The sequence below is a fragment of the Oncorhynchus clarkii genome, chromosome 29 (assembly GCF_045791955.1).
Source record: "Oncorhynchus clarkii lewisi isolate Uvic-CL-2024 chromosome 29, UVic_Ocla_1.0, whole genome shotgun sequence".
In the NCBI taxonomy this organism is placed as follows: domain Eukaryota; kingdom Metazoa; phylum Chordata; class Actinopteri; order Salmoniformes; family Salmonidae; genus Oncorhynchus; species Oncorhynchus clarkii.
In genome coordinates, this window is record NC_092175.1 from 31543468 (window position 1) to 31614578 (window position 71111).

The 71111-nt window shown below is 44.2% G+C and overlaps 4 protein-coding genes across 11 annotated transcripts in view; 3 read left to right on the top strand and 1 right to left on the bottom strand.

Moving 5' to 3' along the window:
- The first annotated feature begins 3371 nt into the window (after positions 1-3371).
- LOC139388290 (pleckstrin homology-like domain family B member 1) lies at positions 3372-39687 on the top strand. 5 transcript variants are annotated; one of them, XM_071134873.1, is made up of 19 exons: positions 3372-3647; positions 5275-5349; positions 5609-5732; positions 6352-6534; positions 14512-14631; positions 15551-16596; positions 20684-21025; positions 24354-24491; positions 24903-25040; positions 28025-28291; positions 28374-28463; positions 30431-30571; positions 31297-31396; positions 32836-33031; positions 34527-34617; positions 34709-34855; positions 35034-35253; positions 35519-35604; positions 35743-39687. In XM_071134873.1, exons 1-19 carry the CDS (start codon positions 3597-3599, stop codon positions 35881-35883), a joined length of 3696 nt encoding a protein of 1231 aa, XP_070990974.1. In that variant the 5' UTR covers positions 3372-3596; the 3' UTR covers positions 35884-39687. The 5 variants fall into 5 exon arrangements, with proteins under 5 accessions (XP_070990974.1, XP_070990971.1, XP_070990973.1 ...); XM_071134870.1 differs by having other exon boundaries at positions 3436-3647; positions 24351-24491; positions 32833-33031; positions 35743-36419; XM_071134872.1 differs by having other exon boundaries at positions 3436-3647; positions 32833-33031; positions 35743-36419.
- Positions 39688-45385: 5698 nt separating this feature from the next.
- Positions 45386-48210, bottom strand: LOC139388471 (APC membrane recruitment protein 2-like). The gene has a single exon (XM_071135152.1). It carries the CDS (start codon positions 48053-48055, stop codon positions 45386-45388), a length of 2670 nt encoding a protein of 889 aa, XP_070991253.1. The 5' UTR covers positions 48056-48210.
- A 9505-nt stretch (positions 48211-57715) lies between these two features.
- Positions 57716-66069, top strand: LOC139388466 (palmitoyltransferase ZDHHC20-B-like). 4 transcript variants are annotated; one of them, XM_071135135.1, is made up of 14 exons: positions 57716-57917; positions 58403-58429; positions 58538-58632; positions 59821-59938; positions 60036-60105; positions 60251-60283; positions 60644-60764; positions 61018-61053; positions 61683-61815; positions 61941-62067; positions 62827-62913; positions 63012-63085; positions 63171-63218; positions 63386-66069. In XM_071135135.1, exons 1-13 carry the CDS (start codon positions 57800-57802, stop codon positions 63212-63214), a joined length of 1083 nt encoding a protein of 360 aa, XP_070991236.1. In that variant the 5' UTR covers positions 57716-57799; the 3' UTR covers positions 63215-63218; positions 63386-66069. The 4 variants fall into 4 exon arrangements, with proteins under 4 accessions (XP_070991236.1, XP_070991235.1, XP_070991238.1 ...); XM_071135134.1 differs by having other exon boundaries at positions 63171-66069; XM_071135137.1 differs by lacking the exon at positions 61018-61053.
- A 3631-nt stretch (positions 66070-69700) lies between these two features.
- Positions 69701-71111, top strand: part of LOC139388598 (organic solute transporter subunit alpha-like) — a 4791-nt gene continuing 3380 nt past the window's right edge. Inside the window, exons 1-2 of the mRNA XM_071135353.1 lie at positions 69701-69782; positions 70952-71103. Coding sequence (XP_070991454.1) covers positions 69701-69782; positions 70952-71103 — 234 coding nt within the window. The remainder of the gene's footprint in view (positions 69783-70951; positions 71104-71111) is intronic.

The following is a 71111-nucleotide window of genomic DNA, read 5'->3' on the forward strand; positions in this document are numbered from 1 at the left end:
TATGCAGCTTGAAGGTTTAGAGGCCATGATTATTTTCATCATTGTGTCAAGAGATATAGTACTAAAACACTTGAGCGTCTCTCTTGATCCTAGGTCCTGGGTGCATGGCCTGGATTAACCTCTACATCACCAGAGGAACAGAAGAGGAGTAGGATAAGGGTACGGCTAAAGGCTATAAGAACTTGTTGTCTAGTGCTTTCGGAACAGAGAGTAAAATGAGCAGGTTTCTGGGCCTGGAAGAATAGATTCAAGGCATAATGTAGAGACAATGGTATGGTCGGATGTGAATACAGTGGAGGTAAACCTAGGCATTGAGTGACGATGAGAGAGGTTTTGTCTCTAGAGACACCATTTAAACCAGGTGAGGTCACCACATTTGTGGGAGGTGGAACAAAAGGGCTAGCTAAGGCATATTGAGCAGGGCTGGAGGCTCTACAGTGAAATAAGACAATAATCACTAACCAAAACAGCAATGGACAAGGCATATTGACATTAGGGAGAGGCATGCGTAGCCGAGTGATCATAGGGTCCAGTGAGTAGCTAGGCGGGCTGGAGACACGGCGATCCAGACAGCTAGCGGGCCGGGGATAGCAGGCTAGCAGAAGGGCCTTAGGGGGACATCGCGACGGAAGAGTCTGTTGTAGCCCCCTCGGACTGTTATGTCGGCAGACCAGTCTTGATGGATCGGCAAGGCTCCGTGTAGGCAGGTAAAGGATCCAGGCCAATTGGAAAAATAGGTATTGTAGCCCAAGAAATTGGCTGATGGACATCTTCAGCTAACAGTCCGAAATGCTCTAGACAGCTAGCGGGCCGCGGCTAGCAGGCTAGCAGATGGGCTTTCAGGGACGTCGTGACGGAAGAGCCTGTTGAAACAACCTCGGGCGGATTACGTCGGTAGACCAGTCGTGATGAATCGGTGGGGTTCCATGTTGGCAGTAAAAGGGGTCCAGGCCAAATGGCAAAATAGGTGTTGTGGGAGATGGCTCTAGCACTAGGCTAGCTCCAGGCTAACTGGTGCTTGCTTCAGGACATAAACTTTAGCCAGGAGTAGCCACTCGGATAGCAGCTAGATAGCTGCGATGATCCAGCTGAAAAGGTTCGGAGCTTGCGGTAGGAATCCGGAGATTCTCTAAATCTGGAGATTTGGTGGAGAAAAAGCAGTCTGATATGCTCTGGGTTGAGTCGCGCTGTGCAGACTGGCAGGAGTTGACCGGCCTATGGTTAACTGATGACAGCTAGCAGTGGCTAGCTGACTTCTAGCTAGTAGCTAGTTAGCTGGCTAGCTTCTGTTGGGGGTTCCGGTTCTAAAGTATAGAAAATTGCAGATCCATACCACATTGGGTGAGGCGGGTTGCAGGAGAGTATGTTGGGAAAAAAAGATATATATATACAAGACACAACAAGACAAAGATGTACGACTGCTATGCCATCTTGGATCACATAGGAATATATGTAGAAATTAGGGCGGTCAAACTATTAAAAAAAATATTGAGTTAATCGCAGGATTTGCTGTGACTAATTCCGATTAATCGCAAATTCAGAATTTGCTCGAATTGAGCTGTCATTTTTTTTTATTATACAAAAAGCACTACACAAATATTGACGTCTTGATTTTGTCCAAAATAACGGTTATCAAAATTAGGTAAATTGATAAAGCACACTTTCTTAAAACTCAATGTCAGCTTGTTTTGACATCCCATTATTTTTAGCTGTATTGATTGTGGATTTTGGATGATTTTAGTGTATTTTGAACACTTTCAAATGAACAAGTTTGTAATATGCCCATATATTTTTGTACATGCAGTACCAGTCAAAAATTTGGACACACCTACTCATTCATAGGTTTTTCATTATTTTTACAATTTTCTACATTGTAAAATAATAGTGAAGACATCACAACTATGAAATAACACATGGATTCATGTAGTAACCAGAAAAGTGTTAATTTTAGATTGTAGATTCTTCAAAGTAGCCACCCTTTGCCTTGATGACAGCTTTGCACACTCTTGGCATTCTCTCAACCAGCTTCACCTGAAATGCTTTTCCAACAGTCTTGAAAGAGTTCCCACATATGCTGAGTACTTGCTGGATGTTTTTCCTCCTCTCTGCTGTCCAACCTATCCCAAACCATCTCAATTGGTTTGAGGTTGAGTGATTGTGAAGGCCAGGTCATCTAATGCAGCACTCCATCATTCTCCTTCTTGGTCAAATAACCCTTACACAGCCTGGAGGTGTGTTGGGTCATTGTCCTGTTGAAAAACAAGTGATAGTCCTACGAAGCACAAACCAGATGGGATGGCGTATCGCTGCAGAATCCTGTGGTAGCCATGCTGGTGAAGTGAGAATTATAAATAAATCACTGACAGTGTCACCAGCAAAGCACCCCCACACTATCACACCTCCTCCTCCATGGTTCATGGTGGGAAACACACATACTGACCCTTTTTTAAATGTACCCAAATCTAACTGCCTGTAGCTCAGCACCTGAAGCAAGGATATGCATATTATTGATACCATTTGAAAGGAAACACTTTGAAGTCTGTGGAAATGTAAAATGAATGTAGGAGAATATAACACATTAGATCTGGTAAAAGATAATACAAAGAAAAAACATGCGTTTTCAAAAAACATTTTTGTTCCATCATCTTTGAAATGCAAGAGAAAGGCCAATATATGACTTAGGAATCTAGGCACAATTTAGGTTTTGGCCACTAGATGGCAACATTGTATGTGCAAAGTTTTAGACTGATCCAATGAACTATTGCATTTCTGTTCAAAATGTTGTATCAAGTCTGCCCAATTTTCAAGTTCATAACTGCACTCTCCTCAAACAATAGCATCATATTCTTTCACTGTAATAGCTACTGTAAACTGGACAGTGCAGTTAGATTAACAAGAATTGAAGCTTTCTGCACATATCAGATGTGTCTATGTCCTGGGAAATGTTCTTGTATGTACAACCTCATGCTAATCCCATTAGCGCATGCTAGCTCAACCGTCCCGCTTCGTCTGCTATGCAGATATAGACGTACAGAAGGAGGGTAATTCATACATTTTCGATCCAAATATTTTGTATAAAGAAAAGCAGTATATTGTTAGATTATAGGAGTAACTCTGGTAGGCCTGAAGCAGTCCTCCTCACCTCAAGGCCAACTGTCATAGTCAGTTGCAGTGCTGGGGTGCACTGCCTTTATATCACTGGCTTGCTGTAGCTAAAGCTTAATAATAGCCACACCATACCAAACCTTCACAAATGTTTCTAAACTTTATTAGGGTAATATCAAAGTAAATCAAGCCATTGTTTATAGGGAAAATATGAGCAGAAGAGCGAATGTAAACCAGGGAAAAAAACTCACTACCCTCCCCTCAGGGTCTTTAGGGGGGGGTTTCCTGTTTACAAAAATATGTATCCTTCCGTCCAGAAGAGATGACAATCCGCAAGTTTCATTCCACCAATAATGCTACAGTCTTCTTTTGGACTTGTGAATATTCTGTCGAGAGTCGAGACCTTAATGGCACCGAAGAACCCCCCCCAACGAACAGTGTCTCGCACTGTAAAGAGATGCCCTCCTCGTAATTAGATTAATTTGCCATTAATGTCCATTTCGGGAGTTATAACTGAAGCTTGCAGTTCGACTTCAACAATGGTACGTTTTTTTCCTACAATTTTACAAGTGGTCTGACTAGCTTGAAGCTCTAACTGATTTAAAAGAAAATTGCTTCCTACACTGTTAGTTATTTTCTCATTTTTAAACAGTCTCTGATAGTAGGCTACAGACGTTGTAATCCTGAACACTGCGGGTAACAATGGCTACATTATTATCCTCTGAATAATGTGACTTGCAGCAGCAGATACAAATCTATCAAAAACCCAAATTCCTTTACATTTTATGATCTGGCCCCGGATGAGAGCTGTTACTAGGATTCCATTGGAGGAGAGATGTGAGACACAACACTCTGATGGTGTTTACACTGTAAACACAACTCTATGTCCATGGTCATTAGGACAGGAATGACTTTGAATACATGTGGAGGATGTAACGTTTTATCAATTGATTAATACTATATAGATCAGGAGCTGACTCTTGAACTCTTGAAGGGAAACGGTGGTAGTTATAGTGATATATAGTGACCGTTTGCCCGGTTGTGTCATTCCCCTCGTGAGCTCATGATGGACTTTCAGACGATAGCCCACTATTAAGATTCACTCTGAACCATGACCTGGCTCCCAGAGCCTAAACACAGCATGGGTGTTTTGACATGCAATAACACAGCTGAGTGAACACACAATCTGTTTCTGCTTAGATGGGTTTTTAACAGGGTAATGCTGAGACTCACTTTAAAATTAATGACAAACAAAAACCAATGGTTGCAAAGTAATCAAACCATACAACTCAAAGTAGGATTACACAAGGATTACTTTTAACATTTTCCACAGAACATTAAAAAGTAAGTTTGGTAACAGGATGACGTTTGTGCTGTTTGTGCTGCACTGTTCTTCAAGTAAATGTGTTTTTAGTGTTTAAAAAAATATATGAGTCTGAACATCGCTCAGTTACTTTGGAAATGCCCAAGTCCCAACTGCCCCTGAAGTTAGGAAATAATATGATGGTATTACCAGTGACCTCATACAGGATGTGAGCTTTCAATGAGAGGAAATGCATGAGTTTTCACAACTCCTGGGGCACAAGGACATACCTAGAAACTAGCAGGAGACTGGAGCAGAGGGATTATCACTTCACATTACTTTCAGCTCTAATCAATTTCCACTGGATTGTTGTGATTTGTCAGTTTGAGTTTAATAACTTCACTCCTCAATTTTCGAGGTTGCTTGTTTTTTTTCTACTTCTACTGACTCTCTGTTTCTCTATTCTATTTAGATTCAATCTTTTCAACAATTCTCTCACTTTCTCTTTCTGTAGTTTCTGTCTCGCTCCCCCTCTCTCAAAATCCCCTGAATCTGTTCCTAATTTTCTCTCCTAAACCACTCCCATTCCTTTTCCCCACCACATTCTCCATCCTGATGTAAGGTCATCTCCCTCTGGAACTTCCTATGACATCCATCTGTTCTCAGAGAGTTGTGTGTGTGTGTGTGTGTGTGTGTGTGTGTGTGTGTGTGTGTGTGTGTGTGTGTGTGTGTGTGTGTGTGTGTGTGTGTGTGTGTGTGTGTGTGTGTGTGTGTGTGTGTGTGTGTGTGTGTGTGTGTGTGTGTGTGTGTGTGTGTGTGTGTGTGTGGGTCTACTCTTGGGCTTACATCGTTCTGTTGGTTTATAGGACTCAGACACAAGCAGCTGTACAGAGAGCCAGTCCCAGGCAGAATCTGATCAGCAAGTTCTAGCTACACCCATGGTGAGTACACACACACACACACACACACACCAGTGGAGGCTGCTAAGAGGAGGACGGCTCATAATAATGGCTGGAACTGAGCAAATGGAATGGCATCAAACACACGGAAAACATGTGTTTGATGTATTTGATACCCTTCCATCTATTCCACTCCAGCCATAAGGTGCCACCAACCTCCTGTGACACACACACACTCTCTATTTTGTTAAAGCTCACAGCACTACTCCAGGACCCTACCTCACTCTCTCTTTCCCCACAGAGGCCACCAATCAACCTGATAGAGACTGGAGGAAGCCTGAAGGTACAGACGACCACACCTCACCTGGTTGGCCTGGGCAGTGGCCGGCTCAGTGTTGCCATTACACTTATGCCCCTAAATGAAGGTATGCACACTACACACACACACACACACACACACACACACACACACACAGACACACACACACACACACACACACACACACGCACACACAAATAAATAACCTAGATGCATTTATGTAAATAAAGTCCAGTTGATATCTAGAGTACACAAACACAGTTCTGTAGTCTTCCTGTACTTCCCAGAAGGGAAGCACTGAACTGCAAGTACTCTGGTGTGAGTGTGTCTCTTGGCTGCTAAAACCCAGGATGATTTGACTTAGCAATGCTGTGTGAATGCCATAATATCAGTGCATAGTCACATGCCTTTTAAATCAACCAGTGTCAAATGTAGAGGGGTTATGACCAGCACTACTGTATGCATGAAAGAAAGGGGAAAGGCGTTACTTAGTCAGTTGCACAACTGAACGCATTCAACCAAAATGTGTCTTCCCGCATTTAACCCAACCCCTCTACAGCAGATTTTTCCACCTTGCCGGCTCTGGGATTCCAACCAGTGACCTTTTGGTTACTGGCCCAACGCTCTTAACCGCTAGGCCACCTGCCGTGTGTTGATGTTTAATATGGGGTGCTATGTGCTACAGAGACAGTAGCTTTCAATGACGAGACTTTTCTGTGTTTCAGGTGTGACCCGAATTGGCCGAGAGGATGCGTCCGTACCTCAAGACATCACTATTGAGGGCCTGGGTATAGAGGCAGAGCATTGTCGTATTATAAATAGAGGAGGAGTCATCACCCTTCACCCTTCCGGAAACCTGTGCTCACTTGATGGAGTCCATGTCTCAAAGCCAACATTGCTGACACAAGGTAATACCGCAAAGAAAATACACATACTCACATATGCACATGCATGCATACCCACACACACACTTGTCATCAACATATTAAACGTATTAAATGGTTCATATGCAAACATACAGATGGATACCAGTATCAGATTGAGGTGAAGTAGAAAATATTTTCAACTCCTCTGGTCTTGTCTAAGGATGTAATCTCCTGTAGTGTTAGGACAACAAACTGTGAGAATTAATGATTTCTTGTCGCCGGTCAGTTACCCATCAGGCCACGCTGTTGACATACAGTAGTCCCGCCCTATTGAGATTGGGTGAGGTGCTTAGTGGGGTGAGACTTCACATATGCTGTAACTCTGTGCGGTCGACGTCACCGGTCTTTCAGCCATCACCGATCCACTTTTCATTTTCCATTTGTTTTGTCTTTGTTTTCTACAAACCTGGTTTCTATTCCCAAATTACATGTTCATTATTTAACCCTCTGTTTCCCACATGTTAGTGTGCATGTTTATTGATTGTTCATGGCGGTACTTGTCGGCTAGTTATGTTTGCCGGGTTACGTATTTACGCCCGTTATTTTCGAGTGACCGGTATTTCTCCACACTTTGAGTATTGTCTGTATACTGGTGCTGTCGTGGAATTAAATACCTTGTACACTCATTGCTGCTCTCCTGCGCCTGATTCACTGCACCAGTTAACCACCACCTGACAGAAAAATATTAGGACGAGCAATGTCAGAGTCCAAAGAATACATCCATATATGTAGTGTTTACAGTAGAAGGGGTAGTAGTCGTTAGAGTTTCTGTGCTCGAGGTTCGTAGACACACAAACACACAGATGCTTCTCAGCAAAGATACTAAACATGGTACAGTACGTGTCTGGTATTCACTCCCCTCCTTCACACGCAATGTATGAAATAACATTACACATCGACTTGATCACCACTCATCATCTCTGCATCATTGGCGTGTAAGAGAGAAAATTGTTTGGTGTGTTTAATACTGTGTGTGTGTGTGTGTGTGTGTGTGTGTGTGTGTGTGTGTGTGTGTGTGTGTGTGTGTGTGTGTGTGTGTGTGTGTGTGTGTGTGTGTGTGTGTGTGTGTGTGTTGAGAGAGATTTTCAACAAGGACTAAAGAGCAGCATCTGGAAATAATCAGCAGCCCCTCCCCATGATGTAACAGCAGTTGTGAGTGTGATGGAGAGCAGAGCCTGAAGGGTTTCAGCAGTGGGCGAGGCCCCTGCCTTCCACTGCCTAACTTTCACTTGTACAAATACACCCCAAACACACAGACCGTACATACACACTATCCCACGGTCCACACTCTGAGAGATGACAGTCGTGAATTTGTTAGTTCATCAGTCACTGTCACTGCTTCTTTGTACCAGTTTAATATGAGTTATATTATAATGATTATTATATTATTATAATGTCAGCCACATGTATTAGTGTTTGTAGTGTTACCAGGACCATTGTAGTAGCTCTACCTGGTTTCTGTCGTTTGTAATGCCCTAAGGGAAAACACACAGTGGTCTACATTATTTAGGTGTGAAAGAAACAAGGAAAAGCACTGATTAGAGACTTGAGTGATGTGCATAACGTGCTGATGATTTTGTTTTAGACATTGCTCTTTGGACTGCTTTCTCAGCTTGGGTCGATTAGGGACAGTTCTAAATGTACTGTGGGAAAAGGGGGGGGGTCCAAAATAGGGGAGGGGTTGTATAAAAAAAATATGTTTTGCTTTGGGGAGGGTTGTGTGTTTTTTTTATTGGGCACAAGAGAGGGTAGTGCAATTTTTCCCTGGTTTACATTCGTGATAGTGAAGGTTGTACTATATAATTTCTTCCATCCTAGCCAAATTGCCTCATCTGCTTGCTGGCACTTCCCCTATATCAAGGTGTTTTGGTATTTCCCTTATGAACTATGCTTTTCCCTGCTAACTTTTACTATACCACAAGTCAGTATAGTCTACCAGTCTCTGTCCTGTCCTCTATCCACCATTCATAGTGTCAATAGAGGTAAATAGTAATGGAGTCTTTTTTTGCAGGCACGAACTCCACTATGGTTCATTGTACAAAGCTTATGGGGGAAATTAATGGCGTTTTGTAGGGTTTTTGTATCGTCTGTGGCAAACGCAGGTTTAGGAGATATTTTACATTGTGTTCTTTGATATAATCTTAATCAGCTAACGTCACTTTTTGTTAATTTTGAAGTATTTGTAATAATAAAAACATACATTACAGAAAGGCTTCACAATTCATAAAGGTCATGTTAATAAGTGCATTATTGTTTTCAAGTGAGTAAAAATTTTTACTCTGCATTTAGATCAGTTGCGGGTCTACTCTCGACAGTTTATAACACATATGTCAGAGTCAAGGCCCGCGGGCCACATCCGGCCCGCAAGAAGGTTTTTTACGGCCCCTGGGATGATCTTGATTTATTATTAGAACCGGCCCGCAGCAAGCCGGCAGCCCGCAGATCTTTTACACGCACCAATACTACATTTCCCACAATGCAAAGGTGACGCACCGAGCAGTAGGCTGCTTCATTTCAATATTTATTGGCACAGCAGTCGTCAGCATCACAGTAAAATTAACTTTCAGATACCCATCAAAAATGGCAAAACGGAAGGTGGATACTGAGAACCGGGGGTTTCAAACAAGGTGGGAGTCGGAGTATATGTTCACGAAGGTAGCTGGAAAACCTGTGTGTCTTCTGTGTGGAGAAAGTGTGGCGGTACTGAAAGAGTATAATCTGAGACGACATTATGAAACGAAACACGCGGACAAAAACAAGAATATGGACATGGAACAAAGGCTACAAAAGGCAGAGGAATTAAAACGAGGCCTCAAATCTCGACAGGCTCTGTTCAAAAAAGCCAAATCACAAGGCCAGGCTGCTGTCAAGGCCAGTTTTATTTTGGCAGAAGAGATCGCTAAATCAGCCCGGCCATTTACGGAGGGGGATTTCATCAAAAACTGCATGATTAAAGTTTGTGACGAAGTTTGCCCAGAAAAAAGGCAACTCTTTTTAAATGTGAGTCTGAGCAGAAACACCATTGCCGAGAGAGTAGACCAGTTGTCCATCAATCTAAAAGAGCAGCTTGTGAAAAAGGGAAAAGATTTTATTGCATATTCCTTGGCTGTGGATGAGAGCACCGACATTTCTGACATTGCCCAGTTGTCAATTTTCATCCGCGGAGTGGACTCCAACCTAAGCGTGACAGAGGAGTTTTTGGCTTTACGTCCTATGCATGGCACAACTACGGGGCATGATTTGTATGAAGAGGTGTCAAGATGTGTAAATGAGATGGAGCTGCCTTGGGAAAAACTCGTGGGTTTGACAACCGACGGAGCACCTGCGATGTGTGGACACAGGAGCGGACTGGTGGCGAAGATACGGGAAAAGATGCAAGAGGAAAACGCGACAGGTGAGCTGACAGCTTATCATTGTATCATACACCAGGAAGCGTTGTGCGGTAAAGCCTTGAAAATGGAGCATGTAATGAGCATCATCACGCGCACAGTTAACTTTATCAGAGCCAAAGGTTTGAATCACCGCCAGTTCAAGGCATTTCTGACGGAGTTAGAAACGGAGCATGGTGATTTGCCTTATCACACAGAGGTGCGATGGCTAAGCCAGGGAAAGGTGCTTCAAAGATGTTTCGAGCTTCGTGAGGAGATTTGTCTGTTCTTGGACAGCAAAGGGAAAGACACAACACAACTCCGAGACGAAATGTTTCTGTGTGAAATGGCTTTTCTGTGTGACATTACGAGTCATCTGAATGCAATAAACTTGCAGCTGCAGGGTCGGGATCGTGTCATCTCTGATATGTACAGTACAGTGAAGGCATTTAAAACCAAACTGACTCTGTGGGAGACGCAGATGCGGAAAGAAAATTTGAGCCACTTTCCCAGCTGCCAGACCATGAAAGAGAAGCTCTCTACCAGTGCGTTCCCGAGCACACAGTTGGCTGATAAAATAGGTATGCTTGCCGCTGACTTTCGACGCCGATTTGCTGACTTTGAAGCACAAAAAAGCAGGTTGGAACTGCTCGGTAACCCATTTGCTGTTGACGTGGAAAGCTCACCACCAAACCTCCAAATGGAGTTGATTGACCTCCAATGCAATGATGCACTGAGGGCAAAATATGCGGCAGTGGGTGCTGCGGAGTTCGCCCGTTTCCTCCCCGGCACAATGCCCCAGCTGCGCATCCAGGCTGCTCAAACGTTGTCTATGTTTGGCAGCACATACCTGTGTGAACAACTGTTTTCTTTGATGAACCTGAACAAAACATCACACAGAAGTCGACTTACTGCTGAACACCTCCACTCAATTCTGAGGATTTCTTCAGCTCAGAGCCTTACCCCGAACATTGATGAACTTGTGGAAAAGATGGGACACCACCAAGTATCACCCTCAACCTCAAACAAGTGAACATTACTGTGCAATCACATATTTAGAGTTTTTACTCAGTTCAAGTTTAAAAGTTAAAATTTAATATTTGTTTTCACTGCATGTTACTTCTCCTTAAACAAAGTGTTGTTTTTGATTAATAGATTTTTGCACTTTATTTTTTTGTATTTCAATCCAATTATATTTTAAAAATATTTCAGTTGAGTGGATGATAGAAAATTGCTATTATTGTTTTTTCTTTGAAGTAAATTTAGCCCACTTTTGCTAAAATAGAAAATATAGTCTACTGATGGTGCCTTGAATACCGGTTTCTTTCATTTAATGTTCATGTTATGGGGATATTTATATAAAGGAAATTTGTCTTTTGTGTCTGTTGAAAATTAAAGATTACTGACAGAGCCATAAGAAAATATTGCTTTATTTATCTGATCATATTGTAATATATTTGTTAGGTTTTCAGTAGGTTCAATTAGGTTCACTAGACTATATGCGTCATTTAAAAATTTTTCAATGAACATTCGAACAGTCCGGCCCTCGTCTTGTAGCTGATTTTTTTATTTGGCCCTCCGTCCATTTGACTTTGACACCCCTGGTTTATAAGGTCTAGAAAGACACCGTCTGGCTGTTTTTTTTAAGGTTGATACTGAGATGTGCTGTCTGTTGCAGATCATCATTCTCCCAAGTCGTCCAATAATATTGTGGCCACGTGGGCACCTGACAGGCCCAGTTATTCAGGAAGGTTTTAAAGCGCACTCTGCCTCTCCAAATCCGAGCAGCTATTCCTCTCGCACCTACAACCTAACGCTTCAATACAGCCTAAATATTTGTCATTTAACTTTTAAAAGGTATTACATTTTATATATATGGCATAAACACAACCAGACACGATGTTTTAATATAATTAGGCTAATTCAATAATCTCCTGTAGGCATGAGCACATTCATCCTAAATATAATTCCAGCATTCTCAAAATGACTTTACATTAACCAGGTTTACATCCAACCCTTTTATGCGAGTAGTCCTCCATGTCGGATAAAACATGTCACGACATCATGGGAAAGCATGCCATTTATTAGGCTAGATTAAATAAATGATGATATCCAAAATCGATATCCACGTTTGTAAACTCGAACTGCCTAGTTAAAAAAGGTTACATTTAAAAAAAAATGTAACTGTCCCTTAGGGTTGGGGTTGCAGCATCAAACGTCACCCGCCCCCATCACCCCCGTCCCACCAAAGCCCCCTCCTCTCCCCAATTTGGCGCGTCTGCGACCACCCAAATCAGCCAACCAGACTTGCGCAATCCCGGGTTTGGGGCTCCGTCTGAGAATAGGGAGGAGTGTCTGAGGACTCGTCAAGGTAGCAGAGGGAAGCGCCTCTGTCCCTTTGTCATGCTAATCCAAGGCAGAGGAGTTCCGTCCATCACCAACGCTCAACAGTTTGAATGGGACAGCACACAAAGGTTAGTTGTCGTCCTCGAAACAAAAACATCTCAGACGTTTTCAAAAGTTGCTCCAGAGAACATGCGTGTCTGTTTCACCATTCTCCCTCCTCATCTTGCAGGAAAATAACTTTTTTTTAACCAGTCAGTAATCTTTCGCGAACTCCAGTTTGGATTCATTGTTCAATTGTAGGCTATACATGGTTTTATTTGGTTATGTCCAGTTTGTTAAAGAGTTGCGCGCAAAATAGTCAATGTTCTTATTTTATTTTAAAGCCATTGAAATACTCGAAGTGCATTTTTGTATGGACTCAGTAGTAGGATATGCCGCACACCTTTTAGGGGACTGTTTAAACTTTAGCGGGTTTAAAGGGTCTCGTGAGTGGCGTAGCGGTCTAAGGCACTGCATCTCAGTGTTAGAGGCGTCACTGGTTCGATTCCAGGCTGTATCATAATCCGGCCGTGATTTGTCCCATAAGTCCCATAAGGTTGCGCACAATTGGCCCTGCGACGTCAGGGATAGGCCGTCATTGTAAATCAGAATGAGTTCTTAACTGACTTGCCTTTATTTAATTAACAAAGGTTAATTAAAAAATATATATATATATAGCTGTATTGCCAAGAGTGCGCTTTTCTTAATCATTTTCAAATGGTTGCACCGTTTCCCCGAAGTGGTTTGATACTCTTTGCAAGTTTTCCCCGAAGTGGTTTGATACTCCTTGGGGAAAAATAAACAATAATAGCAATAGTCCTACTTATTATAAGAATTATGTAAATTGATCACTCTTGTTTTTTTATGTGATTGGGAAGTAGCATAGATGCAAGAAGAGGTCGAGCGGCCTGCGCATTGGTCCGTAATTCTTACATCTTTGCTCCAAAATAACCATGTCATTAGCGGTCATTATGTGGTTACTTAATTAGACAAAAAGAGATAGGCTACTATTCTCAGAAGGGGCTGTGAGAGGGGGATTCCCAGAGCCCTGGGTGTTTGATTATCTGAGGTACCACACCGCCATTCTCTGTGGTAGACAGGTTATTAATAGAGGATTAAGTTGTTGCTAAAATGTTTTATTAGAACAACTTATTACAGGTCTAATCAGTTAGTAATATACAGCCTACTATATCATTTCACAAAGTAACGTAGTTTCAGTGGAAGGCTGGTCATATAACACACACACACACACATTGAGTAGAACCCAAATGTGTAGGAGGACTCTGTGAATTGGGTTTCCCCAATGGTGTCTATAACAAAAAATCCTCTGTCTGGTATTTGCTCTGCCTTGCTGCCCTGCTGTCTGTGTGATGCTTTAACCCCCCCCCCCCCCCCACACACACACTTCTCATATGAGGGAAAGCTGTTTCAGGTGGCCAGAGCAGGGTGAACTAACTAATGCTGATGGATTGTATGTAGCTGACTGTGTAAAAGGATACCCCACTTCCTGAAGAACCATCAGCCTGGCGGAGCAGGAAACCTTGGATTATCAGACCCAGAAGACTCCGGCCCTGAAGTGTGTGTGTGTGTGTGTGTGTGTGCGCACGTGTGTTTGGGGGGAGGGAGTTGTACATCTCTGTCATAGCCCCAGTCTCAGAGAGTAAATATTGCTGAAATCATCACAGTGTCTCAGTGTAGAAGACAGCCCGGCTCAATGACATAGATAAAAGAGAAATGGAATATTGATTCAGGGACACAGAGCAGCCTTCTCAGTCGTCAATTATTTGTCCACAAAAGTGAGGAGAATTTTGTTTCCATCTCAGATACCATTAATATTGGAGGCTGAATTCTTTTCTTAGGATCTGTTTTCCTACTCTGTAAGGTTTCCTCATTTAGCTCCTCGGCTCCAGACAGTATGGTTTAGAGAACAGAGGGTATCTGTAATGTGCTCCATATGCTGCCTGGACTGAGGCATCGTGACAATGTCTTACACTACTGTCCTCTGCATTAAACAATGTGTTTTACTTGGACGTCAATGTAATTGGAGAAAACTCAGTAAAGCCCTTTACTCCAAGGTAGAAACATTCTGTTGTGTGTGTGTGTGCGTGTGTGTGTGTGTATGGCTGTGTTCAAAATACTCTACAAAGCGCTCTGTTGAATGTGTGTGTATTTGTGAGAGAGTCAGTTCTGACTGTTGTTTATCCAGGATTCACACTCTGTCTGGGTAAATCCTACTTCTTCCGCTTTAACCACCCTGAGGAGGCCAGACGTATGAAGAGCATGCAGCCCCAGAAGAGTCCTGTCGCCACTATGGGCTACAGCTCAGGTAGGGACCGATCTCTCTCTCTCGCACAACCCTGAAGACTACACTCTTACCGCCATTTCTCTACATTTCCCAATCCTACTGCTATTCTCCCCTGTTTATCCATTTTCCCCTGCATGAGGAACCTCCAGAAGTACCAAGGTGTTACTGTGATGGCTGTGTGGTAAGGAAGTGGTTCTCAGAGTTCAGAATGTATTTGTTCTCTCTCTATCTCTCTATCTGTATCTTTGTCTGCTGGGGGCAAGGGTCATGCTCTAGCTCTGCTTGACTCTACTCTGCTTTACTCAAGTCTGACGGTTATACTCTTCAGCTAAGCGATTATGTACACAGCCAAAGACCTTGGGTCAAACTGCCCATGTAAGGTATAAATAAATGGAAGTCCACCCCATTCTCCCCTGTCCGGTGTGAGTTTATCCACTGAGAGAACAAATGACAGCATGTCAGCACAGATAAACAGAGCCTGAGGTCAGCCAGCCCAGGTGGTCTCAGAGCAGAAACCCTGCACTGCATACTGGGCCGCGGGTGCCGGGTCGGTGGGAGGAAGGGGCGTGCTGACAGAGGTGATTCCTCAGGGTCCAGGCTCTCCCTCATTGCCAGAAAGTACAAAGGCATTCCGGCCCGTCTCACTCCGCCAGCATTCTTCCATTTTTAGAAGAAGCTTTCCTTACCCACAGACTATGTTTGTTTTGGGCCCAGAACCGTCTGAAGGACGTTCTTCGCTGGTTTCTCCCTCCTTAGTCAGCATACTACAGGGGCTGATCACTGTTTGGTTATTAGATCCCACTCATGCTGGTTGCCTCAGTCTCTCTCAGCTTATAGGCGTTAGGCTTGAGTATAGGGTGTGTTTTTACTGTGCTCCAAGACAGGATCATATATACACATTAATGAGAGTTTGGTTTCTATGCATCTGATGTTTCCACAGACTGTGTAAAGACTGAGCACAGCAATGGCGTCTCAGTGGGTGGCACCATGATGAGAGGCTCCCGATCGAAGGCGGAGCTGCAGGACCTGATGGAGACTCTGCAACGCCGGAAGAGTGCTCTAGAGGCTAGCCTGAGGGCCAGCGCAGAATCTACCCGTACCTACCTCAGCCTGCCCCCTCCCAGCCCCCTGTCCCCCACGCCCCCCAGGAGTGCCGAGCGCCCCCCCTCCTCCAGAGGCCTCCCCTACATGACCAGTAGTAGCATGCCCCCCTCCCCTCGCCAGGGTGAGCGTCCTCTCAGCCCCAAACCGCCATACACCCGCTCACGCCACCAATCACAGGACAGCCTGCTCCTCTCTAGCTCCTCTGACAGGCATTGCCCAAATGTAGCCAGTTCTCTCCTATCCATGTGGAATGGTTCCTCTTCCTATGGGGAGCCTGCACACAGTCCTCCTCAGGGCCACAGTGGGGCGGCCAGCATGCCCTCCAGCCCTCGCCTAGGTCGCAGGTTCTATGCCCAGGGCCGGAACGGGGACAATGGTATGGACCCTGCGCCACGTCAGAGGAAGTACTCTACAGGGTCACTCAACGGCCTGGGCTCTACCCACAGCCGCTCTCTACCCCGCCTCCACCGGTCGGCAGACTCCACAGCCCTGTCCCTGCCCCCACGCCGCTCCATGGGCTCCCACAGAGGGGAGAAGGGTTCTGTGTCCCTGTCCTCCAAAACGAGGCGCAGCCTGTCTCCTCTGGAGCGGCCGCCAGACGTAACAGTGCTAGCAACAGCCAGCGTACCGGGTACTCCCCGCAGGGCCAGCCTGGCCTCTCTGGCCTCGCTGGGCTGTGAACTGGAGCATGGGGGCCTGCGGGGCTCCTCACCCTGCCTGGACCTGGGCTTGGGGGAGAGGAGGCAGTCCTTTGGGAAGGGTGGGCTGGGGCTGAGATCAAGAAGAGGCAGCATCAGCTCTCTGAATGGGAAGGAGGAGCTTACAGACTACCACAAGCACCAGAGAGACGAGAGGCTCAGAGAACAGGAGGTGCAGAGACTGGTGAGATAAACACAGCCTTAGATCAGTCATTTTACATGTTGTTTAATGCACTCTATTCATTATTATTAAACCTTTTTTATTATGATGTCATTATTATTATTATTATCCTGCCTTTATTCTTCAGTCTAGAGTCTACTACTCTAGCAGGCTCTGATTGTGTGACTTCGACACCTGGTTTCATTCTGCTAGTTTGTCTGGTCCCGTCTCTTTACTAGGGACTGTTATGAATACATGAAAGTGCTTATAGTGCTTTGATTTCAGCTTTTATTTCTTGAGAAGGCTAATTGGATGTTCTGGCTAGTTGTCATCATGTTTCATTGACTGAACACACTCTCACACTCCTGCTGTAAAGAGATGGAACACACGGAGCGGTGCGCCATGAACCAGTTGGTCAGACTGTTGGTCAGACTGTTGGTCAGACTGTTGGTCAGACTGTTGGTCAGACAGTTGGTCAGACTGTTGGTCAGACTGTTGGTCAGACTGTTGGTCAGACTGTTGGTCAGACTGGTTAAGACTCATTTGAACTTTGTGTTCCTCGGAAAATCACTTGATTACATTTGAAATGTGGTTTCTCTGGTTTTATTGTGTTTCTATGGGTAGTTTATAGGTTGTTTGATAGGGCTTTTGGGTGATGATGACATGATCCCATTGTGTTGACAGAAGACTGTACATAGATGAAAATACCCATCTATGAAACAATTAGATCCCAATAACACAGTCTGAGTCTAATGAGTAGTACATTGGCAACAATATGTGACTGTGTTAACAACTGGTCCTCTCCCTGTAATGTGTGACTGTGTTAACCACGGGTCCTCTCCCTGTAATGTGTGACTGTGTTAACAACTGGTCCTCTCCCTGTAATTTGTGACTGTGTTAACCACGGATCCTCTCCCTGTAATCTGTGACTGTGTTAACCACGGTCCTCTCCCTGTAATGTGTGACTGTGTTAATCACTGGTCCTCTTCCTGTAATGTGTGACTGTGTTAATCACGGGTCCTCTTCCTGTAATGTGTGACTGTGTTAACAACTAGTCCTCTCCCTGTAATTTGTGACTGTGTTAACCACGGATCCTCTCCCTGTAATCTGTGACTGTGTTAACCACGGGTCCTCTCCCTGTAATGTGTGACTGTGTTAATCACTGGTCCTCTTCCTGTAATGTGTGACTGTGTTAATCACGGGTCCTCTTCCTGTAATGTGTGACTGTGTTAATCACTGGTCCTCTCCCTGTAATCTGTGACTGTGTTAACCACGGGTCCACTCCCTGTAATGTGTGACTGTGTTAATCACTGGTCCTCTTCCTGTAATGTGTGACTGTGTTAATCACTGGCCCTCTCCCTGTAATGTGTGACTGTGTTAATCACTGGTCCTCTTCCTGTAATGTGTGACTGTGTTAACCACGGGTCCTCTCCCTGTAATGTGTGACTGTGTTAATCACTGGTCCTCTTCCTGTAATGTGTGACTGTGTTAATCACGGGTCCTCTTCCTGTAATGTGTGACTATGTTAATCACTGGTCCTCTTCCTGTAATGTGTGACTGTGTTAATCACTGGCCCTCTCCCTGTAATGTGTGACTGTGTTAATCACTGGGCCTCTACCTGTAACGTGTGACTGTGTTAATCACTGGCCCTCTCCCTGTAATGTGTGACTGTGTTAATCACTGGTCCTCTTCCTGTAATGTGTGACTGTGTTAACCACGGGTCCTCTCCCTGTAATGTGTGACTGTGTTAATCACTGGTCCTCTTCCTGTAATGTGTGACTGTGTTAATCACGGGTCCTCTTCCTGTAATGTGTGACTATGTTAATCACTGGTCCTCTTCCTGTAATGTGTGACTGTGTTAATTACTGGCCCTCTCCCTGTAATGTGTGACTGTGTTAATCACTGGTCCTCTCCCTGTAATATGTGACTGTGTTAATCACTGGCCCTCTCCCTGTAATGTGTGACTGTGTTAATCACTGGTCCTCTCCCTGTAATGTGTGACTGTGTTAATCACTGGCCCTCTCCCTGTAATGTGTGACTGTGTTAATCACTGGTCCTCTCCCTGTAATGTGTGACTGTGTTAACAACTGGTCGTCTTCCTGTAATGTGTGACTGTGTTAACAACTGGTCGTCTTCCTGTAATGTGTGACTGTGTTAACCACTGGTTGTCTTCCTGTAATGTGTGACTGTGTTAACCACGGGTCGTCTTCCTGTAATGTGTGACTGTGTTAACCACTGGGCCTCTCCCTGTAATGTGTGACTGTGTTAACCACTGGCCCTCTCCCTGTAATGTGTGACTGTGTTAATCACTGGTCCTCTTCCTGTAATGTGTGACTGTGTTAACCACGGGTCCTCTCCCTGTAATGTGTGACTGTGTTAATCACTGGTCCTCTTCCTGTAATGTGTGACTGTGTTAATCACGGGTCCTCTTCCTGTAATGTGTGACTATGTTAATCACTGGTCCTCTTCCTGTAATGTGTGACTGTGTTAATCACTGGCCCTCTCCCTGTAATGTGTGACTGTGTTAATCACTGGGCCTCTACCTGTAACGTGTGACTGTGTTAATCACTGGCCCTCTCCCTGTAATGTGTGACTGTGTTAATCACTGGTCCTCTTCCTGTAATGTGTGACTGTGTTAACCACGGGTCCTCTCCCTGTAATGTGTGACTGTGTTAATCACTGGTCCTCTTCCTGTAATGTGTGACTGTGTTAATCACGGGTCCTCTTCCTGTAATGTGTGACTATGTTAATCACTGGTCCTCTTCCTGTAATGTGTGACTGTGTTAATTACTGGCCCTCTCCCTGTAATGTGTGACTGTGTTAATCACTGGTCCTCTCCCTGTAATATGTGACTGTGTTAATCACTGGCCCTCTCCCTGTAATGTGTGACTGTGTTAATCACTGGTCCTCTCCCTGTAATGTGTGACTGTGTTAATCACTGGCCCTCTCCCTGTAATGTGTGACTGTGTTAATCACTGGTCCTCTCCCTGTAATGTGTGACTGTGTTAACAACTGGTCGTCTTCCTGTAATGTGTGACTGTGTTAACAACTGGTCGTCTTCCTGTAATGTGTGACTGTGTTAACCACTGGTTGTCTTCCTGTAATGTGTGACTGTGTTAACCACGGGTCGTCTTCCTGTAATGTGTGACTGTGTTAACCACTGGGCCTCTCCCTGTAATGTGTGACTGTGTTAACCACTGGTCCTCTCCCTGTAATGTGTGACTGTGTTAACAACTGGTCGTCTTCCTGTAATGTGTGACTGTGTTAACAACTGGTCGTCTTCCTGTAATGTGTGACTGTGTTAACCACGGGTCCTCTCCCTGTAATGTGTGACTGTGTTAACCACGGGTCCTCTCCCTGTAATGTGTGACTGTGTTAACCACGGGCCTCTCCCTGTAATGAGTGACTGTGTTAATCACTGGTACTCTCCCTGGAATGTGTGACTGTGTTAATCACTGGTCCTCTCCCTGTAATGTGTGACTGTGTTAACCACGGGTCCTCTCCCTGTAATGTGTGACTGTGTTAACCACGGGTCCTCTTCCTGTAATGTGTGACTGTGTTAACCACGGGTCCTCTCCCTGTAACGTGTGACTGTGTTAACCACGGGTCCTCTCCCTGTAATCTGTGACTATGTTAACCACTGGTCCTCTCCCTGTAATGTGTGACTATGTTAACCACGTGTCCTGTCCCTGTAATGTGTGACTATGTTAACCACGGGTCCTCTCCCTGTAATGTGTGACTGTGTTAATCACTGGTCCTCTCCCTGTAATGTGTGACTGTGTTAACCACGGGTCCTCTCCCTGTAATGTGTGACTGTGTTAATCACTGGTCCTTTCCCTGTAATGTGTGACTGTGTTAACCACGGGTCCTCTCCCTGTAACGTGTGACTGTGTTAATCACTGGTCCTCTCCCTGTAATGTGTGACTGTGTTAACCACGGGTCCTCTCCCTGTAACGTGTGACTGTGTTAATCACTGGTCCTCTCCCTGTAATGTGTGACTGTGTTAACCACGGGTCCTCTCCCTGTAACGTGTGACTGTGTTAATCACTGGTCCTCTCTCTGTATTGTGTGACTGTGTTAACCACGGGTCGTCTCCCTGTAATGTGTATAGGAGCACCAGCGGCTGGAGACCATCCTGAGCCTGTGTACTGAGCTGGTCCAGGACCAGGGCGGCTCGGCCATCTCCGACCTGCAGAAGATCAACAAGGAGCTGGAGAAGCTGCAGGAGTCTGATGATGAGTCAGTGTTCTCCGACTACCCCGGCAGCGTCAGTGGCACCGCCCCGGAGAACGGCTTTGGCCCCAAAGCCCGGGAGTACCAGCTGGCTGAGGTGCGGCAGGTCCGCCAGCGCCGCCACAGCGGGCACAGAGAAGCAAGGGATGCCAGGGCCCAGTCACCTGCTGTCAGCCTGCGTAGCATTGTCCCCTCACCCTCCCCTCACCACAGAGCCAGGGTAAGTCCTGGTGACATGTCTAACATTGTCTTGAGACCCAAGGTCTTTCATCTCTAACCCTTTCAACATCAAACAAGCACATCCTTTTAGACAGCCAAACATGTGGGTGCACACATACTCACAGTAGAACATGAGTGGGAAAAGTATGAAATGAAAGAAGGAATTCCCCTTGTCCAAGGGCTTGTTGTTGATAATTACAGGATTAGGGAGGGATTTATCAAAGCATCTGCATGACACAGGAACTCATTCCGACATAGCTGTGTGTGTTCACCCATGACAGAGTTGGTGTGAATGTAGAGGAAACTATGCAGCGCAGTGAGGTTTGAGGTATCAGTGTAGTTAAAGATATATGGAATTCTTACACACAGAGTACACCTCCAACAGTGCCCCAGTATGTCACGAGGAGCTCAGTCTCTCTGCACCTAACCCCAGTCTCAGTCCCAGAGCCACTGTTACACTTCTAGAGGGGCTGTAAAACTGTGGCATTTTCCACTCTAGATCAGTAATGACTTAATGGTGTGTTTAGTTTTAATGGAGGAGTTCTCTGGGGAATACAGTTACAGCCACTCAGACTTTCTGAAAGGAAGGGGAACAGGAAATGACTTTATCCTCAGTAGAATAACTGTGCGCACTCGTGTGCTGTGTGTAAGATGTTTTGTTAATAATAAAGTACTTACAGTGCCTTGCGAAAGTATTCGGCCCCCTTGAACTTTGCGACCTTTTGCCACATTTCAGGCTTCAAACATAAAGATATAAAACTGTATTTTTTTGTGAAGAATCAACAACAAGTGGGACACAATCATGAAGTGGAACGACATTTATTGGATATTTCAAACTTTTTTAACAAATCAAAAACTGAAAAATTGGCCGTGCAAAATTATTCAGCCCCCTTAAGTTAATACTTTGTAGCGCCACCTTTTGCTGCGATTACAGCTGTAAGTCGCTTGGGGTATGTCTCTATCAGTTTTGCACATCGAGAGACTGAATTTTTTTCCCATTCCTCCTTGCAAAACAGCTCGAGCTCAGTGAGGTTGGATGGAGAGCATTTGTGAACAGCAGTTTTCAGTTCTTTCCACAGATTCTCGATTGGATTCAGGTCTGGACTTTGACTTGGCCATTCTAACACCTGGATATGTTTATTTTTGAACCATTCCATTGTAGATTTTGCTTTATGTTTTGGATCATTGTCTTATTGGAAGACAAATCTCCGTCCCAGTCTCAGGTCTTTTGCAGACTCCATCAGTTTTTCTTCCAGAATGGTCCTGTATTTGGCTACATCCATCTTCCCATTAATTTTAACCATCTTCCCTGTCCCTGCTGAAGAAAAGCAGGCCCAAACCATGATGCTGCCACCACCATGTTTGACAGTGGGGATGGTGTGTTCAGCTGTGTTGCTTTTACGCCAAACATAACGTTTTGCATTGTTGCCAAAAAGTTCAATTTTGGTTTCATCTGACCAGAGCTCCTTCTTCCACATGTTTGGTGTGTCTCCCAGGTGGCTTGTGGCAAACTTTAAACGACACTTTTTATGGATATCTTTAAGAAATGGCTTTCTTCTTGCCACTCTTCCATAAAGGCCAGATTTGTGCAATATACAACTGATTGTTGTCCTATGGACAGAGTCTCCCACCTCAGCTGTAGATCTCTGCAGTTCATCCAGAGTGATCATGGGCCTCTTGGCTGCATCTCTGATCAGTCTTCTCCTTGTATGAGCTGAAAGTTTAGAGGGACGGCCAGGTCTTGGTAGATTTGCAGTGGTCTGATACTCCTTCCATTTCAATATTATCGCTTGCACAGTGCTCCTTGGGATGTTTAAAGCTTGGGAAATCTTTTTGTATCCAAATCCGGCTTTAAACTTCTTCACAACAGTATCTCGGACCTGCCTGGTGTGTTCCTTGTTCTTCATGATGCTCTCTGCGCTTTTAATGGACCTCTGAGACTATCACAGTGCAGGTGCATTTATACGGAGACTTGATTACACACAGGTGGATTGTATTTATCATCATTAGTCATTTAGGTCAACATTGGATCATTCAGAGATCCTCACTGAACTTCTGGAGAGAGTTTGCTGCACTGAAAGTAAAGGGGCTGAATAATTTTGCACGCCCAATTTTTCAGTTTTTGATTTGTTAAAAAAGTTTGAAATATCCAAGAAATGTCGTTCCACTTCATGATTGTGTCCAACTTGTTGTTGATTCTTCACAAAAAAATACAGTTTTATATCTTTATGTTTGAAGCCTGAAATGTGGCAAAAGGTCGCAAAGTTCAAGGGGGCCGAATACTTTCGCAAGGCACTGTATAATACCCGGTACATACTTTGTAGCTGATATGAATATTTATACCATTACAACAGATACAAGCTTTGTGTATTTGGAAAATAAAATATGTTGGGGCCTACTTTACTACTTTCATCTGGTACCCGACTACAAGATGAGTATTATATTTCATTCCATGTAGAGAATACATTTCCACTATAATTTGTTACAGCTATGTCAGAATCCCATTAAATACATTAGTTATTGAACCTTCCTATCCAATCTCTTCTTCCATCTCATATTCCTAAATCCTGGCAGGGGAACAGTGGAGCAGCCAGTCAGATACGGCCTCAGAAACAGCCCATTAATCCCAGGACTGCTGTCTGCCTGCCACGTGAGGCTCTGACTGCTGTTCAGCAGGACTCCTGAAGGCTTCTAACTGGAGGCGGAGCAGGCAGTAGATATGATAGAGGTTGTGATGTGTCAGATACAGTGTGCGCCCGGACGTGTGTGGATTAGATCAGGGGCTGATGACAGGAGCTGATGTTGACTCTCTGGTGGCAGAAGGGCTCTCTTACTGATAGGAGATCACTGAGGCTTGTGCAGTAGACGCCTTGTGAGACAGTAGAGTATTAACACAGTCCCTGTTCTCCTGAGGGACCTGAATCTCCGCTGCGTTACAGACACATGGAAGGGGCATTACTCCCCCTCATTATCGCTGACAGCAATCTAAGGCAGCTCCATCTAACCAATGTACTATTAGCTACAAATCAGAAGGTTGTTAAGAAAACATAAAAACATGTACCATAGCTTTAAATGAGGGGTGATCCTGTAGTGAACCATATCGTGTTTAAGACATGACATCATCACAGTGTTGACAGTAACACACATTGTGAGTAGATAGCGGGAGATTTAGGCTGGGTTTCTGTAAAACACTCTGTAACAACTGCTGATGTAAAAAGAGCTTTATACAATACATTTGCTTGATTGCTTGATAGTCTATATTGGTTGATTGATTGATTGATAGTTTGTAGGCCCATGGACTGACGATGGCTCTGTAATATCACCAGCAGCAGGCTACGGAGGACGTGCATCTGAAACAGGAAGTAACACGTATCGAGGAAGAGAGGATCCAGGTGCTGAACAACATAGAAGAGTTGGAGCAGAAGATCAAAGACCTGGACAACCAGATGGAGGAATCCATCAGAGAGGTATGCAGCACAACACAGTACCACACAACACAACATAGCACTACAGAGCACAGCACGGGAGAGTGAATGCTGTGTGTTATGTGTGTGTGTCAGTGGGTGTTGTTATGTGTGTGTTTATGAGTTGGGATTCTTTGTGGAGTTAGGAAATTAGTGTTTACAGTGGCTGGGTAATGACAGTAGTGGGGGAGGGGGGATAGTTTTGGTCCATCTGTGTCTGGCTTTGGGGAGCTAACAATACTGATTTTAAGCTGTGTGTGTGTGTGTGTGTGTGTGTGTGTGTGTGTGTGTGTGTGTGTGTGTGTGTGTGTGTGTGTGTGTGTGTGTGTGTGTGTGTGTGTGTGTGTGTGTGTGTGTGTGTGTGTGTGTGTGTGTGTGTGTGTGTGTGTGTGTGTGTGTGTGTGTGTGGTGCAGATGGAGGTGGAGCGGGCTCTGCTGGAGGGAGAGCAGGACTCTGAGATGGCCCTGCTACATAGGGAGAAGGAGGTACTGGACCAACTCAATGAGAAGATTGGCAGCATTGACAAGACTGTCCTCACAGACAAGTCCCAGGTAACAGCAGTAGACATGTTGTCCATCTCTGTGAGTTGGATGCCATTGCTTTCAGACACAGGGAATGTGAGGTGGAGAGGGGGAGGGAGAGACACATGGTCAGGGTATGTGTGGGAGTTGGGGTTTCAGTGGTGAGAATCTGAGTTGGAGGAATCTTCAGTCCAGCCCACGGGTCTGAATACAGTAGGGCAGGCCTTCTTTTCTGCTGCCTCCTTGGTTCCTCCTTTACCTTCACTAACACTCTCTTTCCTTGCTCTCAGTCTTTGCTGTGTTGTGGGTGTCAGTGTGTTCTTATGAGCATGCATGTGTGTGTGTTTGTGTGTCCCCACTGCTGTGCAGCACAAAGCCCTGCTCGATGTTGAGAGGGTTAAGGTAGAGTGGTTGGAGGAGCTTGTCTCTGACCAGAGGACCCAGCTGGACACCTGTCCCGAGTCGCTAACTTCTAACTGGTCCCTCATGCTCCTCAGTTAGTGTGGCTGCCTTTCTTCCACTAAAGTGCTTCTGCTTCCCTCTCTGGCTGCCCCTCCTCCGCCTCTCTGGCTGCCCCTCTTCCGCCTCTCTGGCTGCCCCTCTTCCGCCTCTCTGGTTTCCCCTCCTCCTCCTGTCTAACTTCTCCTCTCTGGCTGCCCCTCCTCCTCCTCTCTGGCTGCCCCTCCTCTCTGGCTGCCCCTCCTCTCTGGCTGCCCCTCCTCTCTGGCTACCCCTCCTCCTCCTCTCTGGCTGCCCCTCCTCCTCCTCTCTGGTTTCCCCTCCTCCTCTTCTCTGGTTTCCCCTCCTCCTCCTGTCTAACTTCTCTTCCTCCTGTCTAACTTCTCCTCCTCCTGTCTAACTTATCCTAATCTCTGGCTGCCCCTCCTCCTCCTCCTCCTCCTCCTCTCTGGCTGCCCCTCCTCCTCCTGATCCTCTCTGGCTGCCCCTCCTCCTCCTCCTCTCTGGCTGCCCCTCCTAACTTCCCCCCCACTCCTTGTAATCACCATGGGTTTTCCTTTCTGTTCTGTTTCTGTGGTGCACATAGGGTCCTCCTCTTTGGCTCTTCTCTCCCTTTTATAGATGTCCTCATATCCTCCCTGTCTCACTCAGACAGCTCCCTTATTGTTATTGGTTTCACTTGATGGCCTTTCTGTTATGGTTCAGACAGAGATAGTCAAATCAAATGTTATTGGTCACATTCACATTTTTTGCAGATATTATTGTGGGTGTAGAAAAATGCTTGTGTTCCTAACTCCAACAGTGAAGTGGTATCTAAAAATTCACAATAATACACACAAATCTAAAAGTAAATTAATCAAATTAAGAAATATATTTGGATGAGCAATGTCGGAGTGGCATTGACTAAAATACAGTACAAAAGCTAGTGACTAGTGTTCCATTATTAAAGTGGCCAGTGATTCCATGGCTATGTATATAGGGCAGCAGCCTCTATGGTGCAGGGCTGAGTAACCGGGTGGTAGCCGGCTAGTGATGGCTATTTAACAGTCTGATGGCATTGAGATAGAAGATGTATTTCAGTCTCTCAGTCCCAGCTTTGATACACCTGTACTGACCTACGGATGATAGCGGAGTGAACAGGCCGTGGCTCGGGTGGTTGATGTGCTTGATGATCTTTTTGGCCTTCCTGTGACATCGTGTCCTGGAGGGCAGGCAGTGTGCCCCTGGTGATGCGTTGGGCAGACCGCACCACCTCCGTCAGGAAGTCCAGGACCCAGTTGCACAGGGTGGGGTTCAGACCCTATTGGGGTGGTAAGCAAATTGAAGTGGGTTTAGTGTGTCAGGTAAGGTAGAGGTGATATGATCCTTACCTAGCCTCTCAAAACACTTCATGATGACAGAAGTGAGTGATAGTCATTTAGTTCAGTTACCTTTGCTTTCTTGGGTACAGGAAGAATCGTGGACATCTTGAAGCAAGTGGGGACAGCACGCTGGGATAGGGAGAGATTGAATATGTCCGTAAACACTCCAGCCAGCGGGTCTGTGCATGCTCTGAGGACGTGGCTAGGGATGCCGCCTGGCCCGGCAGTCTTACGAGGGTTAATGTTGGCCAGAGAGAAGGAGAGCCCACAGTCCTTGGTAGCGGGCCATGTCAGTGGCACTGTGTTATCCTCAAAGCGAGCAAAGAAGCTGTTTAGCTTGTCCGGGAGCAAGACGTTGGTGTCTGCGATGTGGCTGGTTTTCCCTTTGTAATCCGTGATTCTCTGTAGACTGCCACGTCCGTCTTGTGTCTGAGCCGTTGAATTGCAACACGTTTTTTCTGGACTGAAGTTTTGCCTGTTTGATTGCCTTACAGGGGGAATAAGTACACTGTTTGTATTCTACCATATTCCCAGTCACCTTGACATGGTTAAATGAGGTCGTTCACACTTTCAGTTTTGCGTGAATGCTGCCATCTATCCACGGTTTCTGGTTTGGGTAGGTTTTAATAGTCACAGTGGGAACAACATCCTCTATACACTTCCTGATGAACTCAGTCACCATGTCCGTGTATACGTCAATGTTATTCTCAGAGGCTACCTGGAACATATTCCAGTCCGTGCGATCAAACCAATCTTGAAGCATGGATTCCAATTGGTCAGACCAGCAGCGAATATACCTTAGCGCGGATGCTTCCTGTTTGAGTTTCTGCCTACAGGAAGGGAGGAGCAAAATGGAGTTGTGATCTGATTACTGAAGGGAGGGTGGGGGAAGGCCTTGTAGGCATTTCGAAAAGGGGAGTAGCAGTGGTCCCATCCAAGAATGGAAAGTGCAGTGGCATGAAGTATGTGCAAAGAAGGAGATTGTAGGTTGTTGTTAGCTAGCTAAGGAATTGTATTGGCATTACAGGATAATGGGAGCTCATTATTGTGGTCTATTTGTCTGTAAAATATCAATGTATTTGTATGTCTGCGAGTTTGAATCCTCCACACAAGGACCCACTCAAAGCCAGTGCATTCTCAACCTTAAATGATGTGTGTGTGTATATGTGTGTGTGTGTGTCTGCTGTTCGTCAGGATGTTGAGGTGCTGGAGGCGGAGAGGAAGCGTAATGAGGACCTGGAGTTCCAGCAGCTGGAAAGAGCGAGTGGTCAGGACAAGGGGAAGGAGGGTCAGACCCAGCAACTACTCAGAGAGATAGCAGATTACCAGCGTAGTACTGTCACACGCAAGGAGAGACTCCTGACCCTGAAGAAGCAGTCTACACAGATTATTCAGCAGTCTCAGCGAGAGAAGGACAGCTTCCTAAAAGAGAAGAACAACCTGCTCCTGATGGTTCAGAGGGTAAGAAGGTTTTTGTGTACTGGTTCTGTTTTGTATCTGTATATCTTTACCGTTGTTTGACTGACAGTCTGTGTGTCTCTAGGAGAGGGAGAACCTGGCTTCTCTGGAGAGGAAGTATGCTGAACTGACTGGAGGGCAGGCCTTCCCTAACAACCCTGTTGCCATGAAGGAGGTATGATGTACAATACACTACTAACAGTGCAGATGTCTGGCCAGCAGATGGCAGCGGTCTCTTCTAAGAGCCTCACAGTGCATGACTGAAATGCCTGACAGGATCCTTTCTGAAAAACCTCCCATTTTCTATGAATGGAAGTCCTGTATCGTTTCCATGTTTCTTTTTTTTTGCATTCAACATGTTTTTTTTTGCATTCAATTCCAACATACAGGTACTGCAGGGATTGTTATTGAAAGATAAGACACATAAACAAAAGCAACAAATACATACAAGAAAAAACAACAACAAAACATTTAAAATAAACAAAAAATAGCACTAGCAAGACGCACCACACCCCGAGTGGGTTGGGTTGTGTACATACTTTGAAGGAATCTGTTAATATATATATACATGTAGAGTCCATATAGAGTAAGGGATCATTGATCAGACACCATCTCTAGTCCCACTGAATCTCCATGTTCACAGTTAGTAATGACCACATGTCCACAAATGTATCTTGCTTTAATCTTAATCTAAATGTGATTTTTTTTTGTATATTGTTCTTATAATTGCCACTCTTGCCATTATTTAATTGCCATTCTTTCTGGGACCATCTTAATGCAGAGCTTTTTTTAGCTGCAATGAAAAGTATTTGTAACAAATATAATTTGGATCCAAGAATGGCTAACATGGGATCTGTGGGTTCTGAAAAAAACGACTATTTCCCACTGAATTCCCCTCCATGAATTTGCATTGGTAACTTTATGAGCTTCAGAGAATATATCTAACCATGCCTCTTCACTTATCTTGATGAAGTTCACCTTACCAACTTTGTCTACGAATCAATGTGTTATCTTGTTTCATGGAGGATAAAGCACTGTATAAGTTAGTTGTCTGGCTAAGTTTTGTTCTATGGCCGTGGGGGTGCATTGTAACCTTATCCAGTTTTGGTGTTTGGATAGAAAGCTTCGTACTTGCAGATACCTGAAGAAGTCTGACCTTGGTATATTAAACTCAGAGCTCAGCCTTTCAAATGATTTTCGAGTACCCTTTTCATGTAATTGATGGACGTATTGAAGTTTCAAATGTGCCCAGTTTCTAAAAACCTGTGTCTAATCGTAGTGGCTTAAAACCCTTCATATGTACAATGGGTGAAAACACTGAGGTTCCTGTAGTAAGGTTGAAAACTCGCTTTGTCTCTTTCCGTTCTTTTGATGTGGTTCCTGCCCATTTCCCACAACTCACTCAATATATTTTCCTCAGTGAATGGGAGTACGGGCAGAGGGACCAAAGTAAAGTCTGAGTTTTCTATTTCCAGCCATCTTGTACCTGCAGCTTCAGACATACTGTCATGGCCCTAAATTGGGTTGCAAGCCAGCAATGTTTCAGATTGGGGGGTTCACATCCTCCCTGTTTTTTTGTGTGTTTTTTTTAGTACTTTATATCTGACCCTGGGATGTCGTCCCTGTCAGATACATCTGGAGATGAGTTTGTCTAATAGCACAAACAGATTCTGGTTGTCAAATGGGAAGTGTTTGAAAGGGGAACAATAATCTGGGTAATACGTTCATTCTAATTGATTCTACCCTTCCCGATAGGGTGAGGGGCAGCACAGACCAGCAGTCCAGATCTCCTTTGATTCTATCTATCAGCTTGGTGTAGTTGGCTTTGTATAAGTTATCAAGATCAGCAGCTATAGATTTTCCTAGATATGTGGTAGCTTCATTTGACAATTTAAAAGAGAAGAATGTTTTTATGTAGCGGGTGATATGTGTATTAAAGGCCAGTGCTCCGTTTTATTAGCATTCATATTGTACCTGGAGTAACTTGATTTAAGACCTTCTATTAGCTTTGGGACAGACTTCACAGGGTCAGACATAGCAGACCTAAACTACAACATTGTCAGCGTACAATGATATTTTATGCGTTTCCTCCACAACCTTTATTCCTTTAACATGTTGATGTATCTGTTCTGGTCTGTGCAGCACTTCCGCTTTCTAGAGGAGAGGAGGCGGGGCAATAAGGAGAACTCCTCCCACCTCAGTGACACTCTGCCACGTAAGAGGAGCCAGCAGGCCCTCAGTCACTACAGCAGCTCTACCCTGGGCCGCAGCCTGTCCCCTAAGGTGAGCATAGGCGACCAACCTCCTCTTCCTGGGGGCAACCTGTCCCCTAAGGTGAGCATGGAGGACCAACCTCCCCTCCCTGGGCTGCAGCCTGTCCCCTAAGGTGAGCATGGGGGACCAACCTCACATCCCTGGGCTGCAGCCTGTCCCCTAAGGTGAGCATGGAGGACCAACCTCCCCTCCCTGGGCTGCAGCCGGTCCCCTAAGGTGAGCATGGGGGAGCCAGACCAACCTCCTCTTCCTGGGCTGCAGCCGGTCCCCTATTGTGAGCATGGGGGAGCCAGACCAACCTCCTCTCCCTGGGCTGCAGCCTGTCCCATAATGTGAACATGGGGGAGCCAGATCAACCTCCTCTTCCTGGGGGCAGTCAGTCCCCTAAGGTGAGCATGGGGGACCAACCTCCCCTCCCTGGGCCGCAGCCTGTTCCCCAAGGTGAGCATAAGCGACCAACCTCTTCCTGGGGGCAGCCTGTCCCCTAAGGTGAGCATTTGGGGAACCAGATCAACCTCTCCTCCTTGTGGCGTACTGTGCAGAGGACAACCACAGGGGTTAGATCAGCAGTGCACAACTCTAGTCCATCAGGACCTTCATTTCTCTAATTTAATCATTAATTGATAATGCCATTGAATCCCAGAGTCCCCGCATCTGATTACTGGAGCATTGGGTTAGAGAGACACTTATCAGGTCATCTCACTCTCTGTTGTGTCCGTCTGTCTACTCTGCAGTCCCACCTGCCTCTTTCCCAGAGCTCCAGCTGTGGTAGTATCATCCCCCGGGGCCTCTCTATCTCTCCCAGAGTTCTGGAAACTCGACACCTGCTCAAGGGTGAGCAAAAACAGTTTTTTGTTTTGTGAACTTGTGTGCATGTCTGGGCATACTTCAATTTGTATTTTGTTTTTATGATGCCTACCTATTGTCTAGAAGTTCAATATTAGTTGTCCGTAGCTTATGGCTGTCTACACCATAACCCCACCACCACCATGGGGCACTCTGTTCACAACGTTGACATCAGCAAGCCACTCACCCACACAACGCCATACAGTCTGCCATCTGCCCAGTACAGTTGAATCCGGGAAGAGCACACTTCTCCTGTGTGACAGTGGCCATCGAAGGTGAGCATTTTCCCACTGAAGTTAGTTACGACGCCGAACTGCAGTCAGGTCAAGACCCTGGTGAGGATGATGAGCACGCAGATGAGCTTCCCTGAGACGGTTTGTGCAGAAATTCTTCGCTTGTGCAAACCTACAGTTTCATCAGCTGTCCTGGTGGCTGGTTTAAGACGATCCCGCAAGTGAAGAAACCGAAAGTGGAGGTCCTGGGCTGACATGGTTACACATCGTCTGTAGTTATCAGGCCGGTTGGACGCACTGCCAAATTCTCTAAAACGACATCGGAGGCGGCTTATGGTAGAGACATGAACATTACATTCCTTCAGTCAGCATGCCAATTGCACTCTCCCTCAAATCTTGAGACATCTGTGGCATTGTGTTGTGTGACAAAACTGCACATTTTAGAGTGGCCAGCACAAGATGCACCTGTGTAATGATCATGCTGTTTCATGATATGCCACACCTGTCAGGTGGATGGATTATCTTGGCAATGGAGAAATGCTCACTAACAGGGATGTAAACACATTTGTGCACAACATTTTAGAGAAATAAGCTTTTTGTACATATGGAACATTTCTGGGATCTTTTATTTCAACTCATGAAACATGGGACCAACACTTAACATGTTCCGTTTATATTTTTGTTCAGTGTTGTAACACCATCTCATTATCTCTCTGTCTCTCTCTAGCTTTTCTCTAATCATTCATGGATTCCCTGTCTCTCTCCGTACCTGCTGCCTGTTTCTCACGGCATGCTATCAACAAGCTGCAGAGATAGACATTCATAGCTTTTCATTTCTTGAGTGGTCAATATTGCATGTCAGTCTTTTAGTTAACATGGACTGCCACAGGGCATCTTTCCCCCAGTGTCCATTAGCATCGGCCTGAGCAGGAAAGACATGTTCAGCTATACTCTGATAGTATCTCAAGCAGAAGTAACTAGAGCCTTTGGGAACAGGTCTGAGGGGGTTGATGACCATGCCCATTTCAGTGTTGGAGGGGAATATACTATTTGTGTATCAGCAATGCCCTCTGACCAACTGCAAATAAGTTGGGACAGTTAACCAGCAACAAACATTTTTAAATGTTTAATCTAATCTGATAAAATGCTTCATAAAGAGCATGTCTGTCTGTGTGTTTATCTGTCTCTCAGCAGGCCATAGCCACCTGTACATGAGTGAGAACAGACAGAGACTGGTTGACCTGTGTAGCAGGACTGTGTCTGAGTCCAATGTCTTCCTGGACCCCTTCCACTACGCAGACAATGGCCATGGCTTTGACACGCGCAGTATGGACAGCTCTGACAGCATGGAGACCAGCATCTCTGCCTGCTCCCCAGACAACATCTCCAGGTGATAGAGAGAACTGTATGACCATTGTTCAAGTAGAACAATGATTCAAGAAGGCCCACTGTTAAAGTATGACCATTGTTAGCTCAATGTGACATTAGTTTAAAGAGCGTGAAGCTGAGTGAAGCGTTCAGGAGTGAAGCTGAGTGAAGCGTTCAGGAGTGAAGCTGAGTGAAGCGTTCAGGCGTGAAGCTGAGTGAAGCGTTCAGGCGTGAAGCTGAGTGAAGCGTTCAGGCGTGAAGCTGAGTGAAGCGTTCAGGCGTGAAGCTGAGTGAAGCATGCAGGAGTGAAGCTGAGTGAAGTGTTCAGGCGTGAAGCTGAGTGAAGCGTTCAGGCGTGAAGCTGAGTGAAGCGTTCAGGCGTGAAGCTGAGTGAAGCATGCAGGAGTGAGGCAGGGTGAGAGCCCCAGTTGGAGGGCTGACCAGCAGGGAGTGGGATGGCTGAGGCTGGTGCAGAAGGGTCAGGTTACACACAGCTGTGGTTTCAGTGAAGGGGCCCAGCCACAGTGGAGATCCAGCCCATCAGTACTGTTACTGTGTCGCTGGGATAGTGCCAAGAGGCTGAATCTGAAGTGAGAAAGGAGCTTGTTTGTTGGTGCTTGGTTGTCTGTTGTAGAGAGGCTGTGTTTGTTTAAACCAAAAGTATCCTTTTTGGATCCTTTGTTGTTACAACGTGTGTGTTATTGTTTTTAATCAAGTACTAGTACTTTGTCAACAATGTTCTTGTCAGAAATAATCGGTTAGATGAAATCAGTTGAACCCTCAGACAAATGCTCGTTGGTTATGCTTAACAGACACATAGTCCTGCAGACTGTTTTCCATTAGATCTCATGCTCTTCCAAGTGAAACTATTAAATTCCTTCTAAATCTTCAGGATATCCTGTTACAATGGGAAAAAATGTTTATTTATATATCTCTGCATGTGTCGGCAGGTAGCCTATAAAGAAACACATTTATCAACATAAGAGGTCTCCAAATCATTACTCTGAATTGACCAAGGTGGACCAGAACATTTACTTGTGGGATCAGAACATTTTATTCTGTTAGTGAGGATGCTGAACGTGTCTTGGCCATATGTTGTCCAGCTGTCTCACACCCAGTTTTATAAGCAGAAGAAGTGTTTTTTAATAAGCAGAAGAGATGTGTTTTCTACTTTACTGATTCTGTACAACAAGGACCACCCTGAAAGTTCAAATTGGTTAAGTGTGTGAGAGTTAAATAAAGGTTACATTTAAAAAAATAAAAGTGTGTGAGTGTGATCTTGGTCAGTCCATGCAGTATATACAGGATGGAAAAATATGAGAGCAAAATAATGGGCTATACATTGTACAGAATGTGATGGTATGACTGGTGCAGAGGTGCAGTGTTTGTTAACTTTATAGTAAGGGCCCTGGTCTGGAATTTAACTCACACTTAACAGGTTCCAGGATGGACAGTCCTTTTTCTGGTGTGCGTGTGTACTCTCCTTGCTTTGTGTTTATGAAACCTTTTTTCCACAGTGCCAGCACATCCAACGTAGGAAAGATTAAGGAGATGGAACGTTTGTTACGAGAAGCCCAGGCTGACAAGCATCGACTCCTTGAGCACAAGGTAATGAAGCCTTCATAACTAAAACCATCTCTACCGTTCTTTTTGTGTGCGTGTTGACCATGCTGTAACTTTCTGTGTGTGGCGTGTATAGGAGCGTGAGATGGAGGTGCGCAGGCAGGCCCTGGAGGAGGAGCGGAGGAGGAGGGAGGACCTGGAGAAGAGACTGCAGGAGGAGACCAGCAGGAGGCAGAAAATGATCGAGAGGGAGGTGAAGTTACGCGAGAAACAGAGGGCACAGGTGAGAGATCCAGAAAGGGATGGGCCAAGATTCATAATACCAATCATTTCAGATGCATGGTCATTTAATTAGGCCATAGCTTTAAAATTATGACATTTGAAAGAAAAATGTCTATCAGATCTTTAGCTTTCAGACATGGGCTCAACACAGACCAGACACCTCTGACCCCTGTCCCCAGGCCCGGCCGCTGACACGCTACCTCCCTCAGAGGAAGGATGACTTTGACCTCCATGGTCACATCGAGGCAGCTGGACACAACCCAGACAACTGCTACCACCTGGCCATCACAAATAAAACCTGCAGAGGGTTCCTGGTCAAAATGGGTGGTAAGATCAAGACCTGGAAAAAACGCTGGTTTGTCTTCGACCGGAACCGCAAGACCCTGGCCTACTACGCAGGTACCTTCTACTATCTCTCCCTCTCTTTCTCTCTCCTTCCTCTACTTCTGACATTCTCTCTCTCTCTCTTCTCTCTCTCCCCTCTCTTTCTGTCTGTTGCAGCTGTAAATGGTAGCTTAATCAGAGCACTGCAAGAAAAGCAGCGATGACATCATCATCATCAAGCTATGCTGTTTTACTCTGGAAGAGCTTTGATTCAAGTGGTTTTTGTTTCACCACCCATAAACATGGTCATTCCAGTGCTACAGTGTGTGCTCTCTTACAGACAAACATGAGGTCAAGATGAAAGGGGTCATATACTTCCAAGCTATAGAAGAGGTTTACTATGACCATTTAAAGAATGCACACAAGGTAAGGGACAAATGGTATACACATTTAAAGTATTGAAGTATTAGCATTTTATGCTAAGAAACACATTTTTTTTTAAACTATAGTGACATTGCTTTTCTTTTTGCTCTGTCTTTTTCCCCCACCCTCCCTCCCTTCCAGAGCCCCAACCCATGTCTGACGTTTAGTGTGAAGACCCATGACAGGGTGTACTACATGGTGTCTCCCTCCCCTGAGGCTATGCGCATCTGGATGGACGTCATCGTTACAGGGGCGGAGGGATACATGCAATTCATGGTCTAAACCAGTGGCGGCTGGTGATTGGCTGAATGCCCGGGGCGCGAGGTGGTTGGAGTTGTCAACAAAGCAGCATGACATATGATGCCAAGTTTTCGAGCTACTGGTAGTTTCTTTGAGAAGATATATAAAGCGATCTGTGCTTTTGAACAACAGCATAAATGACCACTGCTGCACATGCTGCCACTGTTTTGAACAGATTAGATTATACTATTTAGAAGCAGGTCACGAACGAACAAGAACGTAACAAGCATGCAGATGCAGTGTGAAAAGTGAAAACACATTATCTAACTGGGGTAGTATAGCTAATATACTGTCACAAAGCATGATGCGCTAGCCAGTTCATTCTGAATATTTTCCATATTTCCCGAGTTAGATATTAGTTTAGAAAGACTTGAAATTGGCATGGGAGCTAACTACCTAGCAAGTTACCAGATAGCTATAACTAGCTAGCTGCTTGTCAAAGGTAGATAACTGGTTAATTTGACAAAAACTACTAAACTATTTCTCAATGTTTATAAAAATGACTGTATCTGGCTTAATGAATTTGATCATGCTGTTTCAGTTCACACTACATGTCGCCCTGTCACCTACAAGAGAACCAAATGAACAACTTGGGGGGAAACAATACAATTGGCCAGCCAGATCCCCAATGAGAAAGTTCTAGATAGTGTATCCCTCTGTCTTTCGACACTTGTTGGATGTAGATGTTAGGTCCCAGGCTCCAATGACTGTTATGGTTATTTATTTACAAGTTCATTACAATTAGATTGTTGCTTTAGCGCCATCTGTACCTGATAGAGCACACATCTGTACCTGATCTGGCGCGAGAGACTCATTGGGAGGGAGACGAGAACAGACCCAGAAGTTCTGATCGAGCACGCATTTGAGCGCCCCAGGACAGTCCATTAACTTTGTACTGTTATAATTTATGCTAAGAAATCCTGCGATTTCATTGGGGCAGTTCCCCCTCATAGCAAATAGCTGGCAAAACAATATAAGCAATGTTTGCATGGCATATGCACCCACGAGGGACAGAGTAGTAAGTTTTTATACAAATATTTTTTGTTGACCAATCATAATTGGGGCACCGCCCCTAACGCCCTAATGGGCGGGCCGCTACTGGTCTAAACAACCCCCCATCCTGACCACAGACTCTCAGATGACTAACAAACAGGGAATATACTCTCCTCCAGGCCTATCGGTGCCTAAAAGACTCAACAAGTTGACTGGTCAGGTTTGAGAACCTCTGTGACCCTTCTGGTTTTTAGCTTTGTAACCACTTTTATGTCCGTCTTACTTCAGTGAGCCCAGCTCCCTCCTCCTCTTCCGGATTCTGCTGATGTAATGGTCATCTGATACTTCGCAGTCTAGCAGGGAAGGACTTCCTCTGGAGGAGTGGGTGCCCAGTGCCGCTTGTTCATTCGGAAAGGACTTACTCAGAAGATTCTGATACTTATCGCTTTATGTTTGGAGAGGAGCCTTTTGGCACCTTAACATGGTTTACCCTCATGATATTTCAGGACTGTTAATGACCCAGAGTCTATGTCTGAGGTGTATTATGTAGTCTGATAGGCTCACAGTGTACTAGAGATTACTGCCCATTCAGGACAAGATACTTCTCTTCCATTGTATAATATCATGCTGCCAGTGGGCTGGGTGCAGCTCCCTACCCGATCAATGGGCTCATTCATTTCTGAAAGATTGAGAAGCGTTGCGTCGTGCCTAAGAACAGCCCTTAGCCGTGGTATATTGGCCATATTTCACAAACCCCGAGGAGCTTATTGCTGTTATAAACTGGTAGTGAGATTACACATTGAATCCTTTAAAGTAGTATATATTATTCAGTAGAATCATAGGATTGAGGCTGCCATTGGATATAATATTATAATATATGCCATTTCACAGACGCTTTTATCCAAAGCGATTTACTGTCATGCATGCATGTATTTTACGTACGGGTAGTCCCGGGAATCAAACCCATTACCCTGGCATTGCAAGGCCCATGCACTACCAATTGAGCTACAATTGAGCTGGGTTGTGAAGAGGACCAGGGCCTGGTTTCCCAAAAGCATCTTAAGGCTCAATGGTTCTAAATATGAATTTAGCCTTAAGATGCATTTGGGAAACCGGGACCAGATTGATTTAAGGAACACAAGCTGTCCCATCCTTTTCATCATCCAAATTGAGCTGGCTGTTGATTGGTCAACCAAAGCTCTCCCTCTGTTTTCCTTCCAGCTGGACAGTCTCTTTTTTTTCCCTCAAACACTCCCTCTCTCTCCTGGGCCAAACCCTCCCGAGACTGTCTAGCATCTGCACAGACTGAGAGGACAATATGTCCCTCCAGTGGAAAACCCAAGGTGATGCACATCACCGATGTGTGTCCTTTGTATCCTGCTGTTGCTTAGGAACGTGGAGATAACAGGGGAAACCCTGAAACACCAGGGACCTGAAGGATTTGAAAGTACCTCTCTCAGCACTATGTACCAAAGACATACCATGTCTGTATTTAATATGGAAATCATGGAAATTGAACCTTAAGGCTCCACAAAGGGCTACTTACCGGGTGTGGAAGGCATTGACACTGTGTGTGTGTGTGTGTGTGTGTGTGTGTGTACCTTTCGTGTGTGCCATACAGCTAAAATAAGTTAGCAAAAACATTCCAGGGCACTTCCAGTACTAGTTCAAATGAAATGTTTTAATGGCGCGTGGCATTGTATATTGTACCTTCATGTGAGTTGTGTTTTATGACTTGTAGTGTAGGATCATGCTGCCAGTGGGCTGGGTGCAGCTCCCTACCCGATCAATGGGCGCATTCATTTCTGAAAGATTGAGAAGCGTTGCGTCGTGCCTAAGTACAGCCCTTAGCCGTGGTATATTGGCCATATTTCACAAACCCTGAGGAGCTTATTGCTATTATAAACTGGTTACAAATGTAGTTAGAGCAGAAAAATTAAACATTTTGTCATACCCGTGGTATACGGTCTGATATACCATGGCTTTCAGCCAATCAGAATTCAGGGCTCAAACCACCCAGTTTATAATTTGAGTTATTACACAGTCGCTATAAAACCTGTGCAGTACTTGGATATGCTTGCTACTTATAAAATTACATTTTGGGTCACAAATAATGGCACATTAATTCATATTAGTTTAATTTTCTTTTTGTTTTTTAACAAATATATTAATATTTGTCAGTGGTATGTGCATGTTGAACAAACCAAAGAGCAATGCAATCTGCAGTATTCCAGGGAGATTATATGAAGTCATGGAAAAAAGAAAATGGGATTCTACTTATTTCACCCAGGTATCTTAGCTGATATATTTGTAATTATGACGATGTTATGATAAGTGCTGATAGTTGTAAGATGTAATGATACTGAAATGGCGCCCTCATTCACCATGAAGTCGCAGGTAGAACGTAGTAGCAAGGTCCCTGACTGTCAACGAGGTGACTGCGGGAGTGCACACGAGACCAATTAACTTCTCTGACAGTGTTGCAGAGGTGACAGCAGGTTAGCTCACAGGGAATCTTTCACAGCGTTATGACGAGGTGACTGACAAGCTCTCTGTGACCAGTTGTCTTTTAAAGGAGGATCCCCTATGTGCTCAGTCTGTGTGACTACACAATACAGGCACACGTTTCAGGTATTTTCCATGTATAAGTTACCAAGGAAAAAACTCAACATAACTGCAACACTTTTATGATGCATTTTAAATATATATTTTGCATTTTTATATGAACAGTGTTATTGTTAATCCTGCATGTTTTTTAAACAAATGTAAGAATAAATCATATATGTTTACTAATTTGTTTCATGTTACTATTGTTATTCTACTATATTTATACTTTGTCAAGTATTGTATTGAGCGTGTTGCTCTAACAAGGAGCGGAAGTAACATTGAGATCCAACTGCTACACAGGGAGGCTTACTGGTTATCCTATCTAAAAACATTGACCCCTAGTGGTCTGAATATTGACTTTGAACAATTCTCTTATACGTTGATATATTCTTTCTACAGCTTATTAGCGTACACTTAATATGTTCCCCAAATATGAAATTAAATGATTTAATTAAATTAAATATGTGAAATTGAATTTAACAATAATGTATGTTGATGCTAATATTATGTACAATATTCAATTATGTTTTCATATGATAACAATAGCCGAATATATTTAATATGCCATTAACTATTATTTTTTAACATTTTCACTCAATTGATTCTAATTAACTTAATAATTATTGGTTGCACTAATTGCACTGTTTGTCTACATAACCTGGTTCAAGCATTCTTGACGTCACCCTGAAGGAGGCAGAGATTCCGAGACATTGGTGATTTACCCAGTAAACGACTGGAAGTTGATAGATGGAGTGTGCAACTCTCCTTATTTTTTTATAGTTTATAGTTTATTCGCCGTTAGTCAGCACCTCCACATAAAATCATTTTTCTGGGTGTTGTGCCAGCTCATGTTTTTTATTCAAATATTGTAACGGTGAAAATCTTCAACATGTACGGACCATAATCATGTTTTGTTGTATTTTATAGATTGTAGTGTTAGTTATTAAGGTGTTATATGAAATGTAAAGTGTTCTGCTGCCTTCACACTAGCTAACTGTCTTCACTTGTGAACTAGTGGCCCAATTTGCAAACTCCTACATGGCTCAGAGTATCCATCTGGTGCACACTAATTATTTCTGCTTATCCACATACAGATGATACATTAGAGAATTGGTTGCTTTTTTCACACTTGTGTGTGTTTTGGTGGAGACTAACTGTGTTTCTTCACAGCACAAACTGGATTAAGAGGCAATATCCATGTTTTACATTTCATAACAACATAATAACCACATTCAAATTGATTATTTCAAATTTGCAGGTACACTTATGATAGCATTATGCAAATCATGAGTGAATGAGGAAATATTTAGAATTATACATCCAAGCATGGTATGATACATATTATTACAGACATCATCCTATTTCTGTGTTCACATGTTGGGGCCCTTATACATACAGTACCTGTCAAAAGTTTGGACACACCTACTCATCAAAGGTTTTTCTTTACTTTGACTATTTTCTACATTGAATAATAATAATAATGAAGACATCAAAACTATGAAATAACACATATGGAATCCTGTAATAACCAAAAAAGTGTTAATCAAATCAAAATATATTTTATTTTATTTAGAATTCAAGGCACGCTTAACCAGCATGGCTACCACAGCATCCTGCAGCGATACGCCTTCCCATCTGGTTTGCGCTTAGTGGGACTATTATTTGTTTTTCAACAGGACAATGACCCAACACACCTCCAGGCTGTGTAAGGGCTAATTGACCAAGGAGAGTGATGGAGTGCTGCATCAGATGACCTGAACCCAATTGAGATGGTTTGGAATGAGTTGGACCGCAGAGTGAAGGAAAAGCAGCCAACGAGCGCTCAGCATATGTGGGAACTCCTTCAAGACTGTTGGAAAAGCATTCCAGGTGAAGCTCTTATCTCAAAAATTAAGCTCTTATCTCAAAATATAGACACTTTTTTTTGGTTACACATGAGTCCATATGTGTTATTTCATAGTGTTGATGTTTTCACTATTATTCTACAATGTAGAAAATAGTAAAAATAAAGAGAAACCCTGGAATGAGTACGTGTGCCCAAACTTTTGACTGGTACTGTACATCTAGACCACTCCTCCCTACTCTCACAACCCTTTCATTGGTTGACCTAGTGGGGTTGGCATGGAGATACTGGAAATTGAGCATGCTAAATTAGCTTCAAAAGGAGTACATCCTTTCTCTCGGGGCAGACGCAGGCGAGCACACATACACAGACTGTTCTTTGAATTGCCCAAGTGCATTGTGGGGATGGTAAATTGTGTAACATCTGGGGCAGGAGGGTGGTTTAGTTGGTTGACTACATTGACTAGCTGGTTGAGAATGTAAAGAGTCAGCTTTATGTTCCTGTACAGCCTGACAGAATCAGCATGTCTTATACCATACTAAAATACATAGTTGATCATCTTAGTATTCAACATTTAAGCAACATGACAGTAAAACTATGGTAAATAGCAGGCAACAAAGGTTATCGTTCAGTGTATTGTTTACATGTATGTGCTCGGATAGAGACGTATGCACCGTATTGTATAAGCACAACATGGAATAGATCCATCTGCTTCCTGTGCTATTCTCATGGAAAATGTCATCTCCAATTTCAGGAGGCCTTATAATACATGCATAATGAGTTTATCACTGACATTGTAAACCCTCTCTCACCTTTGGTAATGGCTTCCATCTGTCCCAGTGTCATGTATACATACAGTGACTGAAGAGAGAGAGAAACACTACTACAGAGACTCAAATTAAAGAGACTCAAACTACAGAGACTCAAATTGATCTGTGCTCATTATAATCCCAGATTTTTCTTTGGCCCCATCATAATTTCCAGTGAAAATCCATAATTATCTGTCATGAATGCCTCTATTGTCTCTGTTGCTGATCTCTGACCTCCCTGCTCGACCTAGCTAACACTCTACAGGCTACTCCTTTCTGCCTTACACCATCTCGCTACCAAACATCCTGCAAGTGTAGACATTCCATGTTCCTATCTATCACATACTCCACTTCATATTATCCTGAACAACTCCACTCGATCCTTTGAAATAACTGTTACTTACACCTAATTCTGTCCCACCCAGCCTCTCTCATGTCCTGCTTGCCTCGTAGATAGATAGAGCCTGGGGAGGATATTGTTCTATTTTCGCAGGGAGAGATGTTTTCACAGTCCTGATGTCTAATTCAGTATCTCATGCTTTTCCTGTGAAACGGCAACTGCTCTCTTCTCTGCTCAGGGTCTCTGGCTTTACGTAGTGAACAGAGCTGTGTTTGTGCAGCCTGCCTTGCGCTTCATCTATAATTATAAACTGGGTGGTTCGAGCCGTGAATGCTGATTGGCTGACAGCCGCGGGTATGACAAAACATTTATTTTTACTGCTCTAATTACGTTGGTAATCAGTTTATAATAGCAACAAGGCACCTCAGGGGTTTGTGGTAAATTTTGCCAATATACCACAGCTAAGGGCTGCGTCATGCCTAAGAACAGCCCTTATCCGTGGTATAATGGCCAAATAAAACACCCTCTCCGGCCTTATTGCTTAAATACCCAACCTTTATTTCTCTCTCCTTTTGCTAAAAGACTAGCCGCCGATCACCAGGTCAGTGGGTTTGGAGCATGGCAGAACGCTGCTCTGCCGAGATTGGACCATCCCAGTGCACAGTCATCATTATAATGCCTACATGATATGGTAGCGGGCCAGGAGGTTAGTTAAAGGACTGGAAGACTGCCTCTTTCCCATGCTGTCCTCTCTTCGTCCCTCCCCTCCTCTGTTCTAATGGTGTCAGGCCTAACATAATGCCACTGCAGTAGAGACAGTTTTGGGGTGGAATGGTTTGTCACTACGCCATTGAGCCCTATCCTCACTGCTGATACTGTCTCTTAATCATGCATACTGTATGAACATACACATACTATTGATTCTCAGGACCCACATAGACTTATCCCTCCATGCTGTCTCTACATCCTCAGGACCCACATAGACTTATCCCTCCATGCTGTCTCTACATCCTCAGGACCCACATAGACTTATCCCTCCATGCTGCCTCTACATCCTCAGGACCCACATAGACTTATCCCTCCATGCTGTCTCTACATCCTCAGGACCCACATAGACTTATCCCTCCATGCTGTCTCTACATCCTCAGGACCCACATAGACTTATCCCTCCATGCTGCCTCTACATCCTCAGGACCCACATAGACTTATCCCTCCATGCTGTCTCTACATCCTCAGGACCCACATAGACTTATCCCTCCATGCTGTCTCTACATCCTCAGGACCCACATAGACTTATCCCTCCATGCTGCCTCTACATCCTCAGGACCCACATTGACTTATCCCTCCATGATGATTCTACATCCTAAGATGCACCCACACATGAAATGAAGTTACACAATGTGTCATTTATCTCAGCTTAAGATAGGCATAGCAATTCCTTAGCTATGTAATGTGAGAGATAGACACCGAGGGTTGAAGAGTGTGTATGCAAATCCTTATGCCATCTGTTAAAATAAAGTTGACACATTTATCTCCATCAGCTAACTGCATCGTTTGTGCACATATCCCTACGCTATCTATTCAGATGAAGCTGCTTCATACGCTGTGCTGTTGTTACACAAATACTGCATCAAAGTCACACGTTACTGAAAACAGTAGTTGTGAAATGGATCCTGAACATCACACTCAGAGATATCTAGGGTCATTTTAGGGTGACTTACGTACAGTGTACTCACATTGTTTTATTGATTAAATAGGAAACATAGATAATGTATAAACACAAATATTGTCCTCATCTGAGCATGACTACCGCTATTTTTATTTATACTTATTTTACCAGGTAATTTGACTGCGAACACATGATCATTTACAGCAACGACCTGGGGAATAGGTATAGATTGGTGGGATTGGTAAAAGGGATGCACCCTTCCAAAATCTGAAGCGTTCAGCATCTACTCAGTGTAACTCAAACTCCACAGGGTCCGTTATAGAGGCTTACCCCCTGTCCAAACCTTCCATAGGGGCCGTCCCATCCATAATGAACTCCATCCAGAGCAACAGTCTTTCCCAAAGTACACAGTGTGATTGATTGTTATTTATGAGCAGGCAGCAGCTAGGCAGGGTCTGTACGGTTCCACACAGTGTAAATAAAAAACATGGAGAAAAGTAGGAAGAGTCGTCTGGCTCATATTGCCGTACATCCAGAGATGTTACAGGATACTGGTTTGTTTGTTGCGTTTCTTCAGAGGTGTGGACCCACTCTTGGCACGAAGGCTACAGTATCACTTATCAAAAGAAAAAGAAAACAGGATTTTTAGACAGTAATTCAAAAAGAGGGAGTAACAAAAGATAAAAAGTATTGTAGAAAAAGTAGATTTTTCACTCTGATAGTCAGTAGGAAAAAAGCACCCTTAAGAATATCTCTCTCTTCCATGTGTTGTTGCTTCTGACCTCGGTATGCTACCGTACCGTGTCCCTTTAATGATACATCCCAAACAAACGTTGTTGTGACCGTCCTCCTCAACCACCATTTTATCCCAGGTTGAGATTAGCCCTGAACCTTGGCTGAATGCATCTGTCAAGTTGGCACAATACAAGGGAGCCATGGTCATTACTCCGGTTCCCAGGGGATATGTGTTGTTGTTCTTCAGCCTCAACCTCCATGTTAGTGTTGCTCTGAAGCTGTTGTTGGTGTGGATAAGTAAAGAGACTTCAGCAATGTGGGATAGAGAGCCATTTGAGAAAGTCATGAAGATGAACCAGAGCAAAACAATTGGACTGTCTTTGTAAATATACAGGGCAAAGGGTGCCAATGTGATAATGTTAAAATAAGGATTTTGAGTGAAAGCAACCATTTGGATGTTTATGTTTGAAGCAGTCTAAGAGACTGCATTATTTTCTGATTTGAGTGTTGGCAGCTGTGGTGGCTGTGAGCTTATTGCCGATCCTGCGGACAGGAACCTTGGACAAAGGTATCTTGGAGCGCGGGAGCTCCTTAGCTCCTTGGGGGACAGGGATATTGCACTGGACTCCCAGCTTGACAGGTATCTTGGAGTCACGTGGTATACCCCTGTAGACTGTGGGTTGCCGGAGCTGGCGACTCTCCTCCGGGCTATGTTTTACAGGGGACAGGCTGGCCTCAACTTCAGCTTCAGCAGAGGAGTTACTAATTGTGTCCTTGCTGACTTCGTGCCGTAAGCTGGGGCGTTGACTCCCCTCTTCCAGCCCTGTAATAGGTGGGTCCCAGCACCCCTTGTGGTCAGTGGGCTGACTGTCACGGAGTGGCAACTTGCCCGTCCGGCCTCCACCACAGACAGGGATCTTACTGAGCCCTGCTGCCCTCACTGGGCGCGTCTTCTTCTCTGTGGGGGGGCCCTGGGGGACCATGTGTATTTCATTCTGTGTAACATGACGTTTCTCTTCTCTCTTGGGTGACTTTTTCCAGGCACCCCGCACATCCATGCCGTTTGGACTCGTCATGTCCTCTCCTCTATTCAGAGAGGCCTTGCGCTCACAACCCTTCACCTGAGCAGAGGCAAGGGGTGTATCCTGCAGAGGGAGAGGGGTGAGAACAGGAGAGGGCATAGAGGAAGGGACTGGGGCAGGGGCAGAGACAGGGGTTGTCTTAGACATAGGGACTGGAGTTGTGGTAGGGGCAGGGGTAGGGAAAGGAGGAGTCTTAGACATAGGGATTGGTGTTGGAGTAGGGGCAGGGGGAGCCTTTGAGTCAGCTAGAATTGAAGAGGGGGTTTGTACAGGAGCAGGGCTAGTGACTGAGGCTGGCACTGGAACCGGGATAAAGGGAATTTTAAATGTTGAGCTCAGGACAGCCATAGGATAAAATGATGTTAGGGAAGGAGGTGCGGTAATGGAATCCAGACATGGGGCAGAGCTAATTTTGGGTGGTGAGGTAAAGGTAAAAGTGGCTGGGGGGGTTACAGGAGCTGGCTTGGATGAGGTTACTACTGGAGCAGGTGGGAATGAGGTTACTACTGGAGCAGGTGGGAATGAGGTTACTACTGGAGCAGGAGGTGGGGATGAGGTTACCACTGGAGCAGGAGGTGGAGATGAGGTTACTACAGGGGGTGGAAGTGGGGATGAGGTTACCACTGGAGCAGGAGGTGGGGATGATGTTACTACAGGTGCTGGAGGTGGGGATGAGGTTACCATTGGAGCAGGAGGTGGGGATGACGTTACTACTGGAGCAGGAGGTGGGGATGAGGTTACCACTGGAGCAGGAGGTGGGGATGAGGTTACTACTGGAGCAGGTTTGAAAGTAGAGGTAGCAGTGATGCCAATAGGGGCAGGGCTTGGGGTGGATTTTGTTGTTGGTGGAGGGGAGGGTTTTGTTTTGGGGCTTGATTTGGTGCTAGGGCTAGTGATAGTTGTGGGCATAGTTGAGGGTTTGGTTGTCACAATAGGGTTAGGTTCAGGTTTTATCGACCAGCTGGTAGGTTCAGGTTTGGTAGTAGGGGCAGAGGAAGGGTTAAGCATTGGGATAGGGGTTGTACTAGCTGAATTAGCAGCAGTAGGAGCAGCGGTTGGTATAGGGGAAGGGGCAGATTTGGCTGAAAGAGTAGTTGAGGTACTCTCTCCAGGCACAGCTCCCTTGGTCCCAGGTCCGGTTCCGACAGTGGTGCTGGCTTTGCCCCACTCTGCCTCCACTTCAGCAGTGATGTCTCCACATCCGGACAGCGAGTCGAAGCTTATCAGAGAGGAGATGTCTGCAAGCAGCGACCTCAGACGATCCACAGCAGGATCCAACGGTGGTGGTTCAATGGTGGGCAGAGGCGACGCTACATCCTCATTAGATCCAGTGACACTGTATGTAGCCGCTGAGAGAGCCGTTGTCTCTGGTGGGATAGAGGCTGAGCTCTCCTGCACTGTGGGGCTCTTGGATGAAACAGGGGACCCTTGTCCAGGCTCAGGTTCTGGGACATCCAGGCTGTGAGGCGCAGGTCTGGGTGTCAAAGTCATGTCCTCCTTGATGATCTCCATGCTGTTTGTACAGGACGACATGAGGAGAGGGCTCGGAGGGGTATCGGTCTCGTCGCTGGCCTCCTCTCGCTGATTCCATCCCATACTGCCGAAGAGACCTTTCAAACCCCGACGCTGGCGTATTGTTGGCTGAGACTCTGTACGGAACCTCCGGTCTACTCCTCCTTGTCGGCTGCGCTGCAGCTTCATCAGGAAGCTGAGGGATTTGGCGGAGGTGATGGAGGAGATGGAGGGAAGCTCGGCAGAAGGGATGGGGGGATTTCCATCATCACCCAGGGGCTCCTCCTCTGGTTCCTGCTCCTCTCTCTGACTCACCTCTGGTTCTTGCTCCTTCTCCGGCTCCTTGTCCTTCTCCAGCTCCGACTCTGCTGCCACAGACTCCTTTAATCCATCCACTGTCTTGCTCCTGGCGATAGGTGATTTGTTGTTCCCCTCGCCTTTGCCACGTATGGAGAAGATGCTGCCTGGCTTGCGCTTCCCAAACAGCTTGAAGGCTTTTCTGATTTTTCCAGGAGGCTGGGGATCGCATGGCGAGGGTTCGCTACTCTCCGACTGTACATCCATTTTGAATCTCTATATTCCTGTCTGCTGTTATCTTCCTACTTTGTGCTCTATTTCTATCACCCACCTATAGCTAACTGAACATTTACCATTATTTTCTCGTACCTAACGCTTTTTCCCGTCTCTGCAGACTGGCTGTGCTTCAATTGCTTGCAGAATGTTTCTCTCTCCTCTCTCTATCCCTCCCTTTGCCTATCTCTCCCCTCCAGCTCTTTCTCCTCTATTTCGCCCTCACATGCCCCTCCCATCTCCCTAACCCCTCTTTTTCTCTGGCTGCTCCTGCAGGTCTCCATGGCAACTGAGGGGCTGAGCAGCTTTCGTCAGTGATGGAGCAGAGCCAGAGGCTTTCATCATCCCACCCCAGACACCACTCTCATCTTTCTTACTCTTTCTCTATCGCTGATACCCCCCTCCTCTCTCTATCTCTCTGTCTCTGTATTTTTGTTTACAACTCTGTCTGAGTTTCATGTCCCCTGTGTTGTTACGCATTTTACCTGTTTTATGTTGATGTGTGTATGTCTCTGTCTTTGCCTGTAAATGCAGCGTGTCATTCCTGACCTGTTAAGCATGTAGGGCTATATTAATTCATTGATTTTAAGAGTGCATGTGGCATGAGTTTGCCTGTAAATGCTCCCTCCCAACACAAATCCTCACTGCCTTGACCTCTCCAACAACTCCAACAACAATCAAGATCAGGGAGGATGACAAACAAGCCTTTCGTATTAATTACATAAATCCAATTGAATAAAACATGGTTCCATTCCTGACGGATTCATGTCCCACATATAGGATTTGTGTAAATCTGGAAAATTAGGATTTGAAGGGAATGTGGAATTTGAGAGCTATTAAAGCTCTAATGTACTTATGTTGCACATTATTGCTGAATAGCATAGAGCTCTGTCTGGGCTGAGCATGTAGTCTCTGAGAGGATCTTTCCTTCTATATCGCCTGGAAGCAGAGAACTCATTTTCTCTCACTCTCTCACACAAATGAACATTCACACACACACGCACATACATCTTCTAATGGAATTCATTATGCACTCCACTCAGAGAGCTTGTTGCCATCCTATCCAACACAGTTTCTTGAGTGTGATTCCACCCTCTTCCATCTTCATTATCTCGCCTAATTTTTGCATCATTCCTCAATTTCTGTTTTTACATGCCTCTTTCCTCCACTCCTTCCCATTTGAGTAATTCAGCAGACACTCTTATCCAGAGCGACTTACAGTTAGTGCATTCATCTTAAGATAGCTAATTGAGTGAGACAACCACATATCAGTCATAGTAAGTACACTTTTCCTCATTAAAGAAGTTATCAGTATAGTTATAGCTAGTAGCAAAAGACGAGTGCAAAGATTTTACTCCATCACTCTTCCCTGTCTCCATCTTCCACATCCACCTCTCTACCCCGGTCTCCATCTTTCACATCCACCTCTCTATCCTGGTCTCCGTCTTTCACATCCACCTCTCTTCCCTGTCTCCATCTTTCACATCCACCTCTCTACCCCGGTCTCCATCTTTCACATCCACCTCTCTATCCCGGTCTCCGTCTTTCACATCCACCTCTCTATCCCGGTCTCCGTCTTTCACATCCACCTCTCTATCCCGGTCTCCGTCTTTCACATCCACCTCTCTAACCTGTCTCCATCTTTCACATCCACCTCTCTATCCTGGTCTCCATCTTTCACAACCACTTCTCTAACCTGGTCTCCATCTTTCACATCCACCTCACTAACCTGTCTCCATCTTTCACAACCACCTCTCTAACCTGGTCTCCATCTTTCACATCCACCTCTCTAACCTGTCTACATCTTTCACAACCACCTCTCTAACCTGGTCTCCATCTTTCACATCCACCTCTCTATCCTGGTCTCCATCTTTCACATCCACCTCTCTAACCTGTCTCCATCTTTCACACCTTTCTCTCTTCTCTTTTCCGCTTCATTCATTCAGACTTAAAGTACTACTTTCACCAGAACACTTTAGTATCAGGATAAGATAAGACCCAGATGCAGACAGTCTCAAAGTAACAATGTTTATTACAGCAACAGGAGCAAAGGTAAAAGACGGCAGGCAGGCTCAGGGTATGGTCAGACAGAGGTCGATAATCAAGATACGTGGTGCCAAGGTACAGGACGGCAAGCAGGGGCAAGCAGAGTGGTCAGGCGGGTGGGCTCAGGGTCAGGACAGGCAAGGGTCAAAAACCAGGAGGACGAGAAAAGAGAGACTGGGGAAAAGCAGGAGCTGATACAAAAATGCTGGTTGACTTGACAAACAAGACGAACTGGCAACAGACAAACAGAGAACACAGGTATAAATACACAGGGTGTATTTGGTGCTGCCATGGTGCTGTATCCCCGGATGAAGCGAGGATAGAAGTTGGCGAACCCCAGGAAATGTTCCAGCTGCACCCTGGACGAAGGCTGGGGTCAATCCACCACAGGCCTCACCTTCCCAGGATCCATCTGGAAACTACCAGCTGAGATGATGTACCCCCAGAAAGGGGATGGTGGAGCGATGTAACTCGCACTTCTCTGCCTTAACAAACAGCTGGTTCTCCGGGAGGCGTTGAAGAACCTGTCGAACGTGGAGCACATCTTCTTGGGTGGAGTGGGAGAAGACGAGGATGTCATCAATGTAGATGAAGATGAACCGGTTCAACATGTCGCGGAGAACATAATTTACCAGAGCCTGGAACACAGCAGGGGCGTTGGTGAGGACAAATGGCATGACCAAATATTCGTGGTGGCCACTGGCCGTGAGTTGTGCACTCATCCCTCTCCCGTATCTGCACCCGGTGGTTAGCGTTCCGTAGATCCAGCTTGGAAAACATGGTGGCCCCCTGTAGTGGATCGAAGGCAGAGGAGATGAGTGGTAGCGGGTAGCAGTTCTTTAACCTTATTTCATTGTCCCCAGTAGTCAATTGTCCTTCTTCTATAAAAGAAGAACCCTGCGCCGCCGAGAGAGGACGAAGGACATATAAATCCTGCAGATAGGGAGTCCCCAATGTAGGTGTCCATAGCCTTGACGGAAGTGAAGTAGCCCGAGCCTTGTTGATCATCTCCCGAAGGTCCTGGTACTCCGCGGGAATGGCAGAGTGGTCCGGGGCACCTTCTCGAGCCCCGGGGAGGAAGTCCCGGGGCAGGTTGCGCTGACTTCAGACACTGGGCGTGGCAGAATGGACTCCAGCCCATGATGGCACCAGTAGACCAGTTGATGAGGAGATTGGGTCGCTGGAGCCAGGAGAATCCCAATACCACTGGAATCTGAGGAGACTTGATGAGCAGGAATTGAATAGTATCGCTGTGATTCCCTGACACCCGTAGGTTGAAGGAGTGGTAATATGAGTGACCCAGCCTATAGACCGCCCATCCAGTGCTCTAACATCCTTGGGAGTGGAGAGAGGCTGAGTGGTTGATGTTCAGCTCAGAAGCCAGAGTAGCATCAAAAAAACTCTCATCCATCCCAGAGTCAATGAGGACCCGAAAGGATTTAGACTGGTTTCCCCACAGCAGAATGGCATGGACAGGGGTGCGAGCAAGAGAAGAAGGAGTACTCACTCCTACCAGTGAGCCTGATCTCTTTAAAGGACAAGAGGACACAGAATTACCAAGAGTCCTTTGACTCTTTGTGTCAATCCTGTATTGCCGTTCCGCTGGCAATAGCCCAGCTCTACCTAGTTGCATAGGCTCGGGAAGCGTTGACTCAGCCGTCTTCGGCGACTCTCGGGCAAGGTCAGGAAGCCTCGGGTTCTCTTGGAAATGGGATCGTCGGGGACTTCCGGGATGACTCGGATGCAAGGTGGAATCCCTGGACGTGTGAGCGAAGTCACCCATCGATTCTGATGGTCAAAGCGATGAGGAAATCGAGATCCGTAGGTAACTCCTGAACAACAAGCTCGTCCTTGACCTCCCCCGAGACGCCTTGCAGGAACATATCTAACAGTGCTTCCTGGTTCCAAGCACTCTCCGCTGCCAACGAGCGGAAATCCACCACATAGTCGGCCACAATGCAGGAGTCCTGCCGAAGCTGAATTAGCTTCCGAGCAGTTTCTCTTCTGGAGAACGGGGTGTAAAAAACCTTCACCTCTCCCACAAATCCCTCCAGACTAACGCATATGGCCAGGCTGACTCCCATACAGCAGTAGCTCACGTGAGAGCCCTCCCGGACATCCACGTGATGTCACTCCAAGATAGCCTGAGGGGAAAGAGGAGGGCTGAAGCTCGAAAATGAGGGCACACTGAGCTAGAAGAAACACCCGACAGATGCTCTACTCTCCATTGAAGCGTTCCGTGGGGGTAAACGGTGCTCCCGAGAAGGTGGAGTGGTCGATGAGACGGCTCTGCTAACAGCTGGGTTTCTGAGCGGCTGTGGGATTACCACCGTGGTAGGCTGCCTCCCAGACAAACTGCGGAATTGCTTCGGCAAACTGTCCAATGCCCGGTCATGGCGTTTAGCCAACTCATTAAATAGTACCCGCAAAACACCCTTCTCAACATCAACAGTGAGGAGGCGACTCCGGGATGCTGGCCTTCTAGGCAGAGTTCCTCTGTCCAGTGTCTGTGTTCTTTGCACATCTTAATCTTTTCTTTTATTGGTCAGTCTGAGATATGGATTTTTCTTTGCAACTCTGCCTAGAAGGACAGCTTCCCGGAGTCACCTCTTCACTGTTGATGTTGAGACTGGTGTTTTGCAGGTACTATTTGATGAAGCTGCCAGTTGAGGAGTTGTGAGGTGTTTGTTTCTCAAACTAGATACTCTAATGTACTTGTCCTCTTGCTCAGTTGTGCACCAGGGCCTCTCTCTCCTCTTTCTATTCTAGTTAGAGCCAGTTTGCGCAGGAGTGGAAGGGAGTGGTACACAGCGTTGTATGAGATCTTCAGTTTCTTGGCAATTTCTCACATGTAATAGCCTTAATTTCTCAGAACAAAAATAGACTGACGAGTTTCAGAAGAAAGTTCATGGTTCGGGCCATTTTGAGCCTGTAATCGAACACACAAATGCTGACGCTCCAGATACTCAACTAGTCTAAAGAAGGACAGTGTTATTGCTTCTTTAATAAGCACAGCAGTTTTCAGCTGTGCTAACATAATTGCAAAAGTGTTTTCTAATGATCAATTAGCCTTTTAAAATGATAAACTTGGATTAGCTAACACAACATGCTATTGGAACACAGGAGTGATGGTTGCTGATAATGGGCCTCTGTACGCCTATGTAGATATTCCATAAAAATAATATGCAGTTTCAAGCTACAATAGCAATTTACAACATTAACAATGTCTACACTGTATTTCTGATCAATTTGATGTTATTTTAATGGACAAAAAATGTGCTTTCCTTTCAAAAACAAGGAAATTTCTAGGTGACCCCAAACTTTTGAACGGTAGTGTACATACCCCAACCAGAAGCCATGGATTACAGGCAACATTCGCACTGAGCTAAAGGGTAAAGCTGCCGCTTTCAAGGAGCGGGACTCTAACACGGAAGCTTATAAGAAATCCCGCTAAGCCCTTCGACGAACCATCAAACAGGCAACGCGTCAATACAGGACTAAGATTGAATCGTACTACACTGGCTCTGACGCTTGTCAGATGTGTCAGGGCTTGCAGCTATTACAGACTGCAAAGAGAAGCACAGCCGAGAGCTACCCAGTGACACGAGCCTACCAGACGAGCTAAATAACTTCTATGCTCGCTTCGAGGCAAGTAACACTGAAATATTGTCAGTGAAACACCAGCTGTTCCGGACGACTGTGTGTTCACGCTCTCCGCAGCCTTTAAACAGGTCAACATTCACAAGGCACCTGGGCCAGACGGATTACCAGGATGTGTACTCCGAGCATGTGCTGACCAACTGGCAAGTGTCTTCACTGACATTTTCAACCTCTCCCTGTCTTTAATACCAACATGTTTCAAGCAGACCACCATAGTCCCTGTACCCAAGAACACTAAGGTAACTTGCCTAAATGACTACAGACCCGTAGCACTCACGTCTGTAGCCATGAAATGCTTCGAAAGGCTGGTCATGGCTCACATCAACACCATTATCCCAGAAACCCTAGACCCACTCCAATTTGCATACCAGATCCACAGATGATGCAATCTCTATTGCACTCTACACTGCCCTTTCCCACCTGGACAAAAGGAACACCTATGTGAGAATGCTATTCATTGACTACAGCTCAGTGTTCAACACCATAGTGCCCTCAAAGCTCATCACTAAGCTAAGGACCCTGGGATTAAACACCTCCCTCTGCAACTGGATCCTGGACTTCCTGACAGGCTGCCCCCTGGTGGTAAGGGTAGGTAACAACACTTCCGACACGCTTTACTTTAACAAGGGAGCCCCTCAGGGGTGTGTGCTCAGTCCCCTCCTGCACTCCCTGTTCACTCATGACAGCACGGCCAGGCACGACTCCAACACCATCATTACGTTTGCTGATGACACAACAGTGGTAGGCCTGATCACTGACAATGATAAGACAGCATATAGGCAGGAGGTCAGAGACCTGATCATGTGGTGCAAGGACAACAACCTCTCCCTCAATGTGATCAAGACAAAGAAGTTGATTGTGGACTACAGGAAAAGAAGGACCGAGCACGCCCCCATTCTCATAGACGGGGCTGTAGTGGAGCAGATTGAGAGCTTCAAGTTCCTTGGTGTCCCATCACCAACAAACTAACATGGTCCAAGCACACCAAGACAGTCGTGAAGAGGGCACGACAAAACCTATCCCCCTCAGGAGACTGAAAAGATTTGGCCTTGGTCCTCAGATCCTCAAAAGGCTTTACAGCTGCACCATCGAGAGCATCCTGACGGGTTGCATTACTGCCTGGTATGGAAACTGCTCGGCCCCCGACCGCAAGGCACTACAGAGCGTGGTGAGTACGGACCCAGTACATCACCGGGGCCAAGCTTCCTGCCATCCAGGACCTCTATACCAAGACTCCAGCCACCCTAGTCATAGACTGTTCTCTCTGCTACTGCACGGCAAGCGGTACTGGAGCGCCAAGTCTAGGTCCAAGAGGCTTCTAAACAGCTTCTACCCCCGAACCATAAGACTCCTGAACAGCTAATCAAATGGCTACCCAGACTATTTGCATTGCCCCCCCCCCCCACCTTCTATGCTGCTGCTACTCTGTTATTATCTATGCATAGTCACTTTAATAACTCTACCTACATGTACATATTACCTCAATTACCTCGACACTGGTGCCCCCGCACATTGACTCTGTACCGATACCCCCTGTATATTTGTTATTATTATCTCTTCATTTTTCGGGGGGTATTTTCTTAAAACTGCATCGTTGGTTAAGGGCTTGTAAGTAAGCATTTCACTGTAAGGCACACCTCATTTCACTACACCTGTTGTATTCTGCGCATATGACACATAAACTGTGATTTGATTTGAATTGTGTATTTGTATCTGCACTCAGCCTGTTGATCAATTCTGTTCAGTTGACTTTGTTTATCTGCTATATTCTCATGGTTACAGGCAGACTTAAATAAGCTTAAGTTGGATCATGTAGGCTACGAACTAGTCTTCGGGTGTCTTTTTCAATAGCACTGCTGCCCTCTGTTTCTAGGTAGGAGCACTGTACTTTGGCCAATAAAATAATATATATAATAGCTCATCTCAGCTTGAGTAAGGCTGTAGGGTTTGGCCATGTGAAGCTGGGGCTAACATGTGACAAATTATAATCGTACACAAATTGACCTCAGAAATAAACAACATTTGCATATTAAAATAAAAAGAAACAGTAGGTACCCGGCACAGCCTATCTCTTATCTCCAAACAAATATGGCAAGTTTGGCAACCAGGTCATAAACTTTGACACATGAGGTGAAGCATATAAAACATGTTATCCATTCTCATGTGGTCTAGGCCAGGGGTTTTCAACTGGGGGTCCACGAAGATACTGTAGTGGGTCCTATAAAATAATATAAATAATATTTTATTTTCAGTGTTTTTTTTGTGGTTTTTTTATATCGCTAGCAACATACCTACAGTAGAAAAGAGGAGAATATATTCTAATGATGTCAACTTTATTTATCAACTACTAATATTGAGCAAACTACACTCATTGGAGCCAATTACACTCACTGGAATATCTGACATAGGCCTTGAAAAAGCATCCGAGAATAGGCTACCAGTGCGGGAAGTGCCACCGGCTGCTGGTAAGCTTTCATTGGCCTAAACAACTGCTTTTAGCGAACATGGGTTTGGAGTTACCTTTCTAGATAATAGGCTATGTTAGAGTTTTACACCTCCTCTTCCAATTAGAATGTCAAAATAATTTTACCTTTATTTAACTAGGCAAGTCAGTTAAGAACAAATTCTTATTTTCAATGACAGCCTAGGAACAGTGGGTTAACTGCCTGTTCAGGGGCAGAACGACAGATTTGTACCTTGTCAGCTCGGGGGTTTAAACTTGCAACCTTCCGGTTACTAGTCCAACACTCTAACCACTAGGCTACCCTGCCACCCCAAATCTATTCATTTTAAAATGTTTCAAACTTTTTGTTGCTGATGATAAGACAAGACATTAAAAAATGAATTGATAAAGTATGATGGGGTCTCTGGGTCACCGTATGCCAGGCTCCCTGGGCAAGACAAGGTTGAAGACCCCTGTATTAGGCTTACAGACATAAGATCTTAATTTGAGCCAGTTTGCTACAGCAGGGAAATAATTTTGCAACAACAGGAAATGTGAATTATTAAGTGGATTATAATTCATGGACATTTTTTGTAGGGGTTGATAAATGTTTCCTTATGGAAATCAAGTCTGACGTTTTAAAGTGGAAATTACAAACTTAAGAAGCCTTTTCAAACAATGAACACAAGCAGACATTGCAATAGTAATTTATTAGAATCACCCACCACGACACAATTCGGTAATTTAATAAGATTGTCAATTCACGTCCAGTCTCCATGGCCTACCAGTTCACAGCTGTACAGATGTGTGGTGAATTAATCTGATGGAGAAGAGGCGTTCATTGTTCAGTGTGAAAGGAAGTGGTGAAGCGAAAGGGTTGATGCCGCGTTCATATCAACTGGGAACTCAAAATAATACGAGGTCAAATCATCTTGATCTTCAGGATGGAAAGTCTAAAAAGCTTTAAAAAGAGATCGAGTTCCCGAGTGGAAATTCCGAGTTGGATGACTATTCGTATCGGGTTTTCCCAGTCGGAGCTCGTATTTTTTCTCCAAGTTCCCAGTTGTTTTGAACAGACTAAATTCGGAGATTTCCGAGTCCCAAACTCCCAGTGGTTTTGAACGCGGCATTACTCTGCCCAAAATCTGTCCACGAAGTGAGGGATTCTTGTATGGAGGTCTGTGTCTGTGAGACATTGTCGAATTTGGTCGAGCAAAAAATGAAACTGCTAATTTTCCACGTGAGGCTTATTTGATCGAATACACGTTTCGTAATTGTGAGGTTGTTACGAATGCACTATATAAGTGGCCGCACGTGGCGTTTCGGCAATTTGGGAAAAAACTACTACATTTATATTGGAGCTGGGCGTGTTGTTCACTCGCGTATCTTCCCTTTCTGATTGGCTAGAATGGTCCCACCTGATATTGACTCCTCCCGTTTGCCTTCCATCTTTGAGGACATGTATTTCCATTTTTCAGTCATTTGTTAGAGCAGCTACTCGACTATCTTGTCAATATAATAGATAATCTTCGGTTCAGTCAAAAAACTGGAGCTTTGACGTCACACCACTATTTTCCGCAGGATTAAAGATGGCGCCGCATCATGTACTAAAGTGCTGTCAACGGAGTTTAGCTTGGATACCTGTTATTTTCATCAACCTGGTCGTTGGCTGGTCTTATTATGCATACGTCGTGGAACTCTGTATCTGTAAGTATACAATTATCGTTTTTGGATGATTAACGGGGTTTGTTTCCTCATTGAAACAAAGTTGCTTGACTGCCCAGCTGGAGAATGTGTAGGATTCGGGAAACAGTACAGAAATGTGGTGGGACGAGAACAGGTGAAACAGTGAAAGACTACTTTGTTGAGGATAGCCAATCACGCTCATAGATAGAACCCTGTTTTAGCCTGTTTCTGCTGCTGATAGTACAATGACATGCATGTCTGTCAGTCAGTCAGTCAGTCAGTCAGTGAGTGGCTGTAATCAGGGGCATCCCTTCAGCAGGGCAAACAAAGCATTCTGTGATGGGTGGGTCCCCCACTGGTAGTGCCAGGCTACCGCTGGGGGGTGAGAGGAGGGGGTCTGCAGATGTGAGCATACTACTGTAGTACTGTAACTCTGCAGACGCATCAATCAGATGCCCTCTCTAAACTCCTATTTTCTCTCTCTGTGTGTACTTTGTCTGTTTCAGTTACAATCCCAAATAATGCAGAAAAAAGTAAGTAACATTCAGAAACATTTGGTGCTTTCACAACTGTCTTTGATCACACAAACTCTATTGTATCATACCTGGTTGTTTTTTGTTCTTGCTCCCTCTCTCCAACAGTATCATACCTGGTTGTCTTCCACCTGTTCTTCATCATGTTTATCTGGTCCTACTGGAAGACTATCTGCAGTAGGCCTGCCAGCCCCTCTAAAGAGGTATACAGAGTAGGGCTGACCCAATTTAGTCTACTGGTCGATAGGCTGTTGGCTGATATTTTTTTTGTGGGGTGGTGGCAAGTATATATCTTTTTTAAATGTATGGCACACGAGATGCCTGTCTGAGTGGACTAATCCATTGTTTGGTTATGGAAATTTCTGTTTCCTGTGGAAACGTCGTAAAATAGGCCTACCCAATTACTACTTACCGCATCTCACTAGCTCAGGATATGGCCCAGAATATTTTATACAATGTTGCAAGTTTGCTAGCTCGGACCAAATTAATAGTTGATACAATGTTTCAAGTTCCTTACAGACAGGCCATGTGTAGCCAATGTGATTTATAGGATATTTATTTTTATCAGGATATTTTCTTCCTGCGGGCTGCTATGTTCTTGTTTGTTGGCTTTTTACATATTGGCAATGGCGATAAAGTTACTTTTAGATTTGTATAATTTTCATTTAGATAGAATATTGATTAACCACATGACATTGATTCTGAGATATATAGACTTTATTACAAATTAAAATGTGTATATGTAAATCGTAACTGGCATGCAGATCAGTAGAAATGGTAGGATAACTTGGCACTCCAAATGGAAAATGTTACTGTTACTGTAATGTTACTGGTGTAGCCTATTACCGTCTTCTGCTTCTGGTTAGGCTATCTTGATCTCTGGCTCCCGCTTGAGTCATTTGTTTCTTAATTTTTAATCACAATGCTTAGAGCATCAGACAAGCTCAGTAGCCTACATATAGTTGATTTCATTCAAACATATGGTGTGTCTATATATGGGAAAATGCATGTTTTCAAATTACGACTGGTCATAAGAACAGACTACTTTCGGTCAGTCAAGATTTTAGTCGGAGACAGCCCTAATACACAGTGTATCTGTCTTCACCAGTAGTACTAATTCTGCCTCCCGTGAGATGCTACACCACAATGCCACGGGGCCAGGGGAGTGGGCACTGGGCTGGGTGGTTCCCTAGGCGCTCTGTAATTACACTGTACAGCAGATGTTCACATAGGAGTGTGTGAGAGCATATGGTTGTGAAGTGGGGTTACTCTGTCTCAATCTCAAGTTACTTGTTTCACATTTCAACTGGGCCCTAATTTCTAGATGCATGACTACCGGTACTAACTATGTTATAACATACTTGGTGAAACTCTCTCTGTTCTCCCATCAGTTTTGTCTGGCCAAAGTGGAGAAGGAGCAGTATGAGAAGGAGCAGCCAGACGCTCAGCAGGACATCCTGAAGAAAGCGGCCGTAGGATTGCCTGTCTACACACGCACTGGGACCGGAGGTGAGAATACAATACAGTCGACACATAGTTGGAACACACACACCTTGGATTTAAAGCTGATGATGATTGAGCAGGTGTATTGGTGTGTTCTCCACAGCCGTCCGGTACTGTGACCACTGTCAGGTGATCAAACCCGACCGCTGCCACCACTGCTCCACCTGCGACATGTGAGTTCAGTTAGTTCTGTCTCTATGGGGTTCAGATGAGATGCACCATTGGATTTTATGTGGGGTCTTTTTAGATGCTTCAACTCCAAAGTAATATACTATTTTCTTCTTTCCCTTGTTTGTTTGTGCTCTCTCTCTCTCTCAGGTGTGTACTGAAGATGGATCATCACTGTCCATGGTATGTAACACCTCAGTCCGTTCTTGTAATTTAGATGCTTAGCAACAGTACACTCCTTTTGTGTGTGAAGTTCTTTGTTCATACTGACTTGATAGTGATTGGATCAGTGGAGAGTTTAATCCTCTCCATTCTACTGCATCAGCATATTTGATCTGTCTGACCTTTTTACTTGATGAAGTCACTGTTTTGTCTAGTACAGCAACGGAAAAGGAATTACCCAGCTCTCAAACAGATAATTCTGTAGACTTTGTGTCATCACTGTATTTGATACAGATTAGAGAATAGAGGCAACTAGTGGAGAAGGCAGCAGGAGCCACGTTGACTGATTCATTTACCCCTCTCTCTCTGTTTCTTGCTCAGGGTGAATAACTGTGTTGGATTTTCGAACTACAAGTTCTTTGTCTTGTTTCTGGCCTACTCCATGCTGTATTGTGTGTTTATCGCTGCTACTGTCCTGCAGTATTTCATAAAATTCTGGACAGTAAGTACTACTAAGTAATACTCTAGCTGCCTTTCATTTCTTCCCTAGCCAGAGCTTAGTGGTTGAGTGTAAACACTGACAGCAGTAAGATCCCTGATCGCATGTTCCAATTAGCCAATACCCAAATCCTCTACATAATCCACCTCAAATTTGAGCAGTCTGCATGTCAGATTAATTTTTTTATATCTAATCGCTGTAAAATAGTTGCACACATTTCTCCACTAACAATCTGTCTCTAATACTTTGCCTAAAGCATTGCCGAAGGAGATCTGTTGGGGATTGTCCTCAGGTAAAATGCAAGATTGTCACCATCTGATCGTCATGTTAGTTAAAAAGTAAGGTTGCACTTTTTTGAATAGCCTATTGCCACTAATGGCAAGTCACAATAAGGTAAGCTAGAGAAGCTCCACCCATAATGGCATTCACAAGCCTTTTGTCTCTGATGTACAAGTCGCTGTTGAGGGATTCTCTTCAGTATGTGTCAAACACTGTTGTCTTGCCGCATAAGCTGTTGTCTGTTCCTCCTTGAGTGTTAAGACTGGGCTTCTGTCCTTGTCTGTGTTGTATGCTGCCTTGCTTGTGACAATGAATGCCCACTGTCATCTTGCCCAACTGAGGCCCAGTGTGGAGTTGGACAGGATTGGTTGTTTAGCATGTCTTATTTTGCATATTGAATTCACAGACAACCAAAGGTCTGTACTGTATGTAGTACCTGCTGGAGCCATTCACTGAACAGACATGTAGGCTCAGATTCTGCTTCTCCAGAATGAGGAGGTCACCCATTGTCATTTACAACTGACTGATCCTGTGTGTCTGTGCACATCCTGTGTGTCTGTGCAGAAGGTTAACATTACTACTGTATGGTTCTGTTGAAAAGTATGACATCACTAACGGCTCTCCTCTCTCTTCCCTCTCAAGAATCAGCTGCCCGACACTCACGCCAAATTCCACGTGTTGTTTCTGTTTTTTGTGGCGGCCATGTTCTTCATCAGCATCCTGTCGCTTTTCAGCTACCATCTCTGGCTTGTGGGAAAGAACAGGACCACCATAGGTAGCTGCCATGCCTCACCATGCTGTAACACAGAACATCTCATCCACTATTGTCTTGATTGATTGTTGACACCATTTTATCATTGTTTGTCATAGTATAAGTTTATGTCTTGGTTTTTATTTCAGAGGCTTTCAGGGCGCCTGTCTTCAGAAATGGCCCAGACAAAAATGGCTTCTCTCTGGGCTTCAGTAGGAACGTGGTGGAGGTGTTTGGAGACCAGCAGAAGTACTGGATGTTTCCCATCTACACCAGGTGAAAACACCAAGTCTACTATCTACCTATTCTTTTGGAGATTTAGAATCGTTTTTTTAAGTAGACCACAAAACATTTCAAATACTTAGGATGCTTAATAAGTGAAAAATATATAAAGATAACTTGATCCCATCACTCACCAATATGAAAGCAGACCTAATTAAATGGAACAATCTTCACAGAAATCTAAATGGTAGAATTAACCTTTTCAGAATGGAATGGCTCCCAAAGTATAGTTATTCTCGGTAATAGAATAGAAAGTAACATTTTCCATCTTCCTATGTCTAAATGTTGGTTTTAACCTTCCAGACTTGGAATTGTATCAACTCGCCTCCCAAGGCTTTTACTTGCGACAAATAGTTAAATGCATTAAAGAGGAAAAATGGGTACATTTTGAAGATGCACATGTTCACCCCAGAATCTTTTTACGTGTCTTATTTTCAAAGGAAAAAGCTAAGAACATTAACAACTACATAGTTAAGAACAACATGGACATTTTTTAAAATATTCTACAAAAACCAATATGACCTCCTAAAAACACAAGCCTATCAAACAGTCCTTGGATAGCTTTTCAGAATTCACCAATAAATAAATTGGTCCACATCCAAAATTCCAAAAGCAATTTTGGATTGACTAATGTGGATATTTTAAAATGCATGCAACTTAAAACGTATCACAATGTCTATTTGATATTTTGGACATCAGAGCAATCTTGAGGGAATCCTATCTGATCTCTCTCCTCTCCTTTCTCTCCATTAGTCATGGTGATGGACACAGTTTTGTCACCCGGTTGCTGACCTTAGATCCTGAGCAAATAGCTGTGGGCCTCCAGATCAATGGCAAAAGGTTATTTATGGTTTCTCAGGTTGATTTATTTATTTCCTGATTCAGTAAAATTATCTCACCTAATTCATTAAATTAATCTCTGCCTTGTCCTCCAACAGCTCTGTAGATGGTCTGGCAAGCCCCAAGCACATCCTTGGCAACAACATTAACCACATTGAGGGCCATCAGGATGGTATGTAGATTCCCCATAGATATCCTGTAATGTCAAGTAGCCATGTGTCTGTGTGCTGCCTGACCCTAGAACCCTTGCGTTTCAGACGTGGCCCAGACGGTAACTGTGACCATGGAGACTGAATCATAGACAGGTAAGCCTATAGATGAGTTCCGCTGAAGTGCGCGTGTTTCCTGCAGACCTTAGAGTGGAAACTGATGACCACCAGGTGGCTCAAATGGCCAGTTTACATGTCTGCCAGGAGACAACTGAGCCATTAACTGTGATGCCTTACAACCAGCAGCATCTTTGTCTCTACAGAAACCAGCCTTTTATCACATGCAGTACCCCTACTACCATGGACAAAATATCAAGTAAACGCTCTCGAATAGCCGCCATCCTTTCTATTGTCGTTCTTATGACCACCAAACAGCATCCCTGTTACCATGGACAAACCCTGGACTTTCATGGACACGACATCTGTCACCAGAGCTTTAATCAGCTTTCAGTTTCCATCCTCACCAAACACATGCAGATGCGTTTTCTTTGTTGCTAACCAAAAACGCACAACAATATTTTTTGGTAACTATTATTAATCTCTGGAACTGCTCTGTTATTCAAGCCAAAAAAAGAATACTCTTTGCACTAGGTCAGATAAGTGCAGGAAAAGAATACTCTTTGCACTAGGTCAGATAAGTGCAGGAAAATAATTGCTTTACAGTTATACGCCTCCGTCAAATCAGTATTCACTTGCTTTATTGGGAAAAAGGAAGAGGTCACTGTGTCTTAGCACAGAAAATGTGTTAGTGGCTTTGATTTGATTAAACCCAGAGGATACAATGTTGTGTCTTGAGGCCCTGAAGGTCATGAGCACTACTGTCTCAGTTGATTGTAGCGTGTGTGTACTGTATGCACTTTACACTTGAATCTTGTGACTGGTACTAAGCATATCCATTGATTTCAATAGGACAGTAGGTTTATACGAACCACGGCTTTGTAGGACCCTATGCCTCTCCCAAAATCCTCTCCTGCTCTGTATCATCGGAACTTAAATGTGCATTGTGCCTTCAGGACAGTATGGAAGAACAAAGGTATAGTACAGTGCCATAGTTGACCGTAGCATGGTGTAATAACTTTACAATTTATATAGATGGAAATGGAACCCGGAGAGCATTCTTGTTTACAATTTTACGGGCCAAATCCCCACTCATGTTTTGCACAATTCCGTGCATCAGTGATGATATACACCGAGTGTACAAAACATTAGGAAAGCCTTTCCTAATATTGAGTTGCACCCCCCTTTGCCCTCAGAACAGCCTCAATTTGTCGGGGCCTGGACTACAAGGTATTGAAACTTTTCAACAGGGATCCTGGTCCAATTTGACTCCCAATGCTTCCTACAGTTGTATCAAGTTGGCTGGGTGTCCTTTGGGTGGTGGACCATTCTTGATACACTTGGAAAACAAACTGTTGAGTGTGAAACCCAGCAGCATTGCAGTTCTTGACACTCAACCAGGCACCTACTACCATACCCTGTTCAAAGGCTCTTAAATATTTTGTCTTGTCCATTCACCCTCGGAATGGCACATATACATAATTCATGTTTCAAGGCTTAAAAATTCTTCTTTAACCTGTCTCCACCCCTTCATCTATACTCATTGAAGTGGATTTAACAGGTGACCAACAAGGGATCATAGCTTTCACCTGGATTTACCTGGTCAGTCTCATGTTCCTAATGTTTTGTACACTCAGTGTATGTGACCAGGTAGATTTTTTTTTTTTTTAATCAAGAATTTGGTTGGGAGTCAACACAGTTTTTTCAGAGGTGTGATATCACAGGTGTATAATTCATTAACATTGGACAGCATTGTTACTCCATTAAGTATTTATTTTCAAGGTTTCTTTTAAGTTGCAGATTTTCCATAGTTTATTTTTGCTATTGTCTGCATTGCCATATGTTGTTTTCAGATATGTAGCGTTTTTTTAAACTGAGTTTATGAAGATTAAGGTATCTGTGAAGTCATCACTTTTGTTCGCGAGAGGGGACTTTTGACACATTTCACAGGAAAGTGAGATTAATTGTTTGATGTCAAAGTTCTATCTTTGAGAATAAGGAATTGCTATTTGTGTTCACTTTATGCAATTCCTGACTTCTCAATCTGATGAATGGCATACATATGGAGAAAAACAGAAGGCTTTGAACCATGTTTTTTAAAGCACATTTTACATCACAAATGCTGCTTTCTTTGATTATTATAGCTGTTTTCTTATTATTTGATTGTTTTGTCGTGGACGATGTACAATGTTGAGCATATACATAAATATTTAATGTACTGAACCAGATTTGTTAATACCAGTAGGCCAGTTTCCATGTGTAGTAGTCCCTGGGAAAGTTACTGTTCTGCTGTAGTAAATCATGCCAGGATGCTCATAGACCACCAAGAGGAGGCTAGAGCTAGATATCAACCTCTCAATGGACACTTTTTATTATTATTTTTTAAATCAGAATATTTGTGATCGGGTTTCTCAATTTCCAACTGACTATGATCCATGTGGTTTTTAGGAGAGTTGTTTGGAATTTGCAAGCGGTTTGTTTACTGGATGCATAAATGTTTGTATAACACACTATCGTGGAGGAATGTAGAGTGAGAGCATTGTGACTAACCAGAAATCCTAACTTTCTCATTTTAAATGAATGCCATAGAGAAGTATTTTGTGCTACATTGTATATTCACAAAATCTGTTGACGGTAAATCATGGACCAATTTCCTGTTGAATTTTTTTTTTTTAATAATATCTTATTTTTTTATTGAAGCTGTTTTGCATGTTAAGTATTTTCTCACTATTTGTACTACCCTGTCAGCCAGTTTTGGTTGTTCATGTTTTTTTTTAAATATAATCTAAATGTGGAAATAATTTTCACAAAGTTCAATAATTGTTTATTTTGTAGATGAATACACTGTATTAATGTGTACATTTTAACAATAAATACTGTTTTCAGTGCATTCATTCTTGATTAATGCACTTCTACGTTGTTAGAAACAATGTTGGTTGCCTAGATAGTCCCATTACAACAAGGGTAGGGCCTGATAAATGTTGGATACCGTCTGATTTAACATTTTAGTTAGACCACTTTATATGATGAGAGCAATGCGCCAAAATAAGCCACTGTCATGTCATAAGTCACTTGGCAAATCTTCAGCAAACGTGAGGGCAAGGTTTAGCAATATAAGACTATTCACACATCGTGGGGTCAACGAACGAGGTGTCAGTGACAGATGCATGGAAAATCACTGCATTCACTGTTACACATTTTTATATTTTTTTATTTCACCTTTATTTAACCAGGTAGGCTAGTTGAGAACAAGTTCTCATTTACAACTGCGACCTGGCCAAGATAAAACAAAGCAGTTCGACACATACAACAACAAAGAGTTACACATGGAATAAACAAACATACAGTCAATAATACAATAGGAAAAAGTCTATATACATTGTGTGCAAATGAGGTAGGATAAGGGAGGTAAGGCAATAAATAGGCCATAGTTATGAAATAATTACAATATAGCAATTAAACACCGGAGTGATAGATGTGCAGAAGATGAGTGTAAGTAGAGATACTGGGGTGCAAAGGAGCAAAATGAATAACAGTATGGGGATGAGGTAATTGGATGGGCTGTTTACAGATGGGCTATGTACAGGAGCAGTGATCTATGAGCTGCTCTGACAGCTGGTGCTTAAAGTTAGTGAGGGAGATATGAGTCTTCAGCTTCGTGATTTTTGCAGTTTGTTCCAGTCATTGGCAGCAGAGAACTGGAAGGAACGGTGGCCAAAGGAGGGATTGGCTTTGGGGATGACCAGTGAAATATACCTGCTGGAGCGCATGCTACGGGTGGGTGCTGCTATGGTGACCAGTGAGCTGAGAAAAGGCGGGGCTTTACCTAGCAAAGAGTTATAGTTGACCTGGAGCCAGTGGATTTGGTGACGAATATTAAGCGAGGGCCAGCCAACGAGAGCATACAGGTCACAGTGGTGGGTAGTATATGGGGCTTTGGTGACAAAACAGATGGCACTGTGATAGACTGCATCCAATTTGCTGAGTAGAGTGTTGGAGGCTATTTTGTAAATGACATCGCCGAAGTCCAGGATTGGTAGGATAGTCAGTTTTACAAGGGTATGTTTGGCAGCATGAGTGAAGGATGCTTTGTTGTGAAATAGGAAGCCGATTCAAGATTTAATTTTGGATTGGAGATGCTTAATGTGAGTCTGGAAGGAGAGTTTACAGTCTAACCAGACACCTAGGTATTTGTAGTTGTCCACATATTCTAAGTCAGAACCGTCCAGAGTAGTGATGCTGGATGGGCGGTTGGGTGCAGAAATCGGTTGATGAGCATGCATTTAAGAGCAGTTGGAGGCCACGGAAGGAGAGTTGTATGGCATTAAAGCTCGTCTGGAGGTTAGTTAACACATTGTCCAAAGAAGGGCCAGAAGTATACAGAATGGTGTCGTCTGCGTAGAGGTGGATCAGGGAATCACCAGCAGCATGTATACATCATTGATGTATACAGAGAAAATAGTCGGCCCGAGGATTGAACCCTGTGGCACCCCCATAGAGACTACCAGAGGTAGAACAGGCCCTCCGATTTGACACACTGAACTCTGTCTGAGAAGTAGTTGGTGAACCAGGCGAGGCAGTCATTTGAGAAACCAAGGCTGTTGAGTCTGCCGATAAGAATGTGGTGATTGACAGAGTCGAAAGCCTTGGCCAGGTCGATGAATACAGCTGCACAGTATTGTCTCTTATCGATGGCAGTTATGATATCGTTATTTATAACACTTTGTTTTAGAATGAATTGTTTGGCTTGGACAAAAAAAGTGGCAGTTTTAGAAGTTTATCTCTGCATGGTTATGGCATTGAAGTGAAACAAGTTTATATCTCAAGGACTCACAGGAATGTGATTGTCCCTTCCAATTGCATCAGGGTTATAGAGTGTGACAGTGTCTACTGTGGGGGAATGAACTCTGCTATCCACCTGACTCACTGAGTGTGTGCGGATGGAGAAAAAATGTGTGAGAAGCCCACGTCTATGGAGAAGTCACACATGACTCGATCTACAGGTGTCTGTAGGCGAAGCAAGTTTACATTTAAATGCATGGCTTCTTTTTTATTCAGATTGTATTTTATGATACCTGTCTTTCTCTCTCGTACTCGCTCTTCCTTTTCTCTTTCTCTACATTCCTTTTCTCTTTATTGCTTTTATCTTTCTCTCCTTTTCTCTCCATCTCTTACTAAACCTCTGTTTGACTGTAATCCATCCATCCAGGTCTGTTTTTGGATCATCTTTCACCTTCTCCCTTCACTTAATTTGTAACCGGGTAAACTGATTAGACCTAATTGTCTCACCCTACATACTAAAATCATGTTTTTCTTAGCTCAAATGCAATTATGAAGTTGAGTGATGATATGACCATCTACATGTAGCCATTAGCTACAGCCCACTGCCGGAAAGTCTTTATTCTAGCTTCTGTATATGGGACAGAGTTTTAGGGATCCAACAAAATCGATTTAGCTATAAAGGGATGGTTTATTGATTTGAAATTGGTAGAATTTGAAAAAAGGTGTTAGTTATCCTCAACACTCTTGCTGGTCTCAGTTCATGACATTACTGGTGAATGTTTTCATGACTAAAAGTTACACAGATACACAACAGATGGGGTACGTGATGAAAAACACAGTGAAGGCAATGAAATAGTGGCATTAACAGAGAGACAGTAATTTGATTGGCAGAACGCTGAAATTAAATGGCTCCAGATAATCAGCGAGAGAGAGAGGTGATATTTTGTATATAAACCCACAACCTTTAAGATTGATGGTTGAACAATACAATACCCACTGGGCAAGAACTGGTTGAATCAACATAGTTTCCACGTCATTTCAACAACAAAAAATATATGTGACAACATTGAATCAACGTGGAAAGCTGATTGGATTTGAAAAAATGTCACCAAACTATTAACCTAAATCCAATTACATGGTGAAATGTTTTGTTGATTTCACGTTGAATTGAGGTTGGCAAATGGAAATCAAAACCAGAAGTTGGACTGACTGTGGGTATTTATTTTCTACTTGGATTCATTTGGTAATATGTTAACTCTAGCATGCTTTCCCAACCCCTTTCATTCCTGTATGTTGGCTGGCAAGAAACGATACACCCCAATCAAAGTTCATTCTCCTGAAACGTAAACGTGTGCTGGATCAAATCAAATCTATGGGAATGTTATTCCACTGAGAGTTACAGGAGCCGAATGTGGGTCATTGGGCTCCCCTTGATAAGGAAGGTTGCTCAATAAATACAGTAGTTCTAAGATTTGAATGAAATACAGTTATCTGCCATTCTCTATGCGAAGGTGGTCTCATTGACTAGTTGGAAAATCTGCAGTTTTCACTGAGCAAACAACTTACTCATCATCAGTCAGAAGTTAATTGCGGGGGAAAGTTCAATATCTATTGCTGTCTGCTTCCTCGCACCTCATATAACTGCAGTCAGTGGGCAAGAGATACATCACTGGTAGTTTATTTTCTGCATATCCTCACAACCTGGCTGGGAGTCCTCACATTACCGACTTCAACTGACTATGGACATGGAAGAAGCTCTCAACAGCACCATCCATCCGAGCTGTTTAGAAGAACCTCCGCTGGCTATCCATGTCATAAAGCGTGAGTTACCCAGATTACCTTATCTATCAGTTTGTAGATAATGTTTCATTATAAAGTTGTAATTGGGAAAGGGAATTTCACTACAAATTGTACAAAACAGTTTTTGGGACGCAGACTGTTTCTTTTGCATGTTTGACTTCATTGATTCAACATACTCATTGATATGTGAAACAAATAATATAAATAATAATAATAATAAATAATGGTGTCTTGGTCTTCTATCATTCATTTGTACCTGACATGTCAAGCATCCCAAGGCCAAACAGGAGTTACAGAAGTATGATAATATAGTAGGGCTATATTAGAAGTGACTGTTAGTCTATATAATTATTTTCTCAAATGTGTGTGATAACTACACCGTGGCCATTGGCATGGCAGAAATGTGACTGATTGGGTCTCTGGCACACAACAAGACGTTATTAGCCCGTTGAGCTAAAGCTCAGGTGTTAGCTCTGGAAGTATTCAGGTCTCCGGTGTAATGCTGAAAATCTAATTTCCTTCATTTTGTGGCTAGTCAAATACTTTCTGTGGCACACGCCAGAGTCAAATACTTTCTTTTGAAGGAACTTCATGTCAGGATAGGCAACTGAATGTTGTTGTTCACCAAACAATCTCTGATACACAGACACGACCAATAAAACAAATTCTGAATGAATTTGTCCTCCAAATGGAAGGCTACAGTCTAATCCAGGCTGATTGGAGGGACAGCATTTCACTCTGCTCATCATTACATCTCCATGTGTAGGCCACATGTATGCATGTTTGGTTTCTCCAAAGTCATTTTTCTGTTCTGAGAAATATGATGGCTCATTTGATAAGAATGACAAATAACTTGCATGGCCTTTCATCCTTTTGTATTCAGTCAACATCTCTTCAAGGGTGGTTTATTGTTTCTGTAGATAGCCTCGATCTCAGTCCATATCAAACTAATCAAGGATACATTTAGACAGCTGGATTTGCACTGGGCCGAGTGAAGTATTGTTGGGATCTCATCAGCACTCAACCTCAAAAGAGGCTGAATAAAATGGTTTGGAGGCTGTTTCACAAATGCTGTTGTGTCCATGGGGATGTTGTCAGGGCATTGATCTATCCTTAAGATAGATCTATCCTTAAGAGAGGTTGTTGCTCTCTCTCTCCCTCCTGATCCTCTTACTCTCTCCCTTAACTAGAGCTGGATGTCTTTGGTGTGGCTCTGTACTCCATGCTGACCCTCATGTCTACGCTGTCCCTGCTGCTCTACCTGGAGGAGTGTGTGTTTATCTACAGAAAAGTCCCGTCTCCTAAGAAGACAACTATTATGTGGGTCAATGGTGCTGCACCGGTAAGAAG

Coding starts and splice junctions, on each gene's coding strand:
- LOC139388290 (XM_071134870.1), top strand. CDS start 3,597: ATGTCCATTTCGGGAGTTATAACTGAAGCTTGCAGTTCGACTTCAACA. Junction 3,648..5,274: donor GCAGTTCGACTTCAACAATG/GTACGTTTTTTT, acceptor GTTGGTTTATAG/GACTCAGACACAAGCAGCTG. Junction 5,733..6,351: donor ACTTATGCCCCTAAATGAAG/GTATGCACACTA, acceptor TCTGTGTTTCAG/GTGTGACCCGAATTGGCCGA.
- LOC139388466 (XM_071135134.1), top strand. CDS start 57,800: ATGGCGCCGCATCATGTACTAAAGTGCTGTCAACGGAGTTTAGCTTGG. Junction 60,284..60,643: donor ATGGATCATCACTGTCCATG/GTATGTAACACC, acceptor TTTCTTGCTCAG/GGTGAATAACTGTGTTGGAT. Junction 61,054..61,682: donor CTGTTGGGGATTGTCCTCAG/GTAAAATGCAAG, acceptor TTCCCTCTCAAG/AATCAGCTGCCCGACACTCA.
- LOC139388471 (XM_071135152.1), bottom strand. CDS start 48,055: ATGGATGTACAGTCGGAGAGTAGCGAACCCTCGCCATGCGATCCCCAG.